Source organism: Capra hircus, chromosome 13 (genome assembly GCF_001704415.2).
Source record: "Capra hircus breed San Clemente chromosome 13, ASM170441v1, whole genome shotgun sequence".
In the NCBI taxonomy this organism is placed as follows: Eukaryota; Metazoa; Chordata; class Mammalia; order Artiodactyla; family Bovidae; genus Capra; species Capra hircus.
This window is the reverse complement of record NC_030820.1, coordinates 45,323,212-45,395,300: the sequence shown is the minus strand read 5'-3', so window position 1 is coordinate 45,395,300 and position 72,089 is coordinate 45,323,212. Positions and strand designations below refer to the sequence as shown.

The 72,089-nt window shown below is 42.5% G+C and overlaps 1 protein-coding gene across 1 annotated transcript; it reads right to left on the bottom strand.

The window, feature by feature from the left end:
• On the bottom strand, positions 39,976-40,477 carry LOC102190429 (40S ribosomal protein S25). Its single transcript, XM_005688145.3, has one exon. The coding sequence runs from the start codon at positions 40,413-40,415 to the stop codon at positions 40,038-40,040; it is 378 nt and encodes a 125-aa protein (XP_005688202.2). The 5' UTR covers positions 40,416-40,477; the 3' UTR covers positions 39,976-40,037.

Genomic DNA, 72,089 nt, shown 5'->3' with positions numbered 1-72,089 from the left:
GTATCATCACCAATGAAAACAGCTGACTCCACATCACTCTTCTACTAGAAATCAGAGCAAAATTCCCTGCAAGCTCACTGCCCTTTATCATGGCTATTTCATGACTTCCTGGATCGGCTGATGTATGACCCTTGCATTATTGTTTCTTTCTCAAAGCCTTTCGGCCCTCACATCTGCACAGACCACACATGTACACACATGCACATCCTCTACCTTCTCAGTGCTTATAGACTCACTATTGATCTCTCTGAGCTTCTATAATGTGATATGCTTCAAGTTGTTCATAATCTCACAGTCCACTGCGATGCTTATGCCAACTGTAGGGCTCCAACAATATTATGTAATTTTGTGTGACACCAAGGCTTATGTCCCATTATTTGTTCCAAGGCATTAAGCACAGGGCTCTGTATAGAACAGGTTCCTAATTAGTGTTTGGTAATCGACTGATCATGACTAAAATGATCTACTGATCATGACTCCCTTTCTGGGAGGTGTGAGTATAACCACACTTGGGCGAAAGGGCAGAGCATGTCCTCTGAATGGTTTTCCTATGCCAGGTATGGGTTTACATTTTTTCTCAGCATCTTACATAACGAAGATGCCTGCTAAAAATACAAGTTTCAGATATTTTTTTCCCACTTGGGTTGGAGCTGAATTGCTTTGCACATTCTTTGGAGAAAAGATTGAAATCCTGTTAGTTAGCATTATGAGTCAGCTGTCTATATTTATGACATCGATTTTATAGAGTGCATATATTTATTAGGAAATGGTACCTGGGGGAATAAGAGAATGAAGATGAATGTCTCAGATTGCCTCCATGTAATACCTGAGCAACTCACACATTCTACCAAATCAGTACAAAATCATGCAAGTATGCAAGTTAATTGTTTGGAATTTTGAGTGCAGAAAATCTGAAAGAATGAGTTTCTCATTTCTCTTTATTTTGCTCAGTGTAGATACCACAGAAATACTAAGAATGACATCACACCTTTAAACCAAATACATAAAACTGTTTGTGACTCTGACATTTTCCATCTCTCACACTATTTGTGGAGTGGTTCTACATTAGGCATCAGAATTCATTTTAGGGGAAAAATCATACCTTGGAAAAATATTTTCTATCCCCAGGAAAGACCCTGGGCATTGGGGTGCCCCAAAATGGCAGGAAAAAGAAATCCTCTTGGCATGACAAGCCAGCTTGAATGTACTTAGTGCTCTGCAGAAAGAAGGAAGAAGAGGGCAGGAGAGGAGGGCAGCTGGACCATGAGTGAAAACAGGGAAACTACATGTGATGGGCTTTGCCTGAGGGCAGGCAAGCAGAGAAAGCAGAGTTGCCAGTATGAACTTGGTTCCTTGTAGGAATTGTGACCACTCTCGGATCCCCATGGCTGCCTGCACTTTCCTCCAAATGCTTTCTTCAGATCAGCTCTGAGGACCACACAACACAAGTCTGGAAATGCTGGGGAATCTTGGAGAACATGAAGAAGTAAGGACTTGGGGTAGGGGGGCTTTGAGTTTCCCCTGGCTGAGAAATGGGGGAGCCAGGCAATCCCTATGGCAGAGGACAACCTAAATTCAAGTTGCATTTACATAGTAACTGAATGCTAACTATATTATCCTATTTAAATATGTGACAGGTTTTCATATCAATGTTTAATTAATTCAGTAAGTGCTTTCTATTGGAAAGGCACCGTGGCAAGCTTTATGGAGATGTCAGTGAGCTTGGAAGAGATACAATGCACCCACGGACAGAAACTAGAACAGGAAGAATGTGATTGAGTTAAAATACAAGACAGTGCTGTGAAAATATGAGAGAGTGATCACTTTTGGATAGAAATAGGGGAAATTTTCTTTGCAGAAGTTGAGACTAAAAGAAGAGGATAGGTTTGGTTCATAGGGGGAAGGGATATAAATAAGCTAGGGAGTTGTGCAATGACTACACCAGAGAAATGTGACCTACAACAGTCATAATCAGCTGTCAGTGACATACCATCACTTAGGGTCCTGGAAACCCGAGGCCCTGCCTCCTCCTGTGCCCTCATCAACTTCTTTCCTGAACCCAGTTTACATTCTTCCTCAATTCCTATGATCCAGTGGCTTCCCTGGTGGTCCAGTGGTTAATAATCTGCCTTGCAGTGCAGCAGACACTGGTTGGATCCCTGGTCCAGGAAAATCCCACATGCCGTGGAGCGACTAAGCCTGTGCACCACAACTACGGAGCCCATGTGCCTAGAGCCCGTGCTCTACAGCAGGAGAAGCCAGCACAGTGAGAAGCCTGTGCAGCACAACTAGAGAAAAGCCCACAAGCAGCGATGAAGACCCAGCTCAGCCAAAAAATAAATAATACAAATAAAAGAAATTAAAGTATATTCATACAATCCTGCAACTTTGGCCTACAGAACTGTGAGTCAAAGGTTAGCAAAATCTTGGATCTCAGTCCTCCCCAGGGCTCTCAAGAGCTGAAGCCAGGTCTGCTCAAGGCCAGGGCTCCTCTGGGGGCTGGACCTTCCTTCCACCCCTCCCAGTGCCAGGTGAGGGTCCACCCTTCTTCTCTCTCTGGTGTCTGTCTGTCTCAATCTCCATTTCCCCGTAACCTCTGAATGTCTTGAATAGGTCTGAGCCCCTCATTCATGTAGCATCTCTCCTGTGGTTCCCTCCATCCTCCCTGCCCTCACCTTTCAGCCCCTGGATCCCTGACACATCCACCTGGAACAAGCCCCAGCCTGGGCCTGGCTTCCTTTCCCCTTCTAGGAAGGCCCTCTGCACTGTCCTGTCTGTGAGTTGGAGCCTTCCTTATACATCTCTCACCCTCTCTCTCACCTGTCAGCACTTTGCATGTGCACTCTGCTTCCTGATTGGCCTCTTCTCACAGCAGTGCTCCCTGAAGGGGGAGTTCAGCTCAGTTGCTCAGACATGTCCAGCTCTTTGTGACCCCATGGACTGCAGCACGCCAGGCTTCCCTGTCCATCGCCAACTCCTGGAGCTTACTCAAACTTATATCCATCGAGTCGGTGATGCCATTCAACCATCTCCATCCTCTCTCGTTCCGTTTTCCTCCTGCCTTCAATCTTTCCTTTCCAAACAACAACAACAACAACAACAACAACAACAACAACAGCAAAAAGCAAAAGAAAAAAAAAACCCTTCAATCAGGGTCTTTTCCATTGAGTCAGTTCTTTGCATCAGGTGGCCAAAGTATTGGAGTTTCAACTTCAGTATCCGCCCTTCCAATGAATATTCAGGGTTGATTTCCTTTAGGATGGACTGGATAGATCTCCTTGCAGTGCAAGGGACTCTCAAGAGTCTTCTCCAACACCACAGTTCAAAAGCATCAATTCTTTTGGCGCTCAGCTTTCTTTACCATCCAACTCTCAAAATCCATACACGACTACTGGGGAAGTCATAGTTTTGATGAGATGGACCTGTGTTGGCAAAGTAATGTCTCTGCTTTCTAACACACTGTCTAGTTTGTCGGGGGAGAGGGGGGTGCATCCCTGGCTCTGTGTCCTGCTGTGGCTTCAGCACCTGGGACAGCTCCCAGCATCAGACTCTCTTCCTCAGTGTCTGTCTCTTGAACCATGGAGTCTTCTGAGCAAGCTCTTTGGAAACAGAGATGGATAGCAGCTCTTTCCCTAGTCTGCTGGGGTAGAGGGACAGCTTCACTCCTGGTCAGCTTGGATGTTTCTGAGTCTGAACTGACCTATCTGCCTTCCAGAATCCATCCCCAAGTCCCCAAATGTTTTGCTATTGAAGAATCAACCAAACAGTTTAACATTTTCATTGATATTAAAGCAAAAGATGCTCTGCACACCCAAATAATTTTTTATCCATGATACAACTACTCTTTCTGTGTTTGAAGCTTGTAAATGAATGTATACATTTATAAATCCTCTCATTATTCTAAACAATACACTGAAGTGTTAGGGCTGTACTGGAAATAAAGACACAAAAGAAAAACAGTACAGTTATCATCCATCTGTACTTGCAAATGAGTTTTCTTTGGGCATAATTGGTAAAGTATCATTTTCTGCCTGTATAATGCTTCCCTAGCTGTTTTCAGGAACTCACCTCTGGTTGCATTACATGTTTTTCCCAATCCTCAGGGCTCCCTTTCCCTGCTGAGGGGATGCCTTGGTGGCTTCATGGAGTCTATTCCCTGTGAGCACAGGTGGGACCTGTGGTCACATGGCCTATAGCAAAGAGCATGATATCACAGCCCCTCCCAGTGACAGCCAGCAAAACTCAGGGTCTCCGTCTCCACAGCTGCAAGGAGCTAACTTCTGCCAACAACCCCAAACACCAGGGAGAAAAGCTCAAGTAGCAGGTGAGACTGCAGAGTATCTGATGTCTCTGTTGCAATTCCCTGAGACCCGATCATGGGAACTTTGAGACAATAAATACCTGTTACTTTTAGCTGCCAAGAAATTAGAAATTGTTACTCAGTGTTAGAAAATAATATGTTTGTTCTGATGTATTTTGAAAGGTCTGTTACTGCTTCTCCTTACTCATTTTTGTAAGAAATCTCATGGATGAAGATCCTCATTTATTGTATAAACCTTACTTCTCTTTCTTCAGCACTAGAATAAAGAAAAGGTAAATGGAGGACCAGAGAAGGCAATGGCACCCCACTCTAGTACTCTTGCCTGGAAAATCCCATGGGCAGAGGAGCCTGGTAGGCTATAGTCCATGGGGTCACTAAGAGTCAGACACGACTGAGCGACTTCACTTTCACTTTTCACTTTCATGCATTGGAGAAGGAAATGGCAACCCACTCCATTGTTCTTGCCTGGAGAATCCCAGGGACGGGGAGCCTGGTGGGCTGCTGTCTATGGGGTCACACAGAGTCAGACACAACTGAGGCTACTTAGCAGCAGCAGCAGCACAAACGGAGGACCAAAGTCTCACATTTGTAAAAATTCATTGGAAGGAACATGTATATTTCTTGTCTGTCATTTATAGGAGCTCTTAAATTTGCTACCTAGAAATATAGAAATGGCAACTCACTCCAGTATTCTTGCCTGGAGAATCCCAGGGACAGAGGGGCCTGGTGGCTGCTGTCTATGGGGTTGCACAGAATTGGACACGACTGAAGCGACTTAGCATGCATGCATGCATTGGGAACCCACTCCAGTATTCTTGCCTGGAGAATCCCAGGGACAGAGGGGCCTGGTGGCTGCTGTCTATGGGGTTGCACAGAATTGGACACGACTGAAGCGACTTAGCATGCATGCATGCATTGGAGAAGGAAATGGCAACCCACTCCAGTATTCTTGCCTGGAGAATCCCAGGGACAGAGGGGCCTGGTGGGCTGCTGTCTATGGGGTCGCACAGAGTCAGACATGACTGAAGAGACTAAACAGCAGCAGCCGCAGAAATATAGAGATTATTTTCCCATACCAAGAAAATATTTGTGATATTAGTCAAAAGAGCTAAAAAGTTAGAGCAATTCTGATTGACATCTGAGAATAAAATCTTGCCTTCCTCTTGGCATTCCAAAAGACATTTTCAAATCTTGTGACTGAAAAAATTTAGTCTGCACAGTCAGAAAAATATGCATAAAATTTACCCCCGGAATAGTAATCCTGATATATTTATATTTCTTATTTTCTGACTCAAAGCCACAACTAAAACTTTTGAACATCGTGGGAAGGCTACACTTTTGAACTAAGTGGATACCGGTACCATCGGTAGCCGTGCTTCATGATTCATAGCTGTGGTCACTCAGTGTTCTCCTCTCTGCTCTCACGGATGTGTCATCTCTTATGGTCAGTAAGTAGGCAGGTTTACAGAGGCAGAAAAGGAAGCAGAACTTCCCACATTATGCTCCACGCACATCTGTAAACTTCTAAGGACCATCGATCCCCTCTGGAGGTTGTGGTCTGGGTCACCCACCAGGAAGCTGCTCCTAGTTACACCTCGCAGGGAATTTGTCCTGGTAGAATCCCTCTGAGCCCACAGAGCCCCTCAAATGCATTCTCCTTCTCCAATGCATGCATGCTAAGTCACTTCAGTCGTATCCAAATCTGTGTGACCCTATGGACAGCAGCCCACCACTGACCCCTGTGTCAGTGAGCTCAGGCTCCTTTAAGCAAAACATCCCAGAAACAGGAGCTCAGACTGGGAGTTGCTGTTCCCAGTCCTGGAGGTGGGGCATCTGCAGCAGAAGTGTCTGCAGGGTAGGTTCCTCCTGAGGCCAGTTTCCTGGGTGTGCAGATCCCATCTTCTCCCCATGTCCCCATGTGGTCATCCCTCTGTGCAGGTCTGTGTCCTCTCCTCCTTTTATAAGGATACAAGTTCTATGGGATCAGGGCCCACCCCAGGGACCCCATTTTACCTTCCTCACCTCTCTAAAAACCCATCTCCAAACACAGTTACATTCTGTCCTCAGCCCCCAACACTGACAGCTTCTGCCTCTAAAGGAATGACATTGTTCTGCCATGTAAACTTTGACTCCCAGGTCTTTGGAACTTCAGCCCCATCCTGTTCCTCCTTGAATCAGCCCAAAGCCCACGCGGGCCCATGGAACTGCCCGTGATGGAACTGAAGAAATGGGGCAATTTCTTTTCGTCATTTCTCCTCTGTTTCTCTAGGCACCAACTCCTGAACGTATGGATTTATGATAAAACACACTTCCAGCTTTGGGAAGCGGGTGGGGTCCAAGTTGTTTCACTATGATTCTCACTATACATTTGGTTGGCTGGCACACAGATGCAAAGATAGTTATCTTTAGTGCAATTAGATACATAAAGATCAGGCTTTTCTTTAAAAAACCATAACATTTCTCATGTTAGTACAACTGGTGATAAACACTGGTAAAAACAATCTGAGATTTTTTTTTTGCAACAAACTTGAACAGGAAGGAATAACCGAATGTACTACTCAATCTAACTCCCATTTCAGACAATGAAATAGCTTGCCTTTTTAATATAAAACCAAAGCCAAGGTGGTTAAGGAGAATCAACTTATGGAGGAAGAAATTACTTACAGGGAGAATCTATATCTTAGAAAAATGTATCTGTTAGCAGTGACATATGGGTTTCTCTTTAAAAGCATAAGCTTTTTCGGATACCATTAGGCATGCATTTTTCTAAATAGTTACCCTCAAACTTCATAAACAAGCCAAACAACATATGGAATGATTACAATTTGCATAAAATATGATGTGGGAAATGCCCCATAAATTCTTCCTAAGTTTGTTGCACACTTTCTTCTTGGAAGCAACAAATCCAGAGGAAAAAAAATGGCTTCACTTCATGATTAAAATCTTCTTCCACTGACATTTCTCCTGATAACTAAGACCCACTGTTGCTCCCACGAAGCATTCTGTACCACTCTGTCAGAGCTGAGTGAACATTTCTGGTCACAAACAATATTTTGTTTCTATGATGTTCTTCTTAAGCGTCCTGTCCCCAACTTGCATCTGCTGTGACCAGCAAAGTTAAGGTGCCAGACAAATGCAGGAAGCTTCCAGAGCAGACTCCAGGATGAGCCCCTGAAGGTGAGCCAGGATTCCCCCATGGGCCCTGTGACAATAGTACACCGTCTCACACTGGACACCTCACCTCAGGGCAGTGAAAGGAAGCTGTCTGCAACTGTGTGTGACCTCTGCTCAGTCAGTTTAGTTCAGTTCAGTTCAGTTGCCCAGTCATGTCTGACTCTATGACCCCATGGACTGCAGCACGCCAGGCTTCCCTGCCCATCACCAACTCCCGGAGTTTACTCAAACTCATGTCTATTGAGTCAGTGATGCCATCCAACCATCTCATCCTCTGTCGTCCCCTTCTCCCACCTTCAATATTTCCCAGCATCAGGGTCTTTTCAAACGAGTCAGTTCTTTGCATCAGGTGGCCAGAGTACTGGAGTTTCAGCCTCAGCATCAGTCCTTCTAATGAACATCCAGGACTGATCTCCTTTAGGATGGACTGGTTGGATCTCCTTACAGTCCAAAGGACTCAAGAGTCTTCTCCAACACCACAGTTCAAAAACATAAATTCTTTGATGCTTAGCTTTCTTTATAGTCCAACTCTCACATCCATACATGACTACTAGAAAAACCATAGCCTTGACTAGACAGACCTTTGTTGGCAAAGTAATGTCTCTGCTTTTGAATAAGCTGTCTAGGATGGTCATAACTTTTCTTCCAAGGAGCAAGTGTTTTTTAATTTCATGGCTGCAGTCACCATCTGCAGTGATTTAGGGCACAGCTCCACCTTCTTTAACTTGATTTCATCCACTCACACAAAAATCTACAAATGCCAGTGTTTTTGCATCTCTTTGTATCTTCTGCATCCCTGGGGAGACTGGAGGGAGTGGGGGTCAGGTGGGGTAGGAGTGGTGACAGTTTATGCGCGTCTGATGTCCCCCAGGCTGTGTCCATTCACTCCATCTGTCTCTCCTCCACAAACGTTCCTTGAGGGCCACTGGGTGTTGGGCTCCTTGCCCTGGGACTGCACGTGGGTGAGTGACACCAGAACTAGGCCTCCCTGAGTAGAGGGAGGGCACTAGGCTCCACTTCTGTTTCTGCTAAGACTCTCCAGGGTTCTGATTTCAGAGAGGTGCTGTGTAAAGCTAATAAACTGGAAAGCACTTTGAAACATTCATAGCACTTACAAATATAAGGCGTTCTTATTTCATCTAATTTATCGAGTTGATTTGACTTTAGGGCCTGGGAGAAGCTGCGAGAGTGACCCCTCTTCCAGGCAGAAGTGAAGGACCCTCGAACGACATGGTCCCTCACCTCCTTCATTGTTAGAATGTGGGTGTCCTCAGCTCCGATAGTTTGAAGCTGAGATGGCCTGGGGGCCCCACTGCCTTCTGGGTCGTCTGGCAGCTGAATCTATGCTTTAGTGTCCACCTGTTTGGGGGAACTGCCTTTGCTGGGGAGGGCTGAAAGTGGGATGGCCTATTTGCTGCAATTGTGTGATGGTGTGACCCTGTTTCCATGGGTGCCCATGTGTGCAGACCAGGACACATTAGCCAAGGATGGCCTCTTCATGTCAGGGGTCAGATTTTTTATGGATTAATATTTTCTTTCTTATTGTTATTTCTATTTCTTACTTTCTTTTCATTTTATTTACCTTTTACAACAAGCATATGTTATTTAGATAGAAAAAAACCCCATAAAATGAAGCCATGTTCTCTGTGAAATAAGAATGAGTATCTATAACAATATTCAACTATAATTTTCTGGAGCGAGAACTACATTTTCTTTGTCATTGTGCTCCATAAAATGTCTAGCTGAGGATTTTCACATATGTCTCTAGTAAATATTTCTGAACAACCAATTCTGAGGTCTAAAGACATTAGATATTGTCTATAAGAAATTTCATTCCCATGAAATATTAGTAAAATAGATGAATACCAATTAAAGGTATTAATATCAGTTTCATTAAAAATGCAAATCAAGTTTAATAAAGAAGATTCAGCACTAAAATTTTTCTTGGAATGGGATGTGATGAGCCATCACTAGTTGCAAAATTCCAATTTTTTATTAAAACTATATCCTTTTATATTTTACAATTTTAAAAATCTTACCACTGTTTCCATATCAAATTAAAAAAAAAAAACTTTTCCAAATATGTCGAAGTAGCTATGACTAAGTGAAGGGGCCCTTGTGGCTTCAGTGTGGCATGAGGAGAGCTCGGTGGTGGAGGCTGCAGCTTTTTCTGGAGGATGCAGTCACTTGCGCTCGTCCACGTGTTTATTTAAATCCAGTCATGTCAGGAATTGCCTAGCAACACAACGCAGAGACAGTATTCAGGAAGAGTGGCAGAATTTGTGACAACAGTGAAGAGAAAACACTGCATAAATGAGTGTCATAACTGCTGACTTTTTTCTTAAGGGAAAAAATATGAGATTAACTTTCAAGTTATGTTTGCTGTAAAAGCTCAGAGGCCCAAACCAGCCACAGTACACGTGTCACACTCCAGGCCTGAGTGATGGACTGTCATCATCGCATTTAGTGTCCTGGGTCTCTGGATAACGACCCACAGCGCTCCTCCTCAAACTAGCAAGGACTTCAGGGAGTGTGTCCTAACCCTCTCGGGAGCTTGGGTTGGGGTGTGTATGTACATGCATGGAGGCGTTTGTGCACATGCACACACGATAGGAACATTTACATACATATGTACGCACTACACACACACACACTTACTAGGCACACATACAAAGATACGGAATGTATTTGCTGTACAGAATTGGCTCAGTGCTCATGGACGCGGGAGTCCCAGGGTCTGCAGTCTGCAGGCTGGAGCACAGGAGAGCCTACACTGTGATTTCAGTCTGAGAGTCTGAGTCAAAGGCTGGAAGAAGCCCAACACCCAGCGCAACAACAAGCAGGAGAGAGCGCCTGCTCACGCAGTCCTGCTCTGTGCAGGCTTTCCTCCAGTACCTGCGGGAGGCCCACCCACACGGAGCAGGGCCGCCTGCAGTGTCCAGTTTACTGACCAACTGTTCACCTCGTCCACAAGCACCTCACAGACACACCTAGAACAAAGTTTGACCAAATGTCTGGTCACCCCGCGGCCCAGTCAAATTCACAAAGAAAACAAACCATCATTTCATATCTCCATTTATAGATCCTGGTACAGGGATAGATACAGACATGGATCCGTGTGGACAGAGAGAAAGACGGAGAGAGAGGCCTGTGCAAAGATTCGAGCATTCCAGAGGTGACTGCTATTGACCAGCTTTGAAGAAGGTGGAGATTCATTAACCTTTCGGGATTATACATCCTCAACTACATACAAAATAACTTTTTAGACTCATTCATAGGAACTCAAATAGAAAAAAACAATTTTAACCAATATATATCCACAATACAGCAGCTGAAAAATGTCTAAAATACGAGGTAATCTTGAGGAAACACACAAAAGACAGTCACTTTTCTCTAGTTCTGAATGATTTAAAACCTGGTTTTTATGTTTTTCCCTTAACACTAGGATAATCAATGTTTTTGTGAGCAGAATGGTGTTGTTGGTTTCAGTACAAAGAAATTCAAGAGCAGGCCAAGTGATTTGTCTACCTTGTCATTTCAGAAAGAGTTTATGTGAGACCATTCATTAAAACACATTTTCATCTCAGCATTCCATTTTTTGATAATATATTCAATCAAATGTAGCTGTGTACATGCATTCAGATTTACAGGTCAAAATTTCTTACCATATACAACAGGAAGAAATCTTGGAAATAGTATCAAGTATATATTATATGTATACATATATATATATACATTATATAATACATATAAATGACATGGCATAAAAGTATCAAGAATTACTTGAGTTAATAAAGCAAATGTAATGAATCTAACATTTTAGAAACAGCTTTTCTTCTTTACTTCAAGTGTAAGTAAATTCAGATTAAAGGAGAAAGAAAATACTACTTTGGATTTTAAGGCATTAAATCTGCCTAAAATGGGTATGGCCTATGTTCATCCACAGGGCTGTGTGTGTGTGTGAACTTGTAGATATATGTGTGGAATGATTCTTCTAGTGAGGAACCAATTTGTCCTTTACAAATGGATCACCACAGGTTCTGTTAATGTGTTCATTAGGCCTCCATATGGAGCATGCTGTGTTGAGAGACAAATAGAAACAATTTGGAATGAATCTATTATGTAAATCAGAGCATGTGGATGAAAGGAGAACCCAGGATTGTGTGCCTTTGTCTCCTATAACTAATAAAATCACACAGCTCCTTTGTGTGATGGGCAGCCCCAATCTAATGAGTAAAGAAATGCAGGGAAAGGCTCAATCCCCAACAAGAATGAACATTTTAGGGCTTTGTGTGTTGGAACTGCCCAAGAAAGGAGCATATTAAATTGAGCCATGTGAGATTAATGTGTTTACAAGTCAAAATGATCAATTATTGGTGGTTTCGGAGCTATTCAATAAAATCAGTGTTGATAGATTTAAGGGCATAGGACAAAGAATGTGGATACTCCCTCAGACTGGAAGTGGGGGCTTGGGCTTTTTAACAGCGTTACTTAAAAACAGATAACTTTTGAGGTCAGGTGGGTAACAGAGATTTTAAGCAATAATCTGAGCATTAATCAAGCCAAGTGTAAAAAAGGGCACAAGAGAGAAGATATGACATGAAATACGGCACCACCAAATAAGAAGTGGTTGGGAGTCATGCTAGTCCATCACATGACTGATGACCAGCCACTCACACACTCTTCACTGTATTTCTAAATTTCCTGTCTCCCTTTTCTCTGTCACTTTATCTTTTATTTGCATTCCAGTTGTCAACTCCGTTAATCTACAATTCTCAAGTTTGATTTGTGCTAACCACACAGTTTCTAACTCCTATTACTCTTAATGGCTTGTATCTACTTCTTCTGTGGTCGCAAATCCTACCCATCTTTGATGCACACAGCTCAAATCCCTCTTCCCCTAAAATCTTTTGTCCTTCAAATATCATATTTCTCAGTTTATCAGACACTTCTGAACAATATTTTCTCTACTCACAATTTCTAGCACAAATATTACCCTTCATTGTACAATTCAGTTCAGTTCAGTTCAGTGGCTCAGTCATGTCCGCCTCTTTGCTGCCCCACGGACTGCAGCACGCCAGGCCTTCCTGTCCATCACCAACTCCCGGAGTTTGCTCAAACTCATGTCCATTGAGTCGGTGATGCCATCCAACCATCTCATCCTCTGTCATCCCCTGCTCCTTCCACCTTCAATCTTTCCCAGCATCAGGATCTTTTCCAATGAGTCAGTTTTTCGCATCAGGTGGCCAAAGTATTGGAGTTTCAGCTTCGGCATCAGTCCTTCCAATGAATATTCAGGACTGATTTCCTTTAGGATGGACTGGTTGGATCTCCTTTCAGTCCAAGGGACTCTCAAGAGTCTTCTCCAACACCACAGTTCAAAAGCATCAATTCTTTGGCATTCAGCTTTCTTTATAGTCCAACTCTCACATCATACAGGACTACTAGAAAAACCCTAGCCTTGACTAGACAGACCTTTGTTGGCAAAGTAATGTCTTTGCTTTTTAATAAGCTGTCTAGGTTGGTCATAGCTTTTCTTCCAAGGAGCAAGTGTCTTTTAATTTCATGGCTGCAGTTACCATCTGCAGTGATTTTGGAGCCCCCCAAAATAAAGTCTGTCATTGTTTCCACTGTTTCCCCATCTGTTTGCCATGCAGTGATGGGACCAGATGCCATGATCTCAGTTTTCTGAATGTTGAGTTTTAAGCCAACTTTTTCACTCTCTTCTTTCACTTTCAACAAGAGGCTCTTTAGTTCTTTGCTTTCGTCATAAGGGTGGTATCATCTGCATATCCGAGGTTATTGGCATTTCTCCCAGCAATCTTGATTCCAACTTGTGCTTCATCTAGCCTAATGTTTCTCATGATGTACTCTGCATATAAGTTAAATAAGCAGGGTGACAATATACAGCCTTGATGTGCTCTTTTTCCAATTTGGAACCAGTCTGTTGTTCCATGTCCAGTTATAACTGTTGCTTCCTGACCTGCATACAGATTTCTTAAGAGGCAGGTCAGGTGGTCTGGTAGTCCCATGTCTTTTAGAATTTTCCACAGTTTGTGGTGATCCACACAGTCAAAGGCTTTGGCATAGTCAATAAAGCAGAAATAGATGTTTTCCTGAAACTCTGTTGCTTTTTTGATGATCCAGTGCATGTTGGCAATTTGGTTTCTGGTTCCTCTGCCTTTTCTAAATTCAGCTTGAACATCTGTAAGTTCATGGTTCATGTACTGTTGAATCCTGGCTTCGAGAAGTTTGAGTATCACTTTACTAAGTGTGTGAGATGAGTGCAATTGTGTGGTAGTTTGAGAATTCTTTGACATTGCTTTTCTTTGGGATTGGAATGAAAACTGACTTTTTCCAGTCATGTGGCCACTGTACTTATTGTACATCAGTTTCTCAAATAGTTACTTCTCCAGGTAGTTATGAGTTCTTTGCAGTTGGATCCAGTCTTTGCCATTATTATCCTCCAGAGACACATAGAATTTAATAATGAAATACTAACAGCTTACTGATGACCAACTCTATAGAGCAGATACCTACAGAAAACTCCACCTGAGAACATAAGGATATGCGTTATCCTCAAGGACAGACCATAGGAGGACATAAAACCAACTTCAATAAATTTAAAATGCTGAAATTTAAAAAAGTATGTTCTCTGACCATAAAGGCTTGAAGTCAGAAGTTAATAACAGGAAGAAATTTGGGAAATTCATACATATGTGAATATTATACAGTTCAGTTCAGTCACTCAGTCGTGTCTGACTCTTGGTGACCTCATGAATTGCAGCACACCAGGCCTCCTTGTCCATCACCAACAACATGTTCTTAAATAACCAACGGATAAAACAACAAATCACAAGAGAAGTTTCTGAATACTTTAAAACTAATGGTTTCAAAAAACTATGAAATTAATGAAATGAGGGCACAACATGTTAAAAATTATGGGATACAACCAAAGCAGTATGTAAACAGAAATTTATACATAAATGCTTATATTAAAAAAGAAAGGTCTTAAACTGATGCTTTTGAACTGTGGTCTTGGAGAAGACTCTTGAGAGTCCCATGGACTGCAAGGAGATCCAACCAGTCCATTCTGAAGGAGATCAGCCCTGGGGTTTCTTTGGAAGGAATGATGTTAAAGCTGAAACTCCAGTACTTTGGCCACCTCATGCGAAGAGTTGACTCTTTGGAAAAGACTCTGATGCTGGGAGGGATTGGGGGCAGGAGGAGAAGGGGACGACAGAGGATGAGATGGCTGGATGGCATCACTGACTCGATGGACGTGAGTCTGGGTGAACTCTGGGAGTTGGTGATGGACAGGGAGGCCTGGTGTGCTGCAGTTCATGGGGTCACAAAAGAGTTGGACACGACTGAGCGACTGAACTGAACTGAACTGAACCTTTCACTTTAAGACACAGGGTAATGGAGAGCAAACTAACCCCAAGGTGAAACAAAGGAAGAGCATGATGAAAATTAGGGTGGGAATTAATGAAAGAGAATAGAAAAACAATAGGTAACCAGCAAACTAAAAGGCAGTTATGGGAAAGAAACAATGAAATGGACAGATTTTTAGCTAGACTGAAGAAGAAAAAAAGCTCACTATTAAAACTGGAAATAAAACAGGAAATCTTCTTGACCATCTTCCAGGAATAACACATATCATGGGGGACTGCTTATGAACAACTGCATGCCAACACATTAGCTAACTCAAACCATGTGACATGTTTTTAGAAAGGAGCAAACTACTGAAACTGACTCAAGAGGAAATAGAAAATCTGAATAGATAAAACAAAGAAATTGAATTAGTAATTAAAAACTACTTTAAAAAGAGAAACCCAGACCTAGTTGGCTTCACTGATAAATTCAACCAAATATTTAATAGAGAAATTTTTTTCAAACTCTTCCAAAAAAGAGACAAGGAGGAAAACTTCACAACTTGTGCTGTGAGGCCAGTATTACTGTCATCACACAATGTTATCTCCTGTGGAGAAAGTCTCCGAAGGTAGAGTCAGGCTAAGGATTCTGAGATGAGGCTGTCCTGGTTATTCAGACGCCATCACAGGAAGCTGCCTGAAGACTTCCAGGCCATATGACTAAGGGGCTGTAAATACCCCGAAGATGAGAAGCTCTTTTGTGCCACCAGTGATCTGGACAATGGTCACTGCCACCCCATGGCTGTGGGGTCACACAGCACTCCTTGCATACCCCACAAACACCAATCCAACCAGCTGAGAACTCTAAGCGCCTCTGGGCAGGAGCAGACTGAACCTGCCCTTGATCTGAACTTGAGGTGATCCTTTAAGGACACGAGAGAGGAGCGTCAAGTGGTGGGCTTGAGGTAAAGCAAGGAGATTGGAATGTCTACACAGAGAGGTGTGCAAGGCCACACCAGTGCTGAGAAATGAAAAGTGAATCATCACAAATAAAGATGGGTTTTGGTTTGAGATCCAAGAGTGTAAAACCCTGAGTGCCCAGAACACGAGGTGGGAAGAGCACATAGGGGTACAGGGGACAGTTGGCAGCACCGTGGGGACAATGTGAATTGGTGGGGGGCAGTCCTGGCTGCTGTCAGGGTCCAGGTGATCTGGAAATATTCAGTCCCTAATGGTCCAGAAACTCTTGAAAATGTCCAAGTGAAATTGGTAATCTTTGGTCTTTTTTTTTGCATCTCAGTAAGATGGTTTATTTCTGGCCCAGAACCCTGCCCCCGTGGATGTTCTCACCGTGGAGGAGATAAATTAAATGGGACCTCATGCCTCTTCTCCCTGTTGCATCTCTGAGCTTTGCTTGAGTGCAGGTCCCAAAGGGCAACTCTGAAGAGACAGTCTGACAGGTGGACCTGCTGTTCAAAGTTTGCCCCAATCCCTCTCACTCTTCATAACTTCCAGTCCTGAGAGTGTGCTATTTTTGTCTTGCATACACGCAGAAGTTACCCCTTAAACTACTGCAGATACGATTGTTATACAGCTCCTCTCTGCCTCATTCGCTTTCTCTTTCAGTTTCTCTTTTCCAATCCTATTATCCCCTCAAGCATTGCACATAATTTTTCTCTGCTTGTTAGCGTACTGCCTTGTTAACTCTGATTCTCTATTTCATGCTGGGTATTTGTTCCCAGTGACGAGGTGGAGCTCACCTACCGTCAGCTGAGTGCCTCTTTCAGCAATGAATCTCTCAGTTGATTCTCATCAGCCCCATACTCCGTGTCATTTCATCTTCACTTTTGTCTAATGCTTTGTATCAATTTCTCTATTCTGGTTGAAATTGTTACTTTCTCACATCATCAGCTAAACATGAGCCATCGAATATTTCTCTCTCTTTCATAAACAACCTTGAGTTTCACCTTCAGCTGAGATTCAGGGAATTATTAATATCTATATACTTCTAACAAGGGCATTTACGTAACTCTGCAGTGTCTACTCAGGTGCTCTGATGGAGTTGTGAACTTTACATCAGTAAGTCAGACATTTCTGCTCCCAGGCTGTCCACCTGGGAGGTTAAGACAATCATTTGTATATGGAATACAAACACCTTTATTACCCAGTGGGATGTCATAAGAATTGGATGGGGTGGTGCTGCTACTGAGGGACTGCAGATTAAAGTCAGGATCACAGTTTGCTATGATCATATTATGGGGGCATTTGAGCTGGGACTTGAACAGAAACCAAGGGGTCCACAGGCTGGGAGTGTAGGCTAGCAAAGACTCCAATCAGAGAAGTCAGAGAAGGAAATATTTTCACTATCCATGTTGAGAAGGATCACATTTATAAATATTTACCATTTAAACATGGAGGGATACAGGTTGCATGCACCATCAGAGGAATTTTGAGAGAGCCTTCTCTTGTTTTTTTGATAGTGATTGGATTTCATTTTATTCAAGTCATCTTCTGAACTTCTGGAGCCCTTCAGTTGCGGTGTTTTCCATTCCTGACTATTCATCAGTGATGTATTCAGGTCTTGGCTGCTGGAAGTCTTGACTGCTGATGCCTAGAGGACTTTTCCCCATGGATATGGAAGAATAAATGTGGATTTGAACTTCTGATGGACAGGAGATGTTCCTTCCTCCTACAGGTCGAGGGGAAGAGATTTCTCACAGCTCCCTTCCTCGTTCAGCGCTGCTCTTCCACATCTCTTTTAAATGTCCTTTTACTGTCCTGAACTGTCTATTTTACTAGGATATGAAAGCTTCCCTAGCGACTCACAATTGATTTGATCTTTGTCTTTTCTAGGTCATTGTAGAGGTCCCAGCTGTCTAGAGGTGGTGGGAGGGAGGGGATAAGGTTACCCTGGAGAAGATATTGTTCCACTTTGGCTGACGACTTGTAAAACTGTACAGACACTCTATGAACATGGTAGGCTCCAAAATAGAATTAATTCAGAGGAAACAATGTAAACATGCTTTTACATTGACTCATACTCACATATTTCATGTTAGGTCTTCACAGTCCCCCCAAAGTTATAAATGCTAATACTTATCTAGTGCTTAATATGCGCTAGAGTTCTGCAGTGCTTTAAGTATTATCTCCATATAATTTTCACAAGAACTCTGTGATATAACTACAATTAGTATGTCTAATTTTTTTATGAAGAAGCTGAAGAACAGAGAAGTTGGGTAGCTTGCCTGTGATCACACAGCTAGTAAGTGGTAAACCCTGGAATAGAAACCAAGATATCCAGTGCTGTATTCATGCCCCCAACCATGGGGTCACACTGATAGTAATTCATAAGCTAGTCCTGATCAGCCCAGTCATTAACACCTTCAGCTCAACAGGTGCACGTGTGTATGCCCCTAATGGCTGGCTATTGGTTTTTCACATAATATACTATAAAGGATCTTAAAAAATTTTGTCATTAAATTCATAACTGATTTTAGGTTAGGAAAGAAAATCTTGAAAACAAATGCAGATTAAAGCAAAAGAAATGTACATCTCCTGTGAGGACACTGCTTGTCTCGAAGGCCGAGTTTCTCCTGGTCTTGGTTGTTATGAGGAAACACGAGTGGCTCTAGGGAGGACCTGCTTGTTCTAAACAACTATTAGGGGAGAGATAATCCAACAATATCTTTCTGTGAAAATGGTCCTGAACTATGTCACATATATTTGACTGTGCCTGTACTAATTGGTGTATTTGATTGTATAATCCCTGGAGAATTAACATTTTCATGAAGAACTTTAAAATGAGTAAATTGTGCCATCTCAAATGGAATTCTGATGGCTTGATTTCTACTGGGACTCTCATAAGAAAGCAAGCAGACATTTCTCAGGAAATAAATGTACTATTAATTCAATAGAGAACAGAAAGTTATATCTTTGGTTTGCTATAAAACAGTAAAACTGTTTTTTTCATATTTGCATAAGCAACACTATAATTAGTACAGTAAGTAGAAACCAAAGACAGGAAGCAAAGTCATGTTACAACTCTGTTTTTACAAGCAAAAGTTTGTATTATTTTTCTAAACAAAGGGGCATTGAGCTAACCTGAAAATAAGTGTGAATAATATGCAACATTAACGTTGTACCTTTCTCTTAAGAATCTGAAATGAAGAACAGAAAATGTGTCCAAAAATAGTATGCATTTATATCAACAATTTTCTGGGAGAAAGTGATACTTAGAACACTTGCGAGGAATGCTGCAATCCTTTCACCGTGAGCACCCTGTGCCCCACTAGGACGTGTTCTGCTCTGTCAGAGTGGTTAGTATGGGCTGCATAGGAGGGCACGGGCTAATCGCTGCCTGCAAATGTTTACACAAGAGAAGATGCACTCAAAGAAGTGTAGCTACATTACTCTAGATGAAGCCATTACCATTCCCTCAGAGTTATCTCATGGTCTTTGAAGTATTTGCTGTTTTTCATTTCTGACCCCCATATTAGGATATCAAGAAGGTCACAGGGAGCTAAATTACTTAATGACCCTTCATTAGTTGATAAGCTGGCTGATTTTCTGCCTATGCTGTTCATCACTTGTCAGATACAGCATTTTCACCTACTATTTCTTATTCCTAATTACTCATCAGAGGTTCTTGTGACATCTACCCAACTCAACACTTGTTTAATAATGTCCCCTGCCTCTGTTTTATGTCATTCCACGCAAGGTTTTCATGACCTTAAGCCTGGGCTACTTTAATAACATGAAGACCATCAGTGGACAGTGCTGGAGGAGAAAAGAAACCCTGACGGGCAGCAACCACTTAGGGAGATGGGCGGGGATACTGGAGAGCTGATGTCCCAGCACCCAGAACCACACGACAGGGAGGAGATACACAGGCATCCACACTAACAGACAGCCCAACAGCTGGAAGCTGCGTCTTGGTCTGGAGCTTCCGGGAAGCACCTTCATCTCTGCAGAAGCTGGGTTCACCTCTGACCCCTGAGGGTCAACAAAACAAAGGCTCTGGGAGGAATAAACTCATCAGGGCCATAGCCATGGGGTCGGTCCAGGCTCAAGGCCGAGGAATCCTTTTGTGTTTCAGGTCAGCTCAAGGACCACTGCACACAGGTTCCTGCTCACTTCTCCCTGAGGCTCTCTGCCTGGATCATCACAGTCCATTTTTCTACTTTGCTGCATTTACAAGAAGTTGTGATTCTATTATTTTCATTTTCTCCCCACGGCCTGCACCCTCCATGAGGGGTGATTACTTCCGTCATGCCCACTGCTGTATCTTCAGCCTCAAGCACAGCACTCAGTGAACATCTGTCAAATTGTGCCCAGAAAAATAAAACAGGAAAGGTTACTGAACCTTGAACAAATCCCTTGTGACTCTCCTGACGTGCCCCCAAATCCCAAGCGACTGGAGTTGAAAGATGATGTATTCAAAGTTCTAACTCCCCTGGAAACCAAGGTCTTTTAGAGCTTAAAAAATACAGCACTCAAGGAAAATCAAAAGAGGAAATCAGTAGGTTATTTGACAGCCTTCTGTCCTAGAGAAAGTAACTATTAATATACCCTATTGGAGAATCAAATCTTCACCTCTGAATGTGAGTTAGAAGGAAGAACCATGAGCCAGCTTATCCAACTCATGCAGTATGACTTTTTCTTAAAAAGTTGGGTTCAAAATGTCTGAAAGTGGGGCTTATACATACTATTTGGAAGAAACTGAAGTGCACACACACACACACACACACACACACACACACGTTCCACACAGAAATTGCCAAAGTGTTTATCAAGTGCCTATCGTAGGACAGGCATCATAAAAATCCTTGTTCTTTGGGAGCTCAGATTTGGCATGGCAGAAAACAAGCAAGATGAGTAAAACGCAGAGCAGGTGAAGGAGTGGTAAACACCACAGAGAACGATAAAATTGAAAACAAATTTCAATTTGAAATGGTGTCACTGGGGGAGTCTTCTCTGGGAAAGCTGGGTTTTAGGGGAGTCCTTCAAGTGATAAGGAAGGGAGTGAGGCAAATACCTGGTGACAGCGGTTTCCCAGTAGCGGGAAGCACAAGTGCGAAGTCCTGAGACAGAGGCGTCTGGTGAGCTGCAGGGAGAGGGAGGAATCATGAGGAGGCAAGCAGACACGATGGGAGGCGAGTCTCATCTTCAGGGCTCCGTGGGCCATTCATACAGGTCTTTAACTGCCTGTCTGGAACTGAGGGGTCCAGTTGTGCTGCAGAACTCAGACTCCCACAGACGTGTACGAAGTTCATGTTTATGAAGGAGGCGCTCTAGTCGGAGGACTGGTTTAGCAGTCAGGAAGACCATGCTCCATGTCTTCTCTTATTCCACCATCCCCTGAGGGGTCTATGTCTACATCTGCCAGTTCCTCACACCACAGAACTGCAGTGAGGAGATGGAACAACCTCACTAGTCTCGGGACACATTTCAGTACACCTGGCTCGGAGTACTGGAGTTTTGAGGGGCCAGAGCTATGGAAATGGGTCAGGACCCATCCTGCAGCTGCGACTCAGAGTGACACATGGTACAATGAGTGTCTGAGCAGAAGGGACCAGAGCCAAGCGTGACCACGTCTGGTAGCCATGACGAGGCGACGGATGAAGCAGTCCTGGGCGGCTTTGTTTCGCACCCCAGTTCCATGGAGTACACTTAATGTCCATTTCTTTGTGTTACTCTCTGTGTTCTCTCACAGGGAGACTGCATTATGGATAATTTACTCAGTGACCACTCTTTACACTTTTAAAGTTTGCACATTTAATTAGCTATTTTCCTTAAAATCTTTCTTGTGTTGTGTTCCCTCACAGTAGACCTATAAACTCTGTGGGTGAAGTATTTTATGTTTTGACTTTCTTGTTCCTCTGGTATTTCTTGAAAATTCCTTTTATTGTTTATATTGCACACGGCATGTTGATATTACATTATCTGCAGACTGTTAAATAAATATCTATTTTGAGCACAGATAAAAGTTGTTGCCACAGCTATCTTGTTGCAACAGCTGATCTAAAAGTGATGTCCAAAGCTATCAGAATGATATCTGTACCTGACAAACTTCAAAACACTGATTTCATTTTAACATGTTCTTTCTACTGAGAGACAAAATTCTGCTTCCTGTCTTAATGTCCTCGGTAGAAATTAAATGGCTAGAGTCATGTTTTGTTTTCATTTTCTTTATTGCAGAGTTGATAATTTCAGCATTTTTCCTAGATTGCCAACATGGGGAACCAGATCCCATTTCTTGCCCAGGGAAAAAAATGCCCCAACAAATTGCTTCAAGGGCCAAGCAAGGTACCCAGAGTATGGTAAGAAGGCCCTCTGTCTACCTCGCTCTGCTGTGCTGGGCTGCAGCCTGCCTGCAGGGCTCTCTGACAGGGCCGGTCGTGTGTTTACTTGTGATCAGAAGTGATCCTGATGGAACTGATGCCTTTTTTTATTACTTATTAACAAAAACAAATATATCCATTTCTGTGTGAATTCACTCTTTTAGACGGAAAGGAGGCTGGCCAGAAGGAGAGTAGAGAGGCCCTCCTTTCTCCAGCCCTGAATGGAGGCTGACAGGTGTGCCACTGCTGCGTGGCCTGGGTGGCTCATCTATCTGCCCTCAACAGGACGGTTCTGTACCAGCTGAAGGCCATCGTGAGGATGCTGGGTGACCACCCGCCGTGGGTCCTGACTGCCTGCTCCACGTCACGGCAGGTGCCACTGACATCCCAGGATGCCCAGGTACTTCCCTCCTATCTTTCCTATGAGGATTTCACATCCAAGGAAGAAGGCTCAGATCCTGCTGGTGTTCTGAGCCCAAGTATTCCGTGTCTGCTACACTTGAAGTGCTTCAAAGGGATCAATACTCAACAATATGGCTGAGATTACTGTGTCTTCTTAAAATGCCAAGATCTCATTTCAGTCTGGGACCATCATTGAGGAATAAGTTTGGAACTGATCCTAGATCTGCTTGGCTCAGTCTGGTCCTGTCCAACAACTTGCTCTGAGAATACCCTTGGAGCCCCTTCACAACCAGCACTCCAAGAGGTCAAGATGATTTTGTTTTAATTTTTTTCCCACTTTTCACTGTGAAATCCACCCCTCCCCCCACCCCCCCGCCAATATTCAGTATTTCAACCATGCTGGTAGTGTATTAACTAGATACATGATACAGCAGAATTGCTATCTTGAAAATATAAATATTCAAACAATAACAGAACAGAGGGCACACAGTCATGTTTCAAATTCGTCTAGATAGTTCTCAATCATTTACCTAAAATAGTATGATATCCAGATATTTTGAAATAATCTATGAAGGTATTTTTAATGCCGTATAGGCTTGCAGATGGTGATTGCAGCCATGAAATTAAAAGACGCTTACTCTTTGGAAGGAAAGTTATGACTAACCTAGATAGCATATTAAAAAGCAGAGACATTACTTTGCCAACAAAAGTCCGTCTAGTCAAGGCTATGGTTTTTCCAGTAGTCATGTATGGATGTGAGAGTTGGACTGTGAAGAAAGCTGAGCACCGAAGAATTGATGCTTTTGAACTGTGGTGTTGGAGAAGACTCTTGAGAGTCCCTTGGACTGCAAGGAGATCCAACCAGTCCATTCTAAAGGAGATCAGCCCTGGGTGTTCTTTGGAAGGAATGATGCTAAAGCTGAAACTCCAGTACTTTGGCCACCTCATGCGAAGAGGTGACTCATTGGAAAAGACTGTGATGCTGGGAGGGATTGGGGGCAGGAGGAGAAGGGGATGACAGAGGATGGGATGGCTGGATGGCATCACGGACTCAATGGACGTGAGTTTGAGTGAACTCCGGGAGTTGGTGATGGACAGGGAGGCCTGGCATGCTGCAATTCATGGGGTCGCAAAGAGTTGGACACGACTGAGCTACTGAACTGAACTGAGGCTTGTTTTTGTAATTAATAAATTTTCACTTTTAAGAATGAAAAGCAAGAGTTCCCATGTCACAGTGGCTAAGACTTTGTGTTCACAATGCAGGGGGCCCAGGCTTGATCCCTGGTTGGGGAAATAGATCCTACACGCCAACACTAAAGATCCCAACTGCTGCAACTAAGATCTGACTCAGCCAAATAAATTTTAAAAAAATTAAAAATTTTTTCAAAAAGAATAAAGACCAATAACTAAATACTGTTCCTTCTGGACATCCAGCCTTGTTGTGAAGTCTGAGACACACATCCCTCTCTTCTGCTGGAATGCACACCAGGTTAGGAAGCAGGAATCTCTCCTAAGAGCTCTGTGTCATTAAATAAACTCACCAGCTTTTCTTAATCTCTACCTTCCCATGTATAAAATAAAAAGCAAATGATATTACCTACAGTGCCTCTTTCAGCTGGAAGATTTTATATATTTTTCCATCTATCTCTTTAAGGCCCTCTGTGCTGTTGTGACCAACATCCCAGCAGTCAAAACACAAACTGCTGAGACTTTTTCCAACAATGTTAACCTCTGATATTGTGTCGAGGTGCCTGCGATAGATTTGAGGGAGAAAAAAATGTAAAGACACAATTTGTACCTTCTAGGGATTGTTTTTGAGTAATAACAAAAATAAATGAAAGTTAAATGACAGCAAGTTGATGGTATAGTACTGAATGTCATGGGAGCAGTGGAAAGAAGGGGGGTTCTGGGTGAAGGCCCAGGTGGGACAGCACTGTGCCCGGAAGACCAGGAAGCTTCTAGAGGCAGGGGCACACCACCTGAGCCCACCCCATGCACCAGGAAGGAAGCCGGATGGCCATCTGCAAATTTTAATTGTGTGGCACAGAAACAGACCTATGGTGATGGGCCAAGAGCACAGGAGCAACTCTGAGGCTTTGTAATGCAGAGAGTTTAGCAGGAAACTGGTTAAACAGGTGATGGAACAGGATGTGGAGGTAAGTGGGACCTCCTCGCAAGGCAGAGGGAGGCTCCCACATCCAGGCTGGAAGCAGCCCCCAGAGGCCACAGGCCGAAGTCCCTGCAGAGGCTGAGCCCATCCACCTCTGTCCACGCCTCCCTCTCCTGAGAGTCTGCTGGCTGGGGGGCCGGCAGGGGAGGAGCCTTCGATGGACATGAAGGGAAATGGGGCAGGGTGGGCTCACAGAGGGGCTGGGCTCTATGCCACACCCAAGGGGGACACCATGCCTCAGTTGCTTCACACCACAACCTGCCAAGTGTTTTATTCTTTGGCCCCCACCAGTCCTGTGACATACATTTTAAAATTCAGAAAATGAACTCATAGAGAGATTAACAAGAAGAACATAATTCGAGTTTTCTCTGATTCCAAGGCTTGGCTTTCCTACTGCAGGCATGAGAGATGCCAAAGAAGCAGGCTCCGGTATGATGCAGCGGTCACTGCCAAACTGCATTCTGGATTGCAACATCTGGTGCAGCATGGAACATTCTAGAACACAGGGGGCACTGTGGAAAAACTTTGGGCTGAAATATAAACGCCACTGACTGTTCGAGTAGCTCCTAAAACCACCGTGGATGTTTCGGCTACACTTCTTTCAAAAGCCAGATTGCTGCTGTGTGAGGGAGAGCTTCAGAGGGCATGGGAGAGTGTATTTAAAAGTTCAGATGGAATATTCCAGATGAAAAAAATAATGGGGCCATCAGGTTTTATCATGTGGTTGCTACGCAATGATCTTATAGCAACTTCTATACATTGTTTGGAATTATCACCAAGTTTGCAATGAAAAAGATCAATCTCGGTTCCTTTTTATAGAGCAGTCCTGCTTGGTGAGGTACCTGCTGTTTCTGAAGCAAGACTTAGCTGACCTCTGACCCATACTGTCAACCGATGTGGGTCGACTCCTCCCACACCTCTCTTATCTCCGCTCTTCTGAGGATCCTGTCTACAGTGTATGTTGAAAGACATGCTTGTTACAGCACTTTTCTAGTGATTCTGTTGCACAGGCATATCAAGTACAAGAAACATTTTAAGTGTGTATGATGTGTGTTTGCCCCAGTGTTTCACACAAACTGCAAGAGTTTATTTTGTCCCACATTCTATGATATACATTTTAAAGTTCAGAAAATGAAAGTGTAGAGAGATTAAGTAGTTCTAATAGGGTTGACAGTTCTCATGACATCAGTCCCCAGGCTGGGCTCAGGGACCCAGGTCCTAACTGGAGGGGAGATTAAAGAAGGGCCGTTTCACTCAGCTCCCTGAGGGGCAGTGAATGCTTATGACGCACAGTTTGTCTTTAAAGCCCTCATTAGGGAGCACTAGACAAGAGCAGTTGGTGGATATGAGTAAAAAAAACTAAGAATAAAAGCAAGGTAACGGGACACTCAGAAATAAGCATGCAGCTGCTCCCCAGCCCCGCTCCCCTCCCCAGGAACCTTGCACAAACATGCTTTTGCTTACACACCCGTCAAGATTTTTGTAGAGGTGTGAGCTTTGCAGTTAGATCCCATCTGTTAGATCCCAAGAATGCTTTTTGTACATTTCTCCTCAACTGCTTTTTAGAATCAGTAATTACCATTTCAAAGACAGGGGTTAGATATTAGCCAGATGGAGGTGATTTGTGTATACCACATATAGTATTACATTTATGGACTTATTTTTAGCTTCTTTAAAATGCTCTCATTAAAAATAAGATCATGACACGAACTGACTCATCACAAGCACAGCACATGCCTCTCACTGGGAGTCTGTTTACTCCTGTCATCCTCTTCATACGGGGGGCAAGCTATGACAGGCTTATTAGCTGAAGAGGCAGGGAAGTTTATTTATTAGTTAACAGAATGTTATCTGGTTATTAAGGAGCTCCCAAGTTCAAATGAGGGCCATAGATCTTTCAAAAGTTTTAAAATGTCTAACTGTAACCCACAGTTGAACTGTTTTTTTCCCTACTATTTTACAAGAGAAATGAAATGATAGAAAAACAGCTTCATTTCACTTGGGTGTCCAAGATTATGAAATGTCAAGGGGTGCATCCTATTCAGTTAGTGAAGAACTCCATACTTCAACATGTGCCACTATAAGGTGACTATCTGGGGGCAGTCAAGCTCATGTTTGATTGCCAGTCATCGAACACATTTTAAATTCTTTCTATGGGGGTCAGAACATTTAGAAATACTTTCATCAAGGGCACACACATTTTTCCTAGAGCCTGGAGAACTCCACATTCTAACCTCAGCTGTGCAACCAATGGTCAACATGAACCCAGGAGATGGCCCTTAAATATCTGTGCATGGTATCAGCAACTGCAAAATGAAAAGTGAACAGCAGAGTTTCTTTCATTTTTTTTTCAGTCCTGCAGTCTCTCCTTTGGGGAAACACCTCATGCCTTTGCTTTGGCACAGAGTTTAAGGAGGAGTGACCAGTGCCTGGGCACCCATCCATTACCACCCCTGAGCTAGTGTGAGGGTGGGCACTGGACCCAGGGCTCATTTAGGTTGATTTCTTTTAAGCTGGAGCTGTGAGAGATCTTTTTTTTTTTTTTTTTTTTTTTTTAATGCTTATGAGATCTCAAGATTCAGTTCAGTTCAGTTCAGTTCAGTCGCTCAGTCGTGTCCGACTATTTACGAGCCCATGAATTGCAGCAAGCCAGGCCTCCCTGTCCATCACCAACTCCCGGAGTTCACTCAGACTCACGCCCATCGAGTCAGTGATGCCATCCAGCCATCTCATCCTCTGTTGTCCCCTTCTCCTCCTGCCCCCAATCCCTCCCAGCATCAGAGTCTTTTCCAATGAGTCAACCCTTTGCATGAGGTGGCCAAAGTACTGGAGTTTCAGCTTTAACATCATTCCTTCCAAAGAAATCCTAGGGCTGATCTCCTTCAGAATGGACTGGTTGGATCTCCCTGCAGTCCAAGGGACTCTCAAGAATCTTTTCCAACACCACAGTTCAAAAGCATCAATTCTTCGGTGCTCAGCTTTCTTCACAGTCCAACTCTCACATCCATACATGACCACAGGAAAAACCATAGCCTAGACTAGACAGACCTTAGTTGGCAAAGTAATGTCTCTGCTTTTGAATATGCTGTCTAGGTTTCTCAGAACTTTTCTTCCAAGGAGTAAGCGTCTTTGGAAACAGTGTCAGACTTTGTTTTTTTGGGCTCCAAGATCTCAAGATTAGGAGCCCAGAATTTTAAGGGCCAACTCCCCATCTCATATGAAGGTTCGGCTAAGAGAGAGAAGCTTGCCACCAAAATAAGCAGAAATCATAGGCCTAGTCCCAGATTCCAGACCTCCTGAGGGAAAGCCCATCTTGACTTTCTCACATTTCGTCTTGGAAGACCCATTGCAGGCCAGACAAAGTCAAGCTGGGTCTCTGACATTGCAGCTCAAAGGTTTGTAAGGGTACCAACCAGAATGGGATTTGAAATTTCTTTCACTTCTATGATTCCATGAGTAAATGAAAGTTAAGAAAACATTTTTAGATAAACCTCAGGTAATCAGAAAATTATATTAGCCAAAAGACTCAGTTTCATAAACATTTTAAGGATCTAGGACAGAATAGAGCCCATCATACATGAGGACCTGTATAAAGAGCTGTTAACTGGCAGAGTGATTCTAAATGATTCAGATGTGTTTATTGGTGGGAAAGCACACATAAGGATACTTGGTTGTCAGTCACAGTGACTGACTACTGCAGGTCTGGGGTGGACACAGTGGTCATTTGGAGGAGTATGGCCTGCATGACATTCACTGAGCATAAAATGATAAATACTAAACCCTCTACATCCATGAGATGTTCAACACTTTATGTACAGGCAGCTTTCATGAAGACTAAATGTCTACCCAAATGTAGCCTCAGGTTCAGCTGAGGGGGAGAAGTCCTGCTGTCGAGAACAACTCTGGTCTTCCACAGTGGGACAGAAATAAAACAATGTTGGGGAGAGGTGGCAGGAAGGATCGGATCACCATCTAGCAGAAAAATCATCTTCTAGAGTAATAACAGAAATGTAAGGCACTGTATAAAGCAATAGAGACCCTGGTAAGTTTGTACTTAATATAAACTTTCAGAAAATTTATAAACCAAGGTTGAGAGTAAGATCCTGGAAACCAAGTGACAGCCTAACGTAGATCCAATAGGATGACACAGTGTGGAACAGCAGAACACTAGGACATTCGGCAGACGGAGAGAAGAAATACACAAAGAACCCTAAGAATTTCCACCGGTCCGTTAGTGAAGGGGAAATGAAACTTGAGTCCTATTTTACATCATTTATTCTTCGTTCCATGAAATGCACATGAGCTGGCTGGAGAACAAAGAGCATTTCACACTCAAGAATAATACTTTCATCTCATGGCAAAGGCATAACCATTCTCCAATGATTCATCTTATGTATTGATTGGTTGTGTGTGGAGAGAGTCTTGAAACTAGAATCCAGTTAATTTGACAGAGATTTCTGAGCTGCCTAAAGCCTGAGAGCTCTGGTCAATATTCTGATTCCAACAGGGAACAAAATCAAGAAGACTCCAACATTAATGCTGCTGCATTTATTATGTCTTATTTTTCATAGAAAATATCATGATCGTCATCACTGCCCCAGAGCTGAGCCACAGCAGCTGCCTTGAGTGTCTCTGTGAGAACACAAACTCCAGCCCCTGGCTTCCGGCTTCCTGAGCTGGTCCTACTTGCTCAGACTCTACACCTTTGACACTTTGATTTGTAAGGTAAGAAGTGTGCTGCAGTCATGTCAGAGTTATTGAAGGGAATAAACTACTTGACGATAATACAGCTGAGAATGTGGTGCTGGGTGCTCAGTAAGTCCTCAGTAAGCCAGCTGCTAGCCTTGTCTCCGTTGCCAGGGTCACCCGCACTGCCACCACCACCGAGAAGCACAGCTTCTGTGTTTTCAGTGTGAAACGACAGACACTCAGAGGACTCCCCCAGAGTGGTCATCTGTGTGGCAGGATATGAGGGGGTGCACGCTTTGAGAATGCAGATGGGAGACATTCCTAGGAGTGAGGGGCCTGGAAAACTCAATTGAACTTACATATGTGCATATATAATAAACAGGTAACAAATAAATAATTATAATACAGTATGTATACATGTATATATTTCCTTGTTCAGTTGATCTGAAATACATTCTTCAAATTTAGGGAATAATAGTCTAACATTTTGCTTTTCAGAATACCTGGAGTTAAATGCTTATGACAATGGTGATGATAGATGGTAACAGCAAGAATAATAGCTAATATTTACTGAAGTCTTTGATATGATTCAGTGCATGTCTATGTCTTCATCATCATTATGATCTCTTTGTATTGTCACCTAACATCTATTTATCTACCTACGTACCTTTAAATATTCAAACTATGCATGTAGCTTCTATTAATGCCCTGGATATTATATATATTTGAGGCACAGAGGGAAAGTGAATTCTCTGGGTGCACAGAGCACTAGTGGTGGGAGTCTTATTTGAATCCAGCCAATCTAACTGTAGAGCCTGGATGTTTCATGTGAATGGAAAATGAAACAAAGCAAAATCTTGAAGTTGGTAAATTCTTTACCGAGATTATAAAGCATGTGGACTGTATACACATCAGTAACCAATAGTTATAAATGGTGGTTGTTGTTGAGTCACTAAGTCATGCCCGACTCTTTGTGACCCCATGGAATGAAACATGCCAGGCTTCCCTGTCCTTCACTATCTCCCAGAGCTTGCTCAAACTCATGTCTGTTGAGTTGGTGATGCCATCCAACCATCTCATCTTCTGTTGCCCCTTCTCCTGCCCTCAGTCTTTCCCAGCACCAGGGTCGTTTCCAATGAGTTGGCTCTTCGCATCAGGTGGCCAAATTATTGCAGCTTCAGCTTCAGTGTCAGTCCCTCCAGTGAACATTCAGGGTTATATTCTATACTAAATCATGATTGGTTAAACTACTAAATCAAGTGAAGAAATATATTTGGTTATCAGGCTCCTGGAGGCACTGTGGCCATCAACAATGCAGCTGTCAGGGGCTGGGTGCAGAAAGTGCAGTACCAGCATCTCCAGAGGACAGAGTTGAGCTGGGAAGGAACTGGGAATCTGCTGGGAAAGTGAGGAAGAGTAAACTCACTGATGGAACCAGAGATGGAGAGGGGATGGCAAGAGGTGATCGTTCAAAATACGAATCTGAATTCCAGGTCAGAAATCTACTACAATAGGGTTTCTTTCTCTCTGTGTGTGTGTCTTTGTGTGTGTGTATATACATATATATATATATACATACATACATATATATTTCTGAGATTATTTAAATCTTTTTTTCACAGATATAATTTGAATAAACACATTGACCACATCATATTAAAATAATCTAATTGTCACAGATGTCACTTCTCCAAACAGCTTTGAAAACACACAAACTTCACAATTTATACAAAGCTTCTTGAGAAGACTCTAACAGACTTTTTATAAGCGAATGAACTAAATATGCTGGAGCTTTCTAAATTGCACTTCAGAAGCAGTATGAAAATCTATAAACAAAAAAACTGTATCACATTTCGTACACTGACTAACAATTTGTGGGAGTCTGAATAGTTGAATCCACAGAAAAATTCACAAAGCTTTGTAGAATTTTTTTTAAAAAGTGTCTTAACCCTATAGTGAATGACCTTTGTGATTCGTTTTACGGGTCATTTCTTTTTTGGTGAATGCTTTGTGCATAAAAAAAGAGCAGAAAATTTTTATTATTCATTTTGAAGGCTCTTTTTATTAAGAGAAGAAATGAAATTCAATGAAAATCATTTTGTTGATAATTACAGTGAAATATGAAGTGCTCTGAATATATTCTATTGCAGGCAATATAGAAGAAATGGCTCTATCTGATCAATGCTCTTTTAATGGATTGTGTCCATGAAGCTTGGTCTTGGCTCATTTCTACATGCAGTCATCAGAGTGATAGTTGGTGAGCTTCCTTTCAAAGAGGGATTTGGTTCAAAAGATCAGAAGACTCACGGACAACCTTATTTTAATTCCCAGAGGCTTAATGCTTTTGAGTTGTTATTGGACAGAGTCAGTCAGCAGCATTGGCTGACCTGTGATGAAGTCTAGGTGAGCCATCTTGGTGGCCACCAGAAGCAGAGGAATCAGGACTCTGTGTCAGCCTGAGGCCAGGGCTATAGCCACAGGCCAAGGTTTTCAGAGAAGAAGCAGGTAGGATACAGTCACAGGTAGTTGCATTCAAATAGTCCTCATGTAAATTAGTTCCAAAGGTCAGTTGCTCATTGTTTTTCTAACCTGCCTACCACAATCCTGCTCTTTCTGTTCTTCTTTTTTAAAGAGACCAATGATGATGCCAAACTGCTGCTGCTGTTAAGTCGCTTTAATCATGTCCCACTCTGTGCGACCCCATAGACGGCAGCCCACCAGGCTCCCCCGTCCCTGGGATTCTCCAGGCAAGAACAATGGAGTGGGCTGCCATTTCCTTCTCCAATGCATGAAAGTGAAAAGTGAAAGAGAATTTGCTCAGTCGTGTCCGACTCTTGGTGACCCCATGGACTGTAGCCTACCAGGCTCCTCCATCCATGGGATTTTCCAGGCAAGAGTACTGGAGTGGGGTGCCATTGCCTTCTCCCGATGCCAAACTAGGTATAAGTAAATGAAAGCAGTAGGGGATAAGCAAAGATGATTTAAAACACTTTGGGATGTAATTCCCAGACACACTGAAGCTAAAATTAGGAACTGCCTCAGAGGGCAACCACGAGCTGCAGCTTCCTGTGTCTGACCCAGCTGCTGACCACTTCCGTGACCTCGGGGTGCAGCTCTCACTACGAGGGGTTGAAGCGGAGACAAGACAAGGACTTTAAAGTACACAGTTGGATGCCAGGCACTGTGCTTTATAATTCAATTAGTAGCTTTAATTAGGAATAATGGAATTGAGACTCTTTTGATAAGGTAAGTTAAAACCAAGACTATACACTTTTAAAGCCAGTATAACTTTCAGAAGATTTATAGACCAGATTTGTAGACCATATACAAGCCAATCTGTGAAACATTTTTAATCTAATTATTTTAAGGTATGAAAAGGCAAAATGATAGGATACTGAAAGAGGAACTCCCCAGGTCAGTAGGTGCCCAGTATGCTACTGGAGATCAGTGGAGAAATAACTCCAGAAAGAATGAAGGGATGGAGCCAAAGCAAAGACAATATCCAGTTGTGGATGTGATTTGTGATAGAAGCAAGGTCCGATGCTGTAAAGAGCAATATTGTGTAGGAACCTGGAATGTTAGGTCCATGAATCAAGGCAAATTGGAAGTGGTCAAACAGGAGATGGCAAGAGTGAACGTCGACATTCTAGGAATCAGCAAACTAAAATGTACTGGAATGGGTGAATTTAACTCAGATGACCATTTATATCTACTACTGTGGGCAGGAATCCCTTAGAAGAATTGGAGTAGCCATCATGGTCAACAAAAGAGTCCAAAATGCAGTACTTGGATGCAGTCTCAAACAAGACAGAGTGATCTCTGTTCATCTCCAAGGCAAACCATTCAATATTACAGTTATCCAAGCCTATGCCCCAACCAGTAACGCTGAAGAAGCTGAAGTTGAATGGTTCTATGAAGACCTACAAGACCTTTTAGAACTAACACCCCAAAAAGATGTCCTTTTCATTATAGGGGACTGGAATGAAAAGTAGGAAGTCAAGAAACACCTGGAGTAACAGGCAAATTTGGCCTTGGAATATGGAATGAAGCAGGGCAAAGGCTAATAGAGTTCTGCCAAGAGAACGCACTGGTCATAGCAAACACCCTCTTCCAGCAACACAAGAGAAGACTCTACATATGGACATCATCAGATGGTCAACACCGAAATCAGATTGATTATATTCTTTGCAGCCAAAGATGGAGCAGCTCTATACAGTCAGCAAAAATTAGACCGGGAGCTGACTGTGGCTCAGATCATGAACTCCTTATTGCCAAATTCAGACTTAAATTGAAGAAAGTAGGGAAAACCACTAGACCATTCAGGTATGACCTAAATCAAATCCCCTTATGATTATACAGTAGAAGTGAGAAATAGATTTAAAGGACTAGATCTGATAGAGTGCCTGATGAACTATGGATGGAGGTTTGTGACATTGTATAGGAAACAGGGATCAAGACCATCTCCATGAAAAAGAAATGCAAAAAAGCAAAATGGCTGTCTGGGGAGGCCTTACAAATAGCTGTGAAAAGAGAAGCAAAAAGCAAAGGTAAAAAGGAAAGATATAAGCATCTGAATGCAGAGTTCCAAAGAATAGCAAGGAGAGATAAGAAAGTCTTCCTCAGCGATCAATGCAAAGAAATAGAGGAAAACAACAGAATGGGAAAGACTAGAGATCTCTTCAAGAAAATCAGAGATACCAAGGGAACATTTCATGCAAAGATGGACTCGATAAAGGACAGAAATCGTATGGACCTAACAGAAGCAGAAGATATTAAGAAGAGGTGGCAAGAATACACAGAAGAACTGTACAAAAAAGATCTTCACAACCAAGATAATCACAATGGTGTGATTACTCATCCAGAGCCAGACATCCTGGAATGTGAAGTAAAGTGGGCCTTAGAAAGCATCCCTACGAACAAAGCTAGTGGAGTTCATGGAATTCCAGTTGAGCTATTTCAAATCCTGAAAGATGATGCTGTGAAAGTGTTGCACTCAATATGCCAACAAATTTGGAAAACTCAGCAGTGGCCACAGGACTGGAAAAGGTCAGTTTTCATTCCAATCCCAAAGAAAGGCAATGCCAAAGAATGCTCAAACTACCACACAATTGCACTCATCTCACATGCTAGTAAAGTAATGCTCAAAATTCTCCAAGCCAGGCTTCAGCAATATGTGAACTGTGAACTTCCAGATGTTCAAGCTGGTTTTAGAAAAGGCAGAGGAACCAGAAACCAAATTGCCAACATCCGCTGGATCATGGAAAAAGCGAGAGAGTTCCAGAAAAACATCTATTTCTGCTTTATTGATATGCCAAAGCCTTTGACTGTGTGGATCACAATAAACTGTGGAAAATTCTGAAAGAGATGGGCATACCAGAGCACCTGACCTGCCTCTTGAGAAACCTGTATGCAGGTTCAGGAAGCAATAGTTAGAACTGGACATGAAACAACAGACTGGTTCCAAATAGGAAAAGGAGTACGTCAAGGCTGTATATTGTCACCCTGTTTATTTAATTTCTATGTAGAGTACATCATGAGAAACTCTGGGCTGGAAGAAGCACAAGCTGGAATCAAGACTGCCGGGAGAAATATCAATAACCTCAGATATGCAGATGATACCACCCATATGGCAGAAAGTGAAAAGGAGCTAAAAAGCCTCTTGATGAAAGTGAAAGAGGAGAGTGAAAATGTTGGCTTAAAGCTCAACATTCAGAAAATGAAGATCATTGCATTTGGTCCCATCACTTCATGGCAAATAGATGGGGAAACAGTGGAAACAGTGTCAGACTTTATTTTTGGGGGCTCCAAAATCACTGCAGATGGTGATTGCAGCCATGAAATTAAAAGACACTTACTCCTTGGAAGAAAAGTTATGACCAACCTAGATAGCATATTCAAAAGCAGAGACATTACTTTGCCAATAAAAGTCTGTCTAGTCAAGGCTATGGTTTTTCCAGTGGTCATGTATGGATGCAAGAGTTAGACTGTGAAGAAAGATGAGCACCAAAGAATTGATGCTTTTGAACTGTGGTGTTGGAGAAGACTCTTGAGAGTCCCTTGGACTGCAAGGAGATCCAACCAGTCCATTCTAAAGGAGATCAGCCCTGGGTGTTCTTTGGAAGGAATGATGCTAAAGCTGAAACTCCAGTACTTTGGCCACCTCATGCGCAGAGTTGACGCATTGGAAAAGACTCTGATATTGGGAGAGATTGGGGGCAGGAGGAGAAGGGGATGACAGAGGATGAGATGGCTGGATGGCGTCACTGACTTGATGGACGTGAGTTTGAATGAACTCCGGGAGTTGGTGATGGATAGGAATGCCTGGCGTGCTACAATTCATGGGATTGCAGAGTTGGACATGACTGAGCGACTGAACTGATCTGAACTGATTTAAAGGTGAGATATAAAATTCAGAATAATCTAAAGGCCTGAAAGAACTTTTTTTAACAAAATGGATTTTATTGTTTTCATTAGATTCTTTTTATGATTTTTCAGTTGGGGCACACTTTAGCAGTTAAAAAACCTAACTTTTACACTATTATATGAGAAGTTATATACACCAGAAGCCAATCCCAGAAACCTCAGTAATAGTAGTGCCTGGACTTAACATCCAGTGATTCCGAGTATAACCCTAGCTGTTTTTGGTTATGCCACTGAGATAAGTGGGTTTCAATCTCGTTTCCTAGATCATCAGCCAGTCATTTATTAGATGTGAATCCTGCAAGTGACTTGCATTTTTTCATCTGTAGAGTGGGGATAATCATATTACCTATACTGCAGAGCTGTGCTGCAGGCTATATGAGCAGAGTACATATAAGCCAGGCACACCTGTGAGCACTCACACAGCCACTGTTATGAGAAACAATGGCAGTGAGAAGTCTCAGTGATGTCAGTGAAACACTAACATACAGAGTATGAGTGTGTGCTTCCACACGGAAGTCAGCTAAACCTCACTTCTGTCTAGACTACTGCTGCTGCTGCTAAGTCACTTCAGTAGTGTCCCACTCTGTGTGACCCCATGGATGGCAGCCCACCAGGCTCCGCCATCCCTGGGATTCTCCAGGCAAGAACCCTGGAGTGGGTTGCCATTTCCTTCTCCAGTGCATGAAAGTGAAATGTGGAAGTGAAGTCGCTCAGTCGTGTCTGACTCTTCACGACCCCATGGACTGCAGCCTACCAGGCTCCTCCGTCCATGGGATTTTTCAGGCAAGAGTACTGGCGTGGGTTGCCATTGCCTTCTCTGGATAGACTACTAGGAACTGTCAAATCATTCTGTGGAGGTGGGCTGTTGCTGAATTCCACTACACAGGAAATGCTTTCATCAGAGGGAAACATGGAGTTCACGAAATCCTAAAGGCAAGGTTATGGGACTCTAAGGTCAAAGATTTTTAAGGAAATTTATAAATCAAGAAAAACAGTAAAGATAGAACCTCCTTGTTAGCTTGCAGGAACAAATTGCCTTATATATTCTCATAAGGGCAGTTTGGGTTTTGTGGCAATGCCTCAAACAAGTTGAACTTTATTGGATTTGTTTCATCTGTTCAGGAGTCTCTGTCACCTCAACCCTTTCTGATGTACTTTAATGAAGATAAAAATGTTAGAACTATCTGGGATGAAAAAGCTATTGTTGGATTTACAACAGGGAAAAGCAACCTTTTCAGCTTACAATGCCCAACACAATTTAAAATACACAAATGCTGGAGCACTTCAGTTTGTTTTGGAAAACCTCAAAAGAAAACCAAGATCATCACTTCTGTCTGTGTACAAATGACATTAAAATTTATCCGATAGATGCTTCCTGAATTAACTTACTATTAGGACATGAAGAAACTCCCAAGAATGTGAATTTACCGATAACCTTCTTGTACATTCAATATCTGGTCAAGATTTTAGAGGTTTAAGATTTTGGAGGTGACCACCATGAAATTCTCTTTGCCCAGAAGCAATCAGTACTTAAAAACAACATCCTTTTTCTTATTTATACTTGAAGCCACTTTTCTGCAGTGCAAAATGTCAGTACCAGAGAAAGAGCTCAGAAAAATTGGGGAGACATAGTCAAATTTCTCAGTATGAATCTAGTCAAATTTTGATGGTTTTATCTACCACAGCCTTAAAATTCTTGCCCATCCTTTAAACTCCCTTGTGAAACTGAGAGAAAAAATGGAAAGAAAATAGCATCAACTTTGTATAACACCTTGAACTGTGTTTTATTGTCATTACTGTAAACATGTTTCACTGGATTGCTGCTGAACTCCTCTGGCCTATTTCTACGTAACTAATCACTGAGGCAGGCGTTGGGAGTTGATCAAGGTGGGAAGTGATTAAGATCCGTTCTCTTCTTGCATTTTAACTGTAAAACAGGATTTCATGCATTTCAAATCCTATTAGTTTATTTGCTGTAAGTGACCTTCCCGGTAACCTTGTTCAAGAGTACAGGATGCTGGGCTGTGTTTATCATTAGCAGAGAGCTGTGCCAAATGCGACTTTTAAACCTATTTTCTGATTCAAATTTAGTAGATCTAATGAAAAAAAAATACCTTAGGCTTTGCAGCTGCATCCATTTGTACATGCAAATTTGGTAATTGCTTATATAAATTGAGTAAACTGTACATGAAAACAAGCTTTTAAATGTTCAATTAATCAGCCTGCACAAATCTCCCAGTATTCTTGGTACCAGCAAACTCTTCCACAGATCCTTCCTAGAAGCTGAAAGATCTACTATTCCACTGTAAACGCCAGGAAGCTTTCTTACTTCCTGTTCCTTGGCTCCAGTTCATTCATCCAACACTGCTTCCTACACATGGTGTCAGGCACAGAGATCCTCTGGTCAAGAAGAGGGATGACATCTCCATGCACCTCAATTTAGTATTTAGTGCTGAGTATACACCGAGGATTTAAACTAAAGTTACTTTTCCTCTGGTTTTGTTTCTCCAATTCTCTTTCTTCCTCGTGTCCCTCAGTAGAATTATCATTCTGCAAAAATCATGTAGAATTGGGATCCAGTTTTCAAGGATTCACATCTGCACAAAGCAATTTTTTTTGACAGTTCCCTTGTGTGTCAAGTGAGGGGTTCCACCAGCTCTCGCCACATGGCTGTCACTTTGGCTGCTCTGGGAGCTCACACGCCGCCTTGTTCTGTCATCGTCTTCATTACGTGCAGGGTGGCGTCCAGACCACAAGTGCTCAGGCTTGGGTACACCCATCCATCTCCTGGGCAATGGATGCCTTAGTAAAGCTGATAAAGGAGAATCTGTGTTCCTAACATGCTCCAGGTGATGCTGGTGTTCTCTGTACTTCGGGTTGCTATGAGTGGCCAGGGTTTGGCTTACGCTGTGCTCTACATTCGGAGAAGGCAATGGCACCCCACTCCAGTACTGCTGCCTGGAAAATCCCATGGACGAAGGAGCCTGGAAGGCTGCAGTCTATGGGGTTGCTGAGGGTCTGACACGACTGAGTGACTTCCCTTTCACTTTTCACTTTCCTGCATTGGAGAAGGAAATGGCAACCCACTCCAGTGTTCTTGCCTGGAGAATCCCAGGGACGGGGGAGCCTGGTGGGCTGCTGTCTATGGGGTCGCACAGAGTTGGACACGACTGAAGTGACTTAGCAGCAGCAGCAGCTGTGCTCTACATTTGCCCATCTGGGTTTCTACTTACAGATTGTTTTTTTTGGGAAAAAAACAGTATAGTTTGAAAGAGGAAGGCATTTGTATTGAAGGCAAACACAGGCATGGGCAGTAGCCTATAGCCTGGTGCACACGCATGAGAAAGGCCTTTCTGCGAACTTCCCAGCGTTTCTTAATTTGTGCTGGCCACACAGATACAGGGAGGCTCAGAGGGTGAGAATTAGCCCAGGCCTTCATTATAGGAAATGACAGGGGTGCTGGGTGACGGATGTCTCCTGAGAAGTTTTCTACATCATTACAGCAGAATCCTCTTCATTGCCCCTGTCTGACATAGGAAAATGAACTCCTAAAGCCGTTAATTTCCCCAATTTCATACAACTACTAAATGGTGGAGCTGCAATTCTGAGGCAGTCCTGTGCAACTCCAGAGCCTGCGCTACAAAATTCTCCCCATTGTCACTCAGCACCGTCTCCTTCCTTATCTTGATACAATTACTGGTTTGGAGGTAGAAGGTACATTTTGCAGAGAAATGAAAGAACATTGATTTTTATCAGCTTGATATTATTTAAAAAACGTCAACATTCGGTGTAATTCACGTTTTTTGCAATGATGACCTATTCAGGGATTTGGATTTTTACATTTCTCAGATTTAATGAAGATATAGTTCAATGGATAGAGCATTCTATAAAAGTTTCTATTAATATGTATGTGTAGCAGAAAAATGGTGTCTCTTCAAGTGCTCAGAATGTGCATTTGGTTAGGTACTTCTCAAAAATCCTTTCTAAAGTAAAAAAAATTATCCAGTCATAGCATTTGGGACAAAAATTTCTGAGAGTTATTTTTGTTATCTACTTCCTTTGGGAGTTGAAATAACTATTTTCTTTTTTTTTTTTTTGATTTAATAAAGTTTTATTTTTCAAAATGTACAGCTGGTGGGACCTGTTCATGCATCTTCACCAGCAGCTGGGGCATCTCCACCCTTGGTGTTTCTGGTGTAAATCACTTGAGCTCTGTGCTTTGAAACCAGTTTAATAAGTCCTTTACTAAGGAGTTCCTGAAGGGCTGCTCTGTCCAGGGAACCACGAATCTTCAGTCTCTCAGAGACCACAGCTGGAGTTATAAGCTTATAGTTGGGAACTTCTTTACAGAGTTTGTCATATGTTGCTTTGTCAAACAAGACTAGGTTATTGAGCTTGTCCCGAACTTTGCCTTTGGACCACTTCTTCTTTTTGGCCTTGCCCCCAGATTTGTTCACTGGATCTTTGTCTTTCTTGGCTGACTTTCCGGCATCTTTCTTCTTCTTGTCGTCCTTGGGCGGCATAGCGAAGCCCGGAGAGCAGCTGCAACCACTGCCGCCTCGCTAAGATGTCGGACAAAAAAAAAAAAAAAGCAACTATTTTCTTAAAAGTGAAAAATGTAGGAGTGAGGAAATAAAATGGAATTCTCAGTTCTGGACATTTCCTTCCTCCTCATCATGTAACCTTTCTGAAGCAGATGAGAGCTTTGTCTCTGGAATTCTCCTTCTGAAAACACAAGGGAGTGGAATTATGTTTATCACCTGCTCTGATGTAATAGTGTGCAATGACCTCAATAATAAACGCTGATTTTTCTGGAAGCATTGTTTAGGAAGAGATCGATTCTTTTCCTCTACTTTTCCCAGACAACAGAGAAAGATATTTCTTTAGTTCTCAGCATCACACATTAATAAGGACGTGGACAAAGTGGGGTTTTCTTAGCAGTGGCCAGAATGGTGAATGTTTTGAGTGTTGATAGAACTGGACAACTGAGCTTGTTGCGGAAGGAGACATGGAGAATTGGTGGAGATGCAGCAGGGTTTCAAGCATATGAAGGGCTGACCTCTGGAAGAGGAGGGCAATTCATTCCATCTGACCTCTGTGGTCAACCAAAACCACCACGTGATGGTCAGACCTGACAGATCCTGGCTTCCTGTGAAGATGCTGCTCCTCAGAAGTATCTGAGGGTGAAACCCTGCCATGGGCTGTTGTGAATTCGAGGAATTGCACAGACTTAGAGGGTGCTGTGGGGAGTTTAAACATCGGACACTGGACAAGGGCCTCCACCAAATCCCTTCCCAATATGCAGGCTGGGGCACTGTGGTTTGAAGCTATTTACCTACAGGTAGGCACTGGTAGGAGTCTAACTGCTTTAAGCATGTAAGAAAGATCTGGGCAAATCCGTGATCAGGCTTCTATGTTAAAAATTTCCTTCTCGTACCCCTCCCACATGTTTCTTCTGTGTTCAAGCTTCCTTCTGTTCCCTTGGCAGGTTCCTCTCTTCTGATGGCAAGCTAGCTCAAGTTATTCCACTGACTTCCATTCCAGACCAAAAAACCCGCCTCTTCCTAAGTCCAGCGGACCAGGTAAAGCAGGCCCCAGGAGTGATGGGAAGAAGCCTTGCCAGCGTGTCAGGGTACATCCATCTTCTCCAGCAGTGTTAAATGTGTGGGTGTCATAGGAGCTTGGGTCACAGCGACAAGCCCGCTGGGGTCTTTCTTCAAGACCACACCATACTACTCTCACCTCGCAACAGTGGTCCTCTGTCTGCACTGACCGCAGTCCTGTATGTGAGCACGTGAGAACAGTAACAGAGTCGAGAGGAGTGTTGATGTGTTTAAAGGGAAAGTGAACCACATCTCAAATCCCACTGCCTGCGGTGACCCATCCCACCATCTAGACCCAGAATTTTGTTACTGTTCCCACGTGCTGATGCTCAGGGCTGCGGTCAGTGCAGACAGAGGACCACTGTTGCGAGGTGAGAGTAGTATGGTCCTGAAGAAAGAAAATAAATCTCGTCTCAAATCCAGCTTCTCAGAGAAATAAAGGCAGTTTTGTAACTTTTACAGGTAGTATAAATGTAAGTACATTCACTAACATTCAAACAGACTAAATAACAGCCATTAATAAGCTGTCTGAATCCCAAATGCTTTTTCAGAATTCAGAGTTGATGCTATAGTGATTATTTTCTGAATCGCTTCAGGTCTATCATTATAAATTTTATTTTTTACTGATTAAATGGTCTCTTAGTTATCAATTTCTTGAATAATTATAGTGCAGAAACAATTTTTCCATTACATATTTGTGATACATGACCTGGCTTGAGTGAAATGCAGGAAGATTTGTTAAGAAGGATCAAGTAGAAGAACATTTCATCTTAATGTGTATCCTGATATAATCTTCTATACCCTGATATAATTTTCAAGGTATTCAAAGTTGTCAGTTTTACATTCAAATCAGAAACTACTTTAAACTTTCATTGGATGTATGTGTTTGTATTTATATATTTTATTATGTATTTGAAAACTGTACTAAAATTATGAACCATTATTTTAAACACTTAAACATGTATATCTAAGGTGTAAACATTAAATATGCAGGCTGCATAACAAGTCTATTATCACGTAAAGAGAGATGCTATATAAAAATAGATAATTTTTAAGAAGAATTAATGTGATTAATGTTCATGGAACTAATCACAAAGGTTCAAGATAAATCTGATAGAACTGGAAAGAAAAATAGGCAAATTCAAAATCATTTCCAGAGGGTTGAACACCTTGTTCTCAGTAACTGATAGAATAAACAGACACACAAAATGTGAGCATGGAAGCCCTGAACAGTACCAACCTGCTGACTTCACCTAGTCGGCATTCTGCAGCATACGCCACCCGACAGCAGAGCAACCACATGATCGTGAGGTGCACACGACGCATCTGAAGACAGACTGTCCTCTTGGCCATGAAACATATCAACACATGTAAAGGCACTGAAATTATACTAAGTATGTTCTTTGAACACAACAGAATTAAACTAAAAATGGCAGGAACACAGAGGTATCTTGACAATATCCAAAAACTTGGAAATTAAACAATATTCTTTTATATAATCCAAGAGCCAAAGAAGAAATCTCAGGGGAGTTACAGGATACCTTAATTGAATACAAATGAAGCGGAATTTATGAAACTGGGTGAGATGCACCTGAAGTTGTACCTGGAGGGGGCTTTAATTCATGAAATGCTTACATTAGAAAATGAAGCATAGTCTCAAATTAGTGGTGTAAGTTTCCAAATTTTGATATTAGAAAAAAGAAAAGCTAATTCCATACCCCCAAAATTATAAAGAACAAAAATCAGTGAATAGAAAACAGAAACTTAGAGAAAATCAGTTAAACCAAAACTGACCTTTTGAGAAGATTAAGAAGTTCATTAAAAGCCTAGCTAGAGTCATCAAGAAAGAAAAAGACACAAATTTCCAATATTATCAGTAAAAGTGAGCTCACCATAGACCTTAATAGCACTTAAAAGATAAAAGAATATTAAAAAATTGTAAGGCAATATATTTGATAGATTAAATAGAAATTATGCAGTCTCACCCAAGAATAGTTAACCATGATTCCACTAAAGAAATAAAATTCCAATTCCAGATGTCTTTTTTGGTAAAATCCTCCAAACAACTTTGGAAGAAATAATAGCAATTCAACACAAAGTCTTCCAGAAAATAAAAGAGAACATTTTCCGACTTGTGCAATGAGACTAAAACTACTCTGAAAGCAAAGTTCAGCTCAGTTCAGTTTCTCAGCTGTGTCCGACTCTTGCAACCCCATGGACTGTAGCACGCCAGACTTCCCTGTCCATCACCAACCCCTGGAGCTTACTCAAACTCAGGTCCATCAAGTCGGTGATGCCATTCAACCATCTCATCCTCTGTCGTCCCTTTCTCCTCCCACTTTCAATCTTTTGCAGCATCAGGTTCTTTTCAAATGAGTCAGTTCTTCAAATCAGGTGGCCAAAGTATTGGAATTTCAGCTTCAGCATCAGTGCTTCCAATGAATATTCAGAATTGATTTCCTTTAGGATGGACTGGTTGGATCTCCTTACAGTCCAGGGGACTCTTAAAAGTCTTCTCCAACACCACAGTTCAAAAGCATCAATTCTTTGGCGCAAAGAATTGTACCATTCTGGGCAAATTCAACCATTCTGGGCAAAGTAATGTCTCTGCTTTTCAATATGCTGTTTAGGTTTGGCATAGCTTTTCTTCCAAGGAGCAAGCATCTTTTACTTTCATGGCTTCAGTCACCATCTGCAGTGATTTTGGAGCCCAAGAAAATAGTCTGTCACTGTTTCCACTGTTTCCCCATCAATTTGCAATGAAGTGATGGGACCAGATGCCATGATCTTAGTTTTTTGAATGTTGAGTTTTAAGCCAGCTTTTTCACTCTCCTCTTTTACTTTCATCAAGGGGTTCTTTACTTTCTCTTCACTTTCTGCCATAAGGTTGGTGTCATCTGTATATCTGAGGTTACTGGTATTTCTCCCGGCAATCTTGATTCCAGCTTGTGCTTCTTCCAGCCCAGCGTTTCTCATGATGTACTCTGCATACAGTTAAATAAGCAAGGTGACAATATACAGCCTTGATGTATTCTTTCCCGATTTGGAACCAGTCCATTGTTCCACGTCCGGTTCTAACTGTTACTTCTTGACCTACATACAGATTTCTCAGAAGAGAGGTAAGGTGGCCTGGTATTCCCATCTCTTTAAGAATTTTCCACAGTTGTGATGATCCACACAGTCAACGGCTTTAGCATAGTCAATGAAGTAGAAATTTTTCTGGAGTTCACTTGCTTTTTCTATGATCCAACGGATACTGGCAATTTGATCTCTCGTTCCTCTGCCTTTTCTAAATCCAACTTGAACATCTGGAAGTTCTTGGTTCATGTACTAAAGCCTAGCTTAATCCATGTCTGACGTAGGGTGCAGCTTGCTTGGGGCAGGTGCATGGGGATGACCCAGAGAGATGTTGTGGGGAGGGAGGTGGGAGGGGGGTTCATGTTTGGGAACGCATGTAAGAATTAAAGATTTTAAAATTTAAAAAATAAAATAAAATTAAAAAAAAAAAAAGAAGAAAAAAAAAATGGTTTTGCTTTTTTACTCTGAAAGCAAAACCATAAAAAATTTACAAGAAAAAATATTACAAAACAGTATTCCTTGTAAACAAACAGAGCAATCACCAAATTTTTAAAACACCAAATCCCACTTTTCATGTATGCATCTAATAAACAGATAAACAAGAAATTGAAATCTCTCACTACATTGTGTACATGGATTGCAAAGTGAAGAAGGTGCATGTGGTGGGAATGAGTGAGGTGGGTCAGTGGCAGCGAGCCTGCCCAGAATCACTGCCATGTCCAGTTTGATGACTGAAAGAAAGAAGATACAAAACATGGCTCTGTGCTTCTGTAATTCCATAAGCATCAGTCATTTTCATAAGCACTTAAATGAAGACCCTGAAGTATTTTAGCACTTTTATTTTCAGTTTTGAATCTTATTCTGAAAGTTCTTTAATCTGCTAAGGATTTTATGCAGGAGTAACAGGATCAGGCATCTTTATATCCATCTTTACATTCCCTTTTTTAAAAAAAAAATTTAACATTAATGGTAACATTTTGTTTTTTAAGATGAAAATCACATTTTATTCGCCCCCCCGCCACAAAAGGGATAACCACTTAAAAAAAAATTATTAAAGTATGGTAACACATTTAGTTCTGTCACATTTTAGCAAAAGAAGCCCAAAATATTATCTCAGCTTAACCAGTGTTTTTATTCTGTAGGCCCCCTAGCCCTGAACAGTTAACCAAATAAAAAGACACTGAACCTGGATTCAGGCCTGCAAGAGGCTCCGGGGTTACAGTCTTATGGTAAAAGCAGGAAAACCTACCTTGAAACCTCTTCCTCACAAGAGGCTCCAGGGTTGTAATCTCACAGTAACAGCAGGAAAACTTACCTTGAGGCCTCTTCCTTTTCCAAATGTAGAAAGAGAACGCTTTCTTTGGTTTTTACTGGCTCTGTCTCCAGGGACAAAGGAACAGATGGACTGAACTCTTTCTGCCCAGTGGGGTTTTAAGCACTTTTGATAATGGACTTAAAAAGAGGGACTTTTCCCATTTATTTCAGTAAGGGTGAATGACTTTCACTCTTTTCCTAGTTTTATTCAGAGTCCTTTTGCATAAAATGCTTTTCATGAGCCAGTATCTTTTATCAGAGCTTGTTTTCTTTTTCTATGGAATCCCTGAGTCCTTGGAATATTTATTAATACTTCTCAATGATGTAACATGCCCAGTCCTGATGACCTCCACTCATCCTCACAGTCTGAGGAATCCCATCCATGAGAGAACCCTTTATAGTCTGTTGCACTTAATATGTCCTATGGAAATTTAATATTCTCACAACTGCTTTTGCCCTCCCCACAGAACTCAACTATTTAGGAATAACCTCGTATCTCCCTAAATAAAACCAAACTTCTCCAATAGGCCAAAGCAGGAGCAGGGGCCCAGGTTGGCTGGGAGACCAGTGCTGAGCACGCACACGTGACGCCTGGGGCTGCCTCCTGGTCCAGGATACGCTTCCTTGCACGGGGGCACAGTCAGAGGACTGCGGTGTCTCCCCTCACCTTAGATCAACACGCACATTCCACACTGACGAAGCATCTATCTACTCACACGTCTGCAGGACAATGCACTTAAAGGTCCCGAAGCCCCTTACCGGCGTGAGGCCAATGGAGCATGGGTCGTGGGAGCCGTCTCCTCAGGGCGGACTTCAGTCTTCCCAAAGTGAGGCACAGCAGGTGTTTGGCTTCTTCAGCCCTCCGGGAGGCTGCCGACTTCCTGCGGGCTTAACCTTACTGCCCAGGAACACATCAAGGAAACCCATCCAGGTGTGACACTGCCTTGAAACCCAGAAGAAGCAGGTTCGATCTTCAGCTCTTCACTTATTTGATCACGCTCAGCCTGCTTCTCTATAACACAGAGTATAACAATAATCACCATACCAGGCTACTGGGAAGATATGAGAAACCATCTCTTAAGTTCATAGCTCAGTGGCTTATGCATAGAAGATGCTTAATAAACAGCAGCTACTGCTATTTTTGTCAAATGGAGCTTTTAAAATATTTATGTGTTATTTATCATATCTTAAATATAACAATAAGAAAAAGGCAGTGTGGTTTTTAAAATGGGTGAACTATACTAGACAATCTATTATTATTTTTGCTTGCAGTGGGGCAGAAGGATCTTTATTCAGGTCCCAAAGATCTTGGTCACTTCAGTAACCTGACTCTTGTCCACAAGGCATAGAGTCTTAAGTGGAGACTCATCCGTGTCTACACATACCTGTTCGCCTCATCTAGGGTCCTCTTGTCCATTGGGAGAGACTAGAAAGGGACTGGGCAGCAAAAAGCAAGTGGGCAACTGCTTGGCGTCACACTCAGACCTGGATTTCAAACCTTTATCAGCTGCCAACTGTCTTCCCCTATAAAGGACATCGTGTTATACCCTCATGACAGACTGGAGACCAGGAGTCTCTCATGGGAGGTGTGAGTTTAGACAACATTGTGTTGAAAGAACAGAGCTTGACTCCTGTCTCAGCCCACCCAGGATGCTCCAGTAGGACACCACAGGCAGGCAGCTGACAGCCAGGAGGGACCCTTCGCTGTTCCGGAGGCTGGGTGTCTGGGATCAAGGCACCTGCAAATTCTATGTAATGAACATTCATGACCAAGGAACTTGTTGGGGAAATTAGGGTAACTACAAATTGTTGTTCAGTTGCTCAGTTGTGTCCACCTCTTTGCGACCCCATGAACTGCAGCATGCCAGGGTTCCCTGTACTTCACTATCTCCCAGAGTTTGCTCGAACTCATGTCCGTTAAGTTGGTGATTGCATCCAACCATCTCATCCTCTGTCACCCCCTTCTCCTGCCCTCCATATTTCCCAGCATTAGGGTCTTTTCCAATAAGTTGGCTCTTCACATCAGTGGGCAAAGTACTAGAGCTTCAGCTTCAGCATCAGTCCTTCCAATGAATATTCAGGGTTGATTTCCTTCAGGATTGACTGATTTGATCTCCTCGCAGTCCAAGGGACTCTCAAGAGTCTTCTCCAATACCACAGTTCAAAAGCATCAGTTCTTTGGCACTCAGCCTTCTTGACAGCCCAACTCTCACATCTGTACATGATTACTGGAAAAACCATAGCTTTGACTAAATAGACCTTTGTTGGCAAACTGATGTCTCTACTTTTCAATATGCTACCTAGGTTTGTCATGGCTTTTCTTCCAGGGAGCAGGGGTCTTTTAATTTTAAAAACAGATGATACTTGATTGGATCATGAAGGATCAGCAGGAATTTGACAAGCATAAAATGCTGATCTCTGAGAGATGCATGTGCCAGAACGAAGAGTGTCGACCTCTGGGAGCCACAGACCTAACAAGACACAGTGGGGAGCTGGTCAGTTCTCCTCCTCGGGACCCTAGGAGAGGGGCCAGTGGGGAAGGGGCCTGTGAGCCGCGTGGGGCAGAGTGACCCTCCAAGAACAGACAAAAAAGCAGATCCAAGCTGAAGGTCGACAAGCATTTCTGTGTGACCTGGTTCTGAGACACCAGCTTGGCTCTCACAGGAGATCAGCTGCGTGTGGGATTTCCTCTGAGAGTCTCCTAATTGCTTTGCGGGTCTAAACATCCCCCATGATGCTGTCGGGATCGCTGTGGACAGCCAACTCCATTCTGCTAAACAAAACCAGCGATTTGGAAAAATTACAGCCCTGGATGCTCTCGTTGGCACCACAAGGACACCCTCCCTGCTAATGGCTAAAAAAGAGAAAAAATTGGCTGGCACAGCAGAGCAGGAAGGCCTCCTTGTCAGTGCAGAATGTGGTACTCTACTGGAAAGAAAGTGAGACAGAACACCATGAACTTGCATGAGCTAACCAGATGGTGGCATCTTACAAGGCAGTGGCTCTTTCTTTTTGAACAAAATTGGGACCTTCCATCCTGCAGTGCCAATGAACCACATGTAAGTGCTGATGAGTAGTGTGTCTGGTATGGCCATGCCCTCTGAAGAGCTGGACCTCATCAGACTGGGGGCTCCTCCTCCCAGGGACTCTCAGAAACACAGGCCTGAGAGCATCCGAATTGTCGGGTCTGAAGCTGGATGCTGAGCGTTACTCAGATTTTTGTCTCCCTGCCTGAAACTGGCCTGAGATTTCAGTTTCTGAAAATTTCAGTTTCACATCTTGACTCAAAAGTTCTTCCATTTGATCCTTTCTTAACATTCTAAACATATATCATAGTTCATGCTTCTCCCTCACACATACTCACTCCCGTGAATCTTGGTCACATATGTGGGTACAGACAGGTGCTCAGGCTTCCCACCTGAGGCAGGAGTGAGCAGAAGAATAATCTGACAGACGCATTTCTTTCATAGCAAGTGTAATAATGTAACAGCAGAGTAAGCGGCATCCTCTTGTCTTCTGATTCCCTAAGGGGCGCGGCTGTGAGCAGGTCTCAGTATTAACTCAGCTTCTCAAACTGGTGCACAGGTGGGCATCTGATGGCTTGGAGTTCACTAAGTTCACCAGATGGAGTTATGGCCCCCGTGGCAGGTCAAGTCTGCCCCATGGCCGCAGGGAAGAGCTGGTGTTTCCTCTATGCTATTGTCTTTCACATAGTCCGAGTCAGGAGTCATGTTTCACATCTTTTAACTTTCACATGATTTCCCCCCAAACTTATTCAAGCAGGACCTGTCTGGTCTCACATTCGGACACAGATGACCCGTCTTATTCTGGACCGTCCCAGGTTTCTATTGCTCCTCTTTCAAATGACTGACTCACAAACAAAACAGCATGTTTATTACAGGTTAGGACTTTGCTGCATCTTGTGTACTGTCTTCCTGATTTCATGGACTTTCAGTGCTCCGGATGGGTCTCTGTGACAAGGCTCCACACTCCTAGGGGGCAGCACATTGCACACTCTCCCCACGGGAGAGATCATGCCCCACATGGGCAAAGCCAGGCCACTCCTGGGCCCCTCTCAGTGCATCTGCTCCTCTATTGTTTTGTTCCAAAGGTGTGCTTCTCTGTTGGACCCTGGACTTCACAAAAGCCCTCTAGTCCACAGGTGATTGTCTAGATTGAGGGTCAGAAGGTAAAAACTCTTAATTTGCCATGATAATAATGTCACTCCTAACTGTGCATCTTGATCTGAGGCTTTGGAACAATCCCAGCTATGAACTTTGGTAGCGGAATGATGTCAGTACACTGTGGGTGAAATGCAAAGAAATGGGAAATCAGCATGAAAGCCTGGTAAACCATAGAAGTTTTAGGATAAAGGACTTTGGGCTTATGCTCCCTGACAAACCTCTCTCCCACCCAGCCTGCTCTTCAGTCATTCCTATTAGTCTTCCGTTGATTCCAATGAGGTGTCTGTTCCATTAGAGACTCCTTTAACCAGCTCATCACTACTCTCCCTTCCTCATGTTCCTCTTATGGAAACATCCACATTTAGTGCTTTTGGACTGCTGTTATCATTTCCTTTGAGATCATTTCTGGATGTCCAGGTGGGTGGAGAGATTCACTCATATTTCATGCTCAAATGTCTTCACTACACTTTAAACTGTCATCTATCAAGGACATCAGTTAAACCCTTGCTCAGTAGCCTCTGAAGTTGTCCTGGTAACCACATGGTTTTCCTCTTCTCTGCTTTTATCATGAGGATGGCCATGAGTTTTCATGATACCTGTGTGGGGAGGAGCTGCTCTAATAAACTGTTCTATAGACAATCTGTGGAGGGTTCATGGGATGGTGGCTTCCCCCTGAGAGTGCTTCAACTCAGCCATGCCTCAGGTCTGTCACATTATGACCTCCTCTTCACAGAAGACCTGCTTGTGCTAACATTTTTCTGTTGCTGCCCTCATGCCCCAAATGAACATATATTGGCTCTTGATTACTATGCATCAGGCCTGATGACCATGCAGAATATCATCCTACCCATCTTACGGATGAGAAGACTAAAGCTGTGAGGTTTAAGTGATTGCCAAGGGCATCTAACTCTTAAGTCTGAGGGAGCACACAATGGGAGCCAAGTCTGATTCCAGAATGCAGAATGGCTCTGCTACTCTGCGTTTCTGATGAAAGTATCCCCTGGCTTCTTGGCAAAAGCTAGATATCTGAACAAAGTGGGGCAAACAAATCAAATGACACTGCATGGATCCTGAATGGCTGGCTCACGGGAAATGAGTGTGTCTCGACACAAGCAACACTCACTGCTGGGCCAGATACGTGGCCAGCCTCACAAAGAACCTGATCTCCAGTGTGTCATGTTTACTAATAAAGCTGGAAGCTACAGTGTCTTTAGGGGAAAATGTATACAACTGCAGCTAACAAGTAAGGATTTATCTGATTCATAAAATTGGCACCTGCAGTCTCAGCTCCCTTGGCCAGTCTTACATAAATGTTCTCAAAACAACAAAACTCACAGAGCACCATAACACTCTAGTGAGTTAAAGCCTCACTTCAGTGGCCCTCCCGGTCCTCCGCAGATTACTGCCTTGTCCTTGAGGGCACAGACTCAAGCAGAGAACCAGGCAGTCAAGGTCCCTCCTTGTGTGTCCTGGCTGGGGTCTCTAGAGGATCTGCAGATTTTGTGAGCCAGGAAGTCACCAGAGGAGGACCCTGAGACGGCCTCTCTGGGCCTCTCCTTCTTAGGGGTGGAGTGGAGACCCGAAGTGATGCTCTCTCAAGCTCATGCCAGACTCTACACACATGGAAGTTTTGTCTCTTGCTCGGATTAAATTTCAGCTCAAGAATGTCATGGTAGGAATATCCTACTACTGGTCCATTCTATGTGCCAGTTCCACTGTTATCACATTAAAATTCTGACATGATCCACATTCTCAAAAGATTCTTTTCTGAAAGTCACCATGTGCACTTAACCTGACCAGGCAACGTCTCTATTCCATGGGTCTGGCCCATACCCACTCTCGTCCTAGCCCATCCCATCGGAACAGCCTCGTATTATAACCCTCTGCTCCCAGTCTGTTTATAGGGTGGTATGTGCTGAATCCCAATGAATAAATACAAGCACTGTTAAGGTAACTGTTTCTCTTAACTGTGTCTAACATTTATGTTTATCCACATTCCTCCCTATGACTGCATCTTTCTTTCCTCATACAATGCCTGATGCAGAGAGCTTCTGGGAGTCAACTAGCATGACAGGGAAGTAAACTTTTCAGAAACATTCTTCCTAGGGAAGTTTTTTATATGTGACAGATGAAACTATTTCAACTGCAGGTAAATATGGAAAAGTAAAATTGTTTTGGAAAATCAATAGATTTGTTTAAAAATTTTGAGATATTTGCTAACTAAACAAAAAAAGGTGAAAGAGATGTGAAAGAGATGCAAACAACTGAATACTAACAACTCAGAAATGACAACTGTTAATATATTTCCCTCAAAGTTTTCATAACTAAATATGTGGATGAAATTAGATTCTTCAGAGTAGTCACAGGATGCCCTCAAAAATAAAGGAAATTCCCTGTATTCCATGTGGAAGCTATGGATATCCTTTGTCTCTGTCTCATTTCTACCTGTCATCTATCTACCTGCCTATCATCTCTATCTGTTTATCATCTATTGAGATAATCTCTTTATCTGTATTATATTATGATATAATCTATATAATCTCTGTATATTAAGGGACCTTAGCATATATGTATTGATTGTATTGACATGACTTGGATAGATAATAAAACTAATTTGGTCACTGAGACTTTCCACATCAAAACACATCAGATGTTTAAAATTTCCACCACCACCCAGCAAAATGTGTAATTAAATCATGTGCAGGAAGCATGTAATGAAATAGTCATCAAGAGACATACTTGGCTTGCTCAACTCAGTGGTTAAACCTCTTATGAAGAAGAGTATTAAAAATGCCTAAAATCCCAGGTCCCTGTATGTCATTGGTAAGAACTGACTAATGGTACCAGTCGCTTCCTCACGTGGCTCTTTTCAGACCATGTTCTGAGGAGCCACAAGACTGTTCCTAGCGAGCGCCACCTGAGAGCTGGGCCTCTCACGTCAGATTCTGAGACAGGTGCTCAGAGCGCAGTCTTACCTCTGGGGTCCTCAGGGCACACATGTCCTTGTTTCAGAAACTTCACTGAGGATTTCTGTGCCTTCACAGGCTCAGGCAGTTGAGAGCATCCTGGCAAATGTTTGTTGACTGATGAAGAGGGGATGATGCATAAATGGAGTTAACATGGAGCAAAAGACTGGTGATGGCCGAGTCATTGTATTAGACTTCTGAATCGAAAAGGTCTCAGAAACTACACTTCAGATCAACTACGGGTGAGAAAGCCTCCACAGAATTTTATTCTGAAAGTGAGAGGGCTTTGGGCTCCTTTGCTGCTCATCCCTTTCTTACCTCAAACAGTATGACTTTTGTTCAAGTAGCCTTCCAGCACCCACTGCAGACCTCTGCTCCCGGAAGAGGTTTACTCCCCTCAAGGAGCTGTGTCTCCTTCAACTCCTCATTTCAAACAATGCTTCCAACTTTCACTAACCTTTCTGAGGAGCTGGTAAGATCCTGGAGTGTCAGTATGGATCTTGCTTTCCTCTTCAGCTCAAGTTCCATTTCTGTAATATCAAATTAAGAGTAAAGTGAGCATAATATTCTACAGATTCACACACATCTTTCTGGCATGCCTAATGGTCACTTTTGCATGTTTTCAAACACTGGCTCTTGTGTTTCAGAACGCTAGGTATTCTTGGCTTTACAATAAATTCACTGTTTATATTTCATATGTTTCTACTGTGTCATGTTTTGTATTGGTGAACAAAAATGCATTTTTTCTTTGCTCCTGGTTTTGACTTTACTTTCATACCATTGCTTCCTAAGTGCCCCATACAGCAGTTGCAAGAGAAACACAGAAAGTCATCACACAATAAAACAAAAAAAAATTAGGAAGCCTTTCTCATTCGTTCTGTAGGTGACGCAGTTGGCATAGGAATCTTCTGATTTACATTGTGATATAAAAATTTACTAGCTCCTTTTGTGCTATAGTTTAAAAATTACATTAGGAGACCGATCCTAAACAGCAAGGGTACTATGCAAAATGTCATTTTTTCCATGTGACTAGTCATTTTCTTCTGACCTGATACCTTTAATCCTTACATATAGTGTCCCCATCATTTTAAATGTTGAATTCTTCATAGGATTATTTTATGGGTTATCAGATTATCTGATTAGTTACCCCATAAACTGGTCAATGCTGTTACTAGATAAGATCATGGCATCATGATTTAGTTACATTCAAACCAGAATCTACTGAATGTGAATTATTCAGATCTAATTTTATTTCTGGACTTCCCTGGGTAGTGCAAATGGTAAAGAATCTGCCTTCAGTGAGTGAGATCTGGGTTTGATCCCTGGGTTGGGAAGATCCCCTGGGAAAGGAAATGGCAACCCACTCCAGTATTCTTGCCTGGAGAATCCTGTGGACAGAGAAGCCTGATGGGCTATAGTCCATGGGGTCACAAAGAGTTGAACATGACTGAGTGACTAACAATTTCATTTCTGAATTGGGATTTCTTAAAATTAAGACTCAAAGACCAATTCACCTCAGATGTATAATCATAACAATAAATTTCAACAGTTTCTGAAGCTAAATCTGTGGAATTGTGCCTTATCTCAAATAATTAAATTCACATTTAGCTTTATTCACTGTTCACTGCCTAAGGAAGAAACATTTGCTAACACAACTTTAGTGAAAATAACAAGTATTTATGTTACACGGAAATTTCACTTCATCCCAGTCACTAAGTACTGCATAGGAGCTTTGCAAATTGAATAAGCAGGAAATTATTGGTAACTGGACATGATTGATGATCATTTCTTGGTACTAAATGGTAAAGACAATAGGCCTTTAATGTGGTTCAGTCTGAGGGAAGATTACTCTGTAGAAAGGAGGATTAACTGTGTGTCTTGATGCCCATGTCTTCCCTCTCTCTGGACCAGGTGGATGGTTGAGGAGAAAGCCTGCACAAGCTCTGAAAGCTTCTGGGAACAGGTGACACCTGCTTCCATGTGTCAGGGCACTGCCAAAGCCATGTGTCAGGGCACTCTTGAGCTTAATGGGGCGGGGACTTTACATAGCCCTTTCACAGGTAAGGGAGGACTATTCCACACACAGTCGCAAGGGCAATGTGGGTTTGGGCCCAAGGTGATTTTCTGGTTGTGCAAATTGGGATTGGTTTTGGCTGTAAGTTTCTGGAGTCTCATTTTCTTCCCTCGACTCCCAGGATGATCATGCCCATCAAAAGGACGGCTGGGACTCACTGTGACAGCAGACTGTTCCTGAATGGGATTCCAGGAGGCCATCACCCACGAGCCCTGCTTGAGTGGCTGCACTGTGCTAAATAGTGTGAGCTTGAAGATTTTTAAGTGGACTCCCCCATTCAATGCCAACACCAACAGTTGTCATGGACTCCATTTCACACATAAAGAGAGTCGAGCTTGAAGCTGCATAACTTGACTGTGGTCATATCAGAATCAGTGGTGAAGCTGGGGCCAGGCCCCAGTCCTCTCTACCGCAGGAGGAGGCCCAGCCGCATGGCAGCAGGAATGCAGCTGTCACCAGTACTCCAGAGGCGTCCATGCTCATCCTGCCTGAGAGGAAGCTGTCCACGTTCTCCCCCTGGAGTTCAGTGGACCGCAGCTAATGGCACTCATCCTGCCAAACACAATGACCTTTCCCGACAGACAGACCTTGCGTTGGTCTGTGTTGATGAACGAGAGCTCACTTTGAGGAGTCAAAAGGAGCCAAGGGTTGGAAGATGAGGACAATGTTATAATAAGATACAGGAGTTACTGAAGTATGAATAGTGAACACAGGCAGGAGCGAAGGTTTGCATGATGAATCACAGACATTTACAGTTCCTTCATAGACCAGGCATTGCAGATGGCTTGTTTCCATCATTTCATGTGGTTCTCAGAGTGTGTCTGCAACTTGCCCAAGCCTGTCTAGCAAGCTAGCTGGCCTTAAACCCAAACTGTCTACTGTAAACCTGACATTTTTTCAGTTTCATCCAGATAACCAGAGTAATGGTAATAAATAATACAGAACTTCCTAAAACACAATCACACATACTTCCTTGAAGGTAAACACAATGTGGGAATGAGCTTCTACTTTGCTTTGTTTTGTACTTTTTCTGCTTTGCATACCTTCAGATTGCCTTCTGCTCAAGCCACCCAGGCTGCTTGTTGAAGAGTGCTTCGTGCTCTGGGCCATTTCTGTATCCATGAAGTGACACAAATTGTTTTCATTTTTACTAGGACTCTGCTATATGGTAGATAAATTTGTTTAATAGTCCACACCAAAGGATTTGTTCATCTTCTGAACCATCTCTTCTTTCCAAATGCCCAAGTTGGAATTCCTCAACATTGGACACTAGGAAATGTGACTTTCTCTCTCTCCATCTGTCTGTCTCTATATATGCTAATATCAATTTAACATTAAATATTTTAATAATATTTGCATATTTATATATGTATGTAAATTACATGCCTATAACTTCAGACAAAATTTTAAATTCCTTTCACCTTCTTTATTCAGTATCTCCATCAGGTGAATAAGGATTTTTGCACAGATAAATGTTCCCATTTATTTTAATGGTTGCTCTAATAGTGAGATGAGCTTGATCAGATATATAAAGATATCAAGCCTGGACATGGAGAGAAATTAAGTGTTTCTGCTCTGTGAAACCCCACAGGATGTGGAAGAATGGCCAAGGGTTATTATATAATAACCTTCTCTATTTCTGAAAGTTCTCTATTAAAGAACAAGTGGTTAGATTCGACTTCACCAAAAGATAATTTATTGTAATCAATACAGTTCTTCATTTGATTAGAAATATTCTGAGTGTAATAAATGCATATAAATCCACACCACATAATGTGCATAAACACCACACCACATACTAACAATGTGGTGATGTTCGCATTCATCTCAAGGTCACACCAGAAAACAATTTGCATTTTATTTTTCTCTTATACACTAAAAATCTTTCTTTACATTTGGTTAGCTCAAACTTCTTCTTCTAGATCTTTACAAAATATAAAAGACCCAAAACCTTTAAGAAACATTTCCACAAAGTTCCTTATCATAATTTTTGAATGTATTAAATTATTAGGAACAATTAATATATGTTATCAAGAAATGTCTGTGGCATCTGACATTTAAGACATATTCTAAATTAGAAAATAAGCATAGACACAGATGTTTACCTTTCATATCAAAAGTCAGTTTTGGTAAATGAACATGAACTCTTTTCAAAAAAATTTATCTGAATGTAAACCAAGGTGCACCTGACCCCCAAACACTGCTTCTGTCATTTCTGTCATTCACCAACAGTCCTTCAGAATCCATCCCCATACACATCCTGCTGTTGACCTCTGCTGTCAGCCTGTTCCACCAGGGAACACGTCACAACTTGTACCTCCAGGAATTTAACTAAAGGTAGAGCTGAATCCTTGGCAGAGCGAGGTTCCTAGTGGTGCGTTCATTTTCAATTAGATGGCGTTTTTCTTAACATTATCCTACCTCACTCTGCATCATGTCTGTTCTGTCCAAATATTCCCACAAGCACTCAATTCTCCTGAGATCTCTCTATAGGCCTTGTGGTAGGATACAGACAAAGCCTTTTATAGAATCAAATGAGACATGTAAGCTATTCAGATCCCTGGGCTCCTCCACAAACCTGCTGATTCCTCATTTCAGGGAGTGGCCAGAGTTTTTCTGCTGTGGCTGAAATGCAGTCTATTCATAAGCCATACAGATGGCATCATGGAAGGACGTTATCAGTAGAATGATCCCAGTGATGTCACTAATTCCTGCAACCTAATTATACACTGTCTTACATGGCTGAAGGGTCCCTGCAGATGTGGTTCATGTCAAGGACCTTAAAACATGGACATTACCCTGGATTATTTTCAGTGTGCCCATCTAATTACACGAGCCTCTAAGAGGAGAGAATTTTCTCTGGTTGGAAACAAGAGAGGCTGGCAGAAGTGAAGTCTGAGAATCTCCAAGTGTGAAACAAGCCTGATCTCCATGGCTGGATGGAGCAACATGGAAACCTGAGAAGACATTTGGGGGCCTCCAGGAGCAAAGACCAGCCCTGGCTGAGAGCCAGCAAGGAAATCAGGAACCTCAGTCCTACAACCACAAGGAACCAAATCCTGTCAACACTGGATGAACTTGGAAGCTGATATTACCCAAAGCCTCTAGCAAGGAATGCTGAGAAATCACTCCCAGAATGCGACTCACGCCCAGAGGAGGTGTCAGAAATGTCTTCCTAGCAGCTCATGCCAGGAGGAGTTATCAGAAATGCCTTCCTATTGGGAATCAAGTTCTGCATCTGTGTGCCTCACCATGGTAGCTTTTCCTTCTAAATATCACAGAGAGCTTCCCATCTGTAGTCTTTATGACAGTCTGATCTGGACACCAGGTCTTGCTGGGTTTGGCCAAAGTTGGATTTGTTGACCCTCAACAATTTCCCCCCTGGCTTCTCTTTGCACCATCACTGGCTGATATCATGGAGGCTGCAGATGCCATTTTTAGCAGTGTGGCACAAGGTGCCAGAGCTCAGGTATGCTGAGGCACACACAGACCCATCACCAAGAACTCCTGCTTCTGCCCTTAGACATGGGATTTCAACATCAGACCAGCTGGATCCCACTCATGCTGTCTCCACACTGGATGCTGATATGGAGGGTGCCATCTTTCTTCTGAGGATGGTGGTGGCTGCCTGCACTGGCCTGCCTCCTCCACCTCCTCTTTGCTTGCCTTCTGCTTCTCATCAGGCCATGGATATCTCAGGATTTTCCCAACCAGGCCCAATTAGGTTTTGATGTTTGAAGGGAAAACACAGTATTTTGGACTAGGACATTTAGGGATATTTTGTATTAAAGAGCAGACACATTGACCAGACCACATGTGCATGTGTATTCCTGGGCATGGAGCCAGGACTCTGCAGTTACGACAAGTGTCTCCAGGTGATTTGGAGCAGCTGGTATAAATGCTGAGAACCACACTCTAGGTATTTCCCTGTGCCTTCTGAGCCCTTGTCATCATTGCAGTCTCCAGTGGACTGGAAGCTCCATGTTAATCTGAAGGACCTAATTCATGCTCAGGTACAAATGGCTGATGACTTGTTGAAACCTGTTACTCTTTTAACCTCAGAAGTGAATAGACTGGCATTTTCAGCAGTAAAGAAGGTGACAAAGCCTTTGTGGCTCCTGACAACCACTGTGCACAGCCTTCTCCAGGACTCAGCCCATGACCTTTGAACTGTCAGCAATGCCTGCAGCTCTCCAGGGTGGGAGGACACATGGCTGAGAAGCTTGTCACTGAGGGAGGCTAAACAGGATACAGTTACATACACAGTAGCTTGCGTATGGGGACCAAGTCCCTAAAATTGGACTGCTTCTCTTTTTTACTGACAGACAACACAGTTAAAAATCAATTGGAGGTTTGACCTGCATGTAAATGAAACATACCCATATCCCATCCCTTGGGAACTGTTTCCTCGGGTTAGGGTGGAAATTGCTTTGCCATACACTGTGGACAATCTCCCATGAGGAAATCTCATCCAATTCTCCACAGGGACAATGGATGTTACTGGTTTGTACTTTGCTGTAGGGCTGATCTCAGTTTGTTGCTCCCCTTCAGCCTTGATATGGTTCCTGTTCATGATTTATAGCTTGGAAGCCAAATGCACTTCTGAATCTGCACTTGATAAAACCCAGTGGATAATGATGGAGACAAAGTGCTAAAGGCAGCTGTACCTCCCACCTCTGATGATGTGGTGAGGACCTGGAAAGCTGTCCCTGAAACCTGGTGTCTGTCACCTGGTTCACGGTCAGTCAGTCTGCATTTAAGGGTTTGGAAGGGAAGGGGGAAGTGGGGAAAGAATAAACAGACAGACAGTCTCAGAGACAGAGAAACTCGAAGAGAGAATGTTCACCTCGAGGTTTCAAATGCTGCAACTCCTGGCCCCGCATCCCATGTTCACTGGCAAACTGTGATGTGTGTTATCGAGTCATTGTGACAAAAGAGAGTCCTACATACATTTAAAAGCACAGGAACTGGGGCGTTTGGTTTTGATCTCCCTCCCAGAAAGACAGTAAGAGCTGTGACATGCTTAGCAGGTACCTGGCTGTGTGGGGTATGGATGGAGACAGTGCCGCCCACTCCAGCAGTGACATGGCCAAAATCAGCCAACATTTTAGATGCTGAATCTCAGCCTGGATGGACAAAGTGCTGTCAGTTCAGTTTAGTTGCTCAGTCGTGGTGACTCTTCGACCCCATAAGATCTCTGCCACCTTGGAGTTCATATCCAGGTAAGGAAACAGAACCATGTGATGGAACACTCAGGAGAGGGCCATGTAATAAGACAAGTGTGGAGGTAGTCACAGGGTTAGGGTTAGGGCTAGAGTGAGATGAGTGGGGGCTGCCGTAGTCAGAGCTCTGGGGGTGTCTGTGATGAAACCCATATGCTTCTTGAGAGAAAGGACTGGGTTCACAGGAGCTGAGGCACCATCTGTGTGCCTCGGGAGATGGCAGAGCTGGACACCCAGGGCCTGGGAAACAGCAGTTCTCTCCAAGGATGTTTCCAGGTGGTCACCCTGTGAGGTGCACTTGTCAGAGGACAGCTTTAGGAAGAGCACTGCACTTCAGTCTCAGACATACCAAGAAATGGTGACCACAAAAGAAGACACCCTGAGTGTGGAGGATTTTACTTAAAACTGTTGTAGGTAAGGGAAAAATTTTTTTCTCCAAAATACATTTCCTTAAAAAATATAGGCAGCTGATGAGTAGATTTTAGGGGGGACTTCAGTGATTTTTATTTGTATTTATAGATGAGTAATCTGTCTTTTCTATAAATACAAATAAAAACCACTGAAGTCCCCCCTAAAATCTACTCATCTGATGAGTAATCTATCTTTTGGAGAAGGCAGTGGTACTCCACTCCAGTACTCTTGCCTGGAAAATCCCATGGATGGAGGGGCTTGGTAGGCTGCAGTCCATGGGGTCACCAAGAGTCGGACACGACTGAGAGACTTCCCTTTCACTTTCCACTTTGATGCATTGGAGAAGGAAATGGCAACCCACTCCAGTGTTCTTGCCTGGAGAATCCCAGGGACGGGGGAGCCTGGTGGGCTGCTGTCTATGGGGTTGCACAGAGTCGGACAAGACTGAAGCGACTTAGCGGCAGCAGAAGCAGCAGCAGCAGCAGCAGCATAGAGGAGTAATCTTCTAGTTGAGCTGAAAATGAAGCCTGTATTTAGTATTCTTAGGAAAACAATTAAACATTAGCATGTTTGAAAAGGACACAGCTGACTGTGAGTAAAACAAACAAACCAAAACACATTACTCAGAACAAAGTCACTCCTCAGAAGGTAATGTTCTTCCCCTCTTCTTTAGTGTGGGGGTCCAATGGCCACTGGCTCTAATAGGACAGTGATTTTCCCGCGTAGAAGTGGCATTTTAGTGATTGATAAAGTGCATTATTTTAAGTACGTAATAAGCTGTGGCCATTCCAGCTGAGCGGAGCTAAGTAGAAGGTCGTCATCACAGCCATTAGGAAGGAAACAGTTTCTAATGATGATCCCCTTTAACTCTGGCTAAAACTGCACTCCAGTCCGTTAAAGAGGTGACCTGGCCCCACCGCAGCCTCAAGAGCCCATGCGGGGGTCGGGGAGGCCACTGCGTGGGTATGAATGTGATGCGCTCCCTTCTCGAGCAGCTGTTTCCTGTTGCTGCGTCCAAGGGGTGTGGGTGAAGGAGGTGGCCTGATGGATGGAGTGATCTGTCAGGTGCTTTAGAGGCCATGTCCAACCAACTGATATCTCCTAAGGGACACAGCTGGTGAACATTCCCCCAGGCAACAATGATGAGCTGTTTTTTTTTTTTTTTTCCTGGCCTCAGTACGGGGGTCCAATATCTTGAGGCCAGATTTATGACTAAGTAATGCAAGACGATGAAGACTGACCACAGGTCAGGTGTGAGGGGTGTCCACGAAGTTTTCACAATCCAGGTGACCCTCCTGGCCTGCCTCCTATGAAGCCCTCTGCATCACCAGGATGTTTTTACCATGTTAAGAAACAAGCATCGTAGCCAGTCCCTGGGGTCCTGGGTGGGAGATGGGAGAAGAGGCTCCATCCTCAGGGAGGGAGAAAATAAGGGTGAGTAAGAGTGAGTCTTCCACTGTTCCCTTTGGTTTGACTAAAACTTCAGAACTTGAACTTCATGGTGAGGATGAGCTAACAGAGAATACACAATTAAATATTCACTGAACCCAACACAAAGATGATCCAAACTGAGATGAGTTTCAGGGGTATGCTGTCAGAGACCCAGACCACCTGCTCAGATGCTGCAAGAGGCAGGAGGCTCTCTATGCGGCAGTGGATGGGCAGGGGCTGTGGGTGTTGGGGGGACACCTCTTTGCAGAGACCCCAGGAGCTCCAGGAAGCCAATGTCAGCTCTCCTTAACACATACCTGCAATCAGACTCTCTTGAAGGTCAGAGTTCCAGTACAGTGAGGGGGTCCTTGGATGGGGTGCTTAGCAAGAATGACCAATGAAAATTTACTTGAAGAAGTTTTACACCTTACTTTCTGTCCCATTTAATGTGATCGCACAACATTCTCCTGTCTTATGTCACCATATTAGTGCAAAGAAACATAGAGCTTCACTGTATTTTTTTGGTTTTAGCTGTTCAGTTTTAAAGTGTTACATAGTTAAAAGCTATACTACACTGCCACCAGGTCAGCCACAAAATTATCGTACTACGACTGCAAATAAGAGAATGGTATGACAGGGAAGCCCGGCCTGCTGCAGTCCATGGGGTCGCAGAGTCGGACACGACGGAGTGAGTGACCGAACAACAACGAAGTGGCAAGTAACTTCCTGGAGGACACGGCCCTCCCCACTGTCAACAAGGATGGATTTTCAGAGCACTTAATGTCAGTAGTGACCAGATGTGTACTCAGCATCAAATATCATTTTTGCCCATCAAGCCTGAGCTGGAGCGAGAGCTGTTGTGAAAACAGGAAAAAATATGAAGAAGATGAATCCTTGAAATATGGACACAGGGAATATAGCCCACAGCGGATTCAAACCAATAACTGTCCTAAGGGACTCATTTTCCACTGGGGTTTGCCTGAAATATGCCCCTGAGCTTTTTGTGTCCCAAGGACAACTATTATTTTTGAGCTAACATGTACTATTTATTATTATAATTTTCAAAGCCATTAGAATTTTAATATCAAGTCAATATTTTCACCTGATTCATAATATCTCTAAAAAATCTATCAAGATGTGTACTTTTCAAGAAATAAATATTAAATATACTAACTCTGTTACCAGGCAACAAATTCTTAACTACTTCATTGAAACAGAGGTTAGCATATCAATTTTCATTATCTTACAGAAGTTGACTCTGGGGAAAAACATATGCCTCCTACAAATTCCTGGGATTTGGTAAAGACAGGAGTCTATGTTTTGATTTTCAACTGAGGTATAAATGTTGCTGTGAGTTTTATGGCATTTCAAAGTACTCCACTATTTGGACACACCATTCTTAGATAATGCACCCATGCCCTAGGCCATGGTTATCTTCCACAGATAGCATAGTTGAGATTTCCTCTGGCTTACAGTAGGAGAAACAAGTTGCTTAGATTTCCTATTCTCCCAGTACACCTGGACCTTGTCAACTGTTCACGATTTCTACCCACCTGTGCTCTTGTGAGTAGACGAGGAGAAACAGGAAGAACAGAGGAAAGCTTAGTGTTAAGAAAGATGTAGAAAGATAGGATGTGGTGACTATTCAAAGGTGTTTCTTTAAGGAAGTAAAAAAAAATACCTGCACAAGGGAACAAGAAGTGCCAATTTTCAGCTGCAAAGTGAATGAGACATGGGTATGAAATGTACAGTGTGGGGAATAGTCAATAACCATATTATAACTAGACTTATGGTGATAACTTTAAAATGTACAGAAATATTGAATCTTTATTTTGTGTAATAGGAGGTAACATAGTGTTGTAGATCAATTATGCTTCAAAGACAAACTCAGAAAAAGAGATCAGATTCATGGTTACCAGAATCAGGGGGTCAGGGAAGAAAAAATTGGATTAAGGCAATCGAAAGGAACAAACTTCCAATTAAAAGATAAATACGTACTAGCAATGTAATATACAACAACAATAAAATCAACGCTGGTATGTTATTACTTTGAGGCTTCCCTGGGGGCTCAAATTGTAAAGAACTTGCCTGCAATGTGGGAGGCCCACATTGTGTTCAATCCCTGGGTTGGGAAGATCACCTAGGAAAGGAATGGCAACCCACCACAGTATTCTTGCCTGGGAAATCCCATGGACAGAGGAGCCTGGCGGGGCTGTAGAACATGTGATTGCACAGAGTCAGACACAACACTTTCACTCTTCATATTATTACATTGAGTAAATCCTCAGAATTCTCATTACAAGTAAAATTTTTTAAAAATTTCTTTAATTTTGCATATATTTACCTTATAATTGGATGTTCGCTTAATTTATTGTAATAATCACTTCATGCTCCATATGTAAGTCAAATCACTGTGCTGTACACTGTAAGCATATACAGGGCTGTATGTCAGTCACATCTCAATAACTCTGGGGAAAAAAAGAAAAACCCCATAACTTCAGAGCAGTGTGCTGACACGAGAGTCAGATGCATCTAGTAACCTGCCTTTCCAGATGGACGCACCTAGTGTCATGTCTTTTCATGGTGTGTCCTCTGAATGCTCTCACTCTGTGGTTATTACTATCATTTTTGAAACATGGCAATATATACTGCCAATGGCTCTAGCTGGAGATGTCCCCCAGATGTGTGATTTTAAAGGCTTGTGGCTTTCTGTGACTGGTGTAGGCATGGGCTCTCAGCTGTCAGTGTCTGGCAGGGCACTCACACTGGCAGGTGTGTCTGACACTCTTCACATGACTGTGAGGGCTACACTGCAGGAGACAGATGTGCTGCTTACACTTTTGCTTTCGTTGCTCTTTTTGTAACCACAATTTAGAAACATCACACTTGCTGGGAGGAAACAGGTCTGTTTTTTGAAGGATCCCTCTACTTGAAAGGTGTACAAGGGAGATTCTGATGTCCAGCTGTGATGCAGTAGCTGGCGCAGGGCTAACCCCTTCCACTCTCGACAGCCACGATGCTGGACAGGACACACGAGGCACTGTTGTCAGGCTCTGGTAAAGGCAGTTAAGGCACCATCCATCGGAGGGCATTTGCTTTAGAAATGGGAAGCTTGTGGGGTGAGTGCCATGACCACACTGGTTCTCCATCTGTGGGCAATTTCCTACCACAGGATAAAACTAAGGCATCCAAGCAGAGTGCCGTGGTACCACTGAGCCGAGAGCTCAGAGTTGGGGGTGGAGCAGGGGTGGAGGCTTGAATTTCCAGGGTTTGCCAAGGAGAACAGGAGCTCACAGAGCAGGGCTCTTATGCTCAGGACGAGGGGCAGCAATTCACGTCAGGCAAAAAGAGTGCTCTGAGGTTAAGAACTGAGATTCTGAAGGTCATGGTGGTTAGGGTCTGTTGGATTTTTCCCAGCCAAAGTGGGAGAAAATGCAACTTCTCATAACAGATCTAGATGTGGATAAGAAACACAAGAAATGCTATGAATAACATACCCATCATGGGCTGCACTACAACCATCCCTGACCACTGCTAGGCAGCACCTTGTGGGAGAGGACCAAACAGAGCCTACGTGTAACCGAATAAAATCACAGTGCAGGAGAGTTCTCGATGCTTTGCTAAAGTAGCATAGAGAAAAAATTATAGGAACGAGTGCTCACATCAGACAAGAAGAAAGCTTTGATGTCAATGAGAAAAGTGCATACCTTAACTGGACCAAGAAGAGCAAAATAAATGTGAGGTAAGTATGCTGAAGGAAATTAAAGCAGAAATCAGTTCAATTAAAATAAGGAAAATAGTCACAGTATAATAAGAGAATATAAAATCTGGTTCTTTAAGATGATCAGTGAAGTGAATAAATCTGAATCTATACTGATTAATACACTAAGAAAGGGAGAGCAAATGGATTACTAATACTGGGGATGAGATGGGGGCATCGGATCCCATGGCCAGTAAAAGAATGACAAGGGGAAAAATAATTCTCTATTAATAGTTGAAAATTCCTTGGAAGATACAAATAACCAAAGCTCACTTAAGAAAAGTACGACTAACCTTGTCACTATTAAAAAAATTAAACAGTTCCAGTGGTGAATTCTATTAAGCATACAAGAAAGAATAATTACAATTCTATACCAAACTTTCAGTTTATGTCTGCATTTACCCAGCATTAAACTAGAAAAAGATATTATAAAAAAAATCAAACACAAAATCAATATCCTTCATACCTACAGACTCAGTCATTTGTAATAGATTATTTTTAGAACGTGTTTGGGTTTGTAGCAAAATTGAGGGGAGGGTATATGATTTCCCATATATCCTTTGCCCACACACTGATCATTTGGTATGTACAGTGCATCTAAATCAAAGTGTCAGTATTCGTTTGTATTTGTAGAAACTGACAAGCTGATTCTAAAATTTATATGGAAATTCAAAACACCCAGAATAATTAAGCTTAAATAAAAAAATAGAATGGCAGAATATTTACAATAAAGATAGGAAATTAAACCAATAGAATAAATATGCTCATGCTAATTTGGTCATCTGATTTACAACAAAGGCTCCAAAGCAATTCAATAGCTAATAGTAAGTCCATACAAATTTTTTTCACTTTTTTTCATTTTTTCGCTAAAAAAGAGGGTACTGATATAGAAAAAAAGTAACTTTGACCCCTACCACATAGAGAACAAGTAATGCGGATTGAAATGTAAACCATGACTATAAACCATCTGGAAGAAAGCACTAGAAATTTTAGTTTGGCAGATTTTTTAAATAAAGAAGGCAAACAATAAAAGTGTTGGACAAAGGAGAAAAGTTTTGCTTCATCATAATTAAACATTGCTGTTCATCAACAAACACTGTAAGAAATGAAATCTCAATCCATGGATATTTGCAATGTCTGTCAAAGGTCTTTTAATAGTAATATATTGTATAAAGAAATACTACAAATCAGAAACAAAGAAAACCAATGTATAAAAACTGGAAAAGAGTCTTGAATAGATACATCACAAATATAGATATAAAAATAAGTAATAAACAGAGAGTTTTCAGCATTGTTAATCATCAGAAAATTGAAACTTAAAACCATGAGCTACCACTACACATACACTGAAGAGGTAAAGTTAAAAAGACTGAAACTTTTTTCATGTTTTCAGGGGTCTTCTAAAGCATTAGGGCACAGATCTGTAATGTTTGGAGAAATGTGGGAAACACTTGTCTGTCCTGATATATGACACTGTCATACTTATAATATGGTAATGCCATCTGCCCATACTGTTTCCCTGAAATTTTATGTTTTATTTAGTTCCTGTACCTGAATGCTTAACAAGTACTCTCCTCTAGCGGTATTTAGAGATTACAGATAGACATGCAATCCACACCAAGATTGCATTGCAATCTGCACTGTCTCGTGCCCTCCACACGCAGCTGCTGGAGAGAAGAGCTGCCCGCGCTTAGATTTATGTTCCCTCCTCTGCAAGAGACTACATGGGCACCACTGCACCCGCCTTAGACTAACCGTACAATTAGCAATGTGATAGAAAGTCCCTGAGTGAACACACACTCCCTTGTGACATGATTAACTCCAGGGACTCTAGGCAACAGCAGCCAGTCACAAAGTGCAAACTAATTAACTCTGGAGGACAGGGATGAGGACAAGGGAGGTCAAGCAGCTGGCATGCTGGCCACAGAGCCCAGAGCAGCAGAAATCAAAGTTCAGTTGAAGCAGTAGGAATGAAACTTCTTCAAATTGAATTTTGTGATTTTTTTCCCCTCGTTCTTTTGTCATTTTTTCTGACATATACGTATATGTATATACATATATATGTATATATATATGGAGTGGTAGGAGTATAGGAAAGAAAGAAAATGTTATAATTATGCAAACACAAAAAGTACAGTAAGTGAGAATAGCAATATTTTGAAACTTATAGTAGAGAGCATACTGTTCAGTGGGCAGACAATCGAACACTTGGAGGGATCCTGCAAAAGGGGAAAGTTCACGTTCTCACTAAATCTTTTTTTTCTTCCAATTATTGAAAGCACAGAGGATATGGGCCCAAGGGTAAAGAAACTGATTTTCTGGCAAAGTTTCCATCCATCCCTGAATATACAAAACATGGGAAGTTTAAAAAATATAAACACAAAAATAAAAAATGAAATAAAAGTAGCAGATAAAAATAATGATGCCATACCTATAGTTTATGGAACTAAGAAAAGAAAAAGACTTTTCTGGAATCACAAAATGGAACATTAACATTCTCCCATTTAATCTTACCACATGCAATCTGAAAAAAAAAATGCTTCTCAACATTCTTGTGACTTTTTACTGATGTAAATTATTGCCAAATGGCAAAATCACAATAGAGTACAGTCCCTCACTGGATGTGTTCTAGAAATTTAAAAATGTATGCTGGCATTTCAGTAGAAATCTGTACAATGGTCCATGTTGCTGTTTAGTTGCTAAATTGTGTCCAACTCTTTTGCATCCCCGTGGACTATAGCCTGCTAGACTCCTCTACCTGTGAAATTTTTCAGCAAGAATACTGGAGTGGGTTGCCATACTCTCCTCCAGGGGATCTTCCAGACCCAGGGATTGAAACTGCGTCTCTTGTGTCTCCTGCATTGGCAGGTGGATTCTTTTACTGAGCCACCTGGGAAGCCCACAATAGTCCATATTAACAATAAATGTTAATGATTTTTACAGACTAGTTAGGAAATACAGTAGGACACATGGAATATAATGTTTCATCCCTGTGTGTGTGTAACTGTAGAGAAAATGAGGAAGATAAATGATTGTACCTCCCCATTATGTAGTTCAGGACACACTGAGCCAAGGAAATGGGACAGCAGTTTGTGGAAAAGGCTCCCAGTAACCCAGTATCTTTGAACCATGCTGCAAAATATATGTGACAAAGCATACCAGTTAAAGCTCCCTGGATGACTGACATCCAAAGTAAACCTATTCTGAGCACTTAATAATCTTGTGCAATAGCTGGAGGCAACAGTTAGAAACCTCACAGCACACACATGCAATGTAATCTTGTAGATTCACAGCAAACATTATCATATTATACAATATTGGAAACTAAGGGGTGAAAAAAAAAAAACAACTCTCCTACTTTGTTAAGCCCACAGGTTCCTGCTTTTTCTTTAATCCACAGGATTCCATCTCAAATGTCATTTTGAAATGGAAAAACTTTTTAAGGTGTGCTGATTCATGGTGTCCATATTTATAGATGTCTCTCTTCAAGTGGTGTGATTACTGGCAACAAGTACTTTTCTTCTCCAAATATTTGAGAATATGGGCTAAGCTGCACTAAGTGAATGGGAACCTGTAGAAGTGTCCAGTGAATTCGGACAGGACACTTTGTACAGATTCCTCACAGGGGCTCTCCTCCACTCTAACTTTCCCATCCTAAGGAGTAGCTTAAATGGTTAGTAGTGCACCCCCACCCGTGACAGAGCAGGTACAAAGGTGGTGACTGGCGTGTGAGTGACTTCTGTCCACTCCGGAGGGCAGAGAAGATGAACAGATGGGTGCCATCTTGGGCGGGGCTCTATCTGTGATTTTTAGATTTATCTGTAATCTTCAGAATGTTGTCAGTGCATTAGAGGACTGCCAGCGAGTCCCAGCGTAAGTGCCAAACATTCTTTACTAACCTTGGCCTGGAAATAAGAGCAGAGCTTTGCTGGATTAAGTTGTTAACGATTCGCTAATCCGAAGAGATTATTTTGACAGTCAAACCAAAGTTCCTGTTTGGGAACTAGTAAATGACACTGAACTACTTTTCTGATGTAGCAGGAAAAAATCCTGAATCCTACTTCCACAAGCTCTAAAGTGTTTTCAAGTGTTAGCATTTTGTTGTGCCTATACTTTGATTTCTCTTTGCTTTGGTTTTCTCTGTTCTTAACAGTCCCATTTACATAGCTCAATACGCCCACTGAACGTATAAAAAACAGCTCATTGTGTCTCTAATTTCAGTTGATACATTATGCATATATCCTAATATCTTGAATCTGCCATCCTTTAATATCTACATTAAAATGTAGAGGCAAAGCTTGATTTTGTACCGTGTCAGTCTGTACTTATTTTCTATGCTGGTGCTGAGCACCATCCAAAGCAGCTTGCTCCTGGCATCATCAGTGCAGCCTGCAAGAAGACAGTCCTGGGGGCAGATCACTAGAGGTGCTTTAATCCTTCAGACAAGTTTTCAATACTGTTTACACCAGGGACTTTCTTGTACAAATCCTCTTTACACAGACAAGAATAACACGGCAAGGAACTATTTGTCTCTGATCTCTGCAAAGAAGGAGAGCAAACGGGAACCCGTAGGGGGTTTTCCATCTTTTAAACATACCAGGAGGAGATTAATCAAAGATCTCTCTGCGGCCTGACGTACAATCAGTTACTTAGCTGCAGTGCCACTGATCAAGTTATGGTGGAATCACAGGATCACAGCACCCACTGTGGTGCATGGCTGGAGCAGAAACCTAGCAGGTATGTGCTCACAAAGGAACAGCTGGACGGTTAGCTCACTACTCCATAAACAGTCTCAAACACAGTGCCTTAAGATCTTTGTCCTTAGTCCATAGCTGGCCTTCTGTCCGTGGATAGTCTCTGTCTTATCATGATTTAATCAGTGTTTCTGTTGTACATCGTACACACCCAGAGTACTCTCATGGATGCGAGCTCAGTGCCCATATGTCACACGTGAAGATAAGGGGCATGTGTTGAGATGGACGGTATGAAATGTTGAATGTGATGGCATTTTACTGAATGCACTATTGGCTTAGTGCACGGGTAATAGGGTGAAAATCCCACGCCCCTTAAAATAAATCTAGAACTTCTGTACTATGTTTGACAACCTCTTGGAAGTCAATGCAGTCACCCGAGTTTCCCAAGCATCTCTTCAATCAGAAAACACTTTTTGGGGATAGAAGTATTTTCTGTCCTGGAAGCAAACACATGACTGTAGATGACCTAAGAATCCCTGCCTCCCAAGCCTCGCCATGTATTCCTGTCAGTCGAATAATCAAGGATTATTCTCTATCTATGTTCAGCACTCCTCAGTCTCTCTCACAAAACTCATCTTCCACACACCTCAGTGGATAAGCCAAGGCCATTCCCACCAGATCCTCTACTCCACAGTTTATGATTCAAATTGAATACACAGGATAGCTTGTTTTCAACAGATTTCCGAGCGGGGCCAATAGACTTTCATCCACAAGCGCAACATCCCATAAACCTTTCAACAGCAGCTTGAAGGCAGAGAAACAAGCCTGCCGTACAATCCACACAAAAAAGCGAAGACAGAAAGGTATAGCATTAAAGACTGAAAACACACACACAGAGACAAGAACTAATTGGAAAATGATGAGCAGTTGTTCACTCAAATCTGTGCATCTGCGATTTCCTCTAAATGGCTCTTTTCCTAGGCAACAATTTGCGCATAATGAGTTCATTTTTAGAATCACATAACTTTATTTCGGGGGTGTGCACACTTTGAGAAACTACCTAAGGCAGTGAGATCATGAAGAAAAAAATTTTTTACTCTGAAGGTGTCAATTTGAATGTAATTACAGCACGTACGCATGAAGCAGCAAACAGATCAAGATAGAACTTAAAACCCTCCCAAGCTTTTGATAGAAAAATTACATAATGAGGAATAATACTCTGATTGGACTATTGCCTTTCTTTTAGAATATGGGAGAAACTGAAGGCAGTGTTTGTATGGCAACTGACTTACATTATGAACAAAATAAAAGGAGTTTTTGAACAAAGTCTCTCTTCCTTCCGTTAGACTGTGCAGGAAGCATATTGACCAATGAAGATGGTTTCAATTAAAAAAAAAAAGAGAGAGAGACATCAAAACCCAAAAACCACAATACCCATAACACACTGGGTCTTGCTGCAT

Excerpts from the sequence above, each read along its gene's own strand:
- LOC102190429 (XM_005688145.3), bottom strand. The coding sequence starts at position 40,415 with ATGCCGCCCAAGGACGACAAGAAGAAGAAAGATGCCGGAAAGTCAGCC.